This window comes from Schistocerca cancellata, chromosome 7, assembly GCF_023864275.1.
Source record: "Schistocerca cancellata isolate TAMUIC-IGC-003103 chromosome 7, iqSchCanc2.1, whole genome shotgun sequence".
Taxonomy (NCBI): domain Eukaryota; kingdom Metazoa; phylum Arthropoda; class Insecta; order Orthoptera; family Acrididae; genus Schistocerca; species Schistocerca cancellata.
Genome location: NC_064632.1, coordinates 533,122,322 through 533,194,410, shown reverse-complemented (window position 1 = coordinate 533,194,410; position 72,089 = coordinate 533,122,322).

Sequence of the window (72,089 nt, the reverse complement as noted above, 5' to 3'; positions counted from 1 at the left end):
CGGCGAAGGCTTCTTTAGCAGTCTGTTTTGACCACTGGAAAATCGCTGAGGCAATAGCAGCACGGCTGGTGAATGTGCGGCCACGGAGAGTGTCTTTCATTGTTGGAAAAAGCCAAAAGTCACTAGGAACCAGGTCAGGTGAGAGGGAGCATGAGGAATCACTTCAAAGTTGTTATCACGAAGAAACTGTTGCGTAACATTAGCTCGATGAGCGGGTGCGTTGTCTTGGTGAAACAGCACACGCGCAACCCTTCCCGGACGTTTTTGTTGCAGTGCAGGAAGGAATTTGTTCTTCAAAACATTTTCGTAGGATACACCTGTTACCGTAGTGCCCTTTGGAACGCAATGGGTAAGGATTACGCCCTCGCTGTCCCAGAACATGGACACCATCATTTTTTCAGCACTGGCGGTTACCCGAAATTTTTTTGGTGGCGGTGAATCTGTGTGCTTCCATTGAGCTGACTGGCGGTTTGTTTCTGGATTGAAAAATGGCATCCACGTCTCATCCATTGTCACAACCGACGAAAAGAAAGTCCCATTCATGCTGTCGTTGTGCATCAACATTGCTTGGCAACATGCCACACGGGCAGCCATGTGGTCGTCCGTCAGCATTCGTGGCACCCGCCTGGATGACACTTCTCGCATTTTCAGGTCGTCATGCAGGATTGTGTGCGCAGAACCCACAGAAATGCCAACTCTGGAGGTGACCTGTTCAACAGTCATTCGGCGATCCCCCAAAACAATTCTCTCCACTTTCTCGATCATGTCGTCAGACCGGCTTGTGCGAGCTCGAGGATGTTTCGGTTTATTGTCACACGATGTTCTGCCTTCATTAAACTGTCGCACCCACAAACGCACTTTCGACTCATCCATAACTCCATCACCACATGTCTCCTTCAACTGTCGATGAATTTCAATTGGTTTCACACCACGCAAATTCAGAAAACGAATGACTGCACACTGTTCAAGTAAGGGAAACGTCGCCATTTTAAGTGTTTAAAACAGTTCTCATTCTCGCCGCTGGCGGTAAAATTCCATCTGCCGTACGGTGCTCCCATCTCTGGGACTTATTGACAATTAACGCGGCCTCATTTTAAAACAATGCGCATGTATCTATCTCTCTCCAGTCTGGAGAAAAAAAATCGGAGGGCTTAGAACTTGAATGCACCTCATATAGTAATTTTCTTACGGTAATAAAACTCATTTATACGACTTGTTTGATTGTCTGTCTAGTACGCAGGCTTCCTGGACACTACACTGCGTCTCGCATATCATAGTGGTTAACGTACATGCCTAGTAAGCATGAGACATTCGGTCCGAATCTCGGTCCGGTACACTTTTTCACTCGTCGCCATTGATTCCGCGTAATATTCTGATGCGGCTGACATAAGTAATCCTTTTCATTTTCTTTTCTTTCTCCCCCATCCCCCCCGCCTTCAATTTACACATAATATATCGCAGATCCAGATTCCGAGTGTTGTCTGTTCTTACAGACATGTCTCAAAGAACAGACACCAGGCATTTTTATAATTTTCTCTTCCCATTTTCTCTTTTTCCTTTCCATGTAAGGCTTTCCGACAATAACGTAGTGTTCATCTGTTGCTAACTGCACTCATTACTATTTACTTGAGTTGAAAGTAATTTATGGTTGGTTCCAATGGCTCTGAGCACTATGGGACTTAACTACTGTCATCAGTCCCCTAGAACTTAGAACTATTTAAAACTAACTAACCGAAGGACATCACACACATCCATGCCTGAGGCAGGCTTCGAACCTGCGACCGTACCAGTCGCGCGGTTCCAGACTGTAGGCCTAGAACCACTCGGCCACTCCGGCCAGCCAAAGTAATTTAGCTTAGTTTCATATGGATAAGTACGTGATTTTACAAACTGTATAACCATTTCATATACTATTCGCATACTTTCTCTCTCTCTTTCGGGTGAAACTTATTTACGGTAATGTTTTTGTTTATTATGTTCTGTTTTCGTCTCATTATTACCACTGCAGCTGATGGTATGAGGAGCGATCTGATTTAAAGCTGAGAAATTGTTTAGAGTGTATTACGTACTGGTTATGTGATTTTCCTACTGAGTTGAGGAGTGCTACACGTTTGGGAGTAATTGTTACCCATTTCCATAGTGCTTGCAGCCGCTCGGGATTAGCCAAGCGGTCTTAGGCGCTGCAGTCATGGACTGTGCGGCTGCTCCCGGCGGAGGTTCGAGTACTCCCTCGGGCATGGGTGTGTGTGTTTGTCCTTAGGATAATTTAGGTTAAGTAGTGTGTAAGCTTAGGGACTGATGACCTTAGCAGTTAAGTCCCATAAGATTTTACACACATTTGAACATTTTTGAACATAGTGCTGGCAAGTCTCTGGAAACTGCCTTATTTTCAAGCGCTGGTTTTGGAAGCGCAAATACATTATTAATCAAATATTTGCGAAAATTTAGGTGTAACGAGATAGCAACCTCCACGAATTAAGCGAATTCCCGGAAGGTTTTCAAATGTCGTTACGTTTACACAAAACAGTTATCATTTATTTTCAAAGACATCTTCGCCGAAATTAGATGTCCATGACAAAGGCGTCATAACATTTTTTTAATGGTTTGTTTCAATATCTGCCAAGATGCAATTTCTAAATACTTTTTTAAAAATAATAATAAAATAAGAGGATATATTCTGCTTAATTTACCTAGGCTTGTAATTTCTCTTCGCTAATTGTGTATATGTAGCCACAACAGAAATATCGCCGCTTTAACAACGACACCTGGAATTTTTCAGATATTATTATACATGCCCGTAATGAAATGATAGATGCTTCCATTAGCCTCTTCAGGTGACATACCAGTTTGTACTGTGAACGGCATTTACACAGCACTGTTACCCATGAATGCGGTGCTCACAATTGGCATTCCACGATGACTGATTCGTTCTCCAATACCAATCAGTCATAAAAGGTAATGGAACCTATTCGGCTTTATGGAACCCATTCTGACAGCGGCTGAAAATATTCCCCGGAGAGTGCAGTTTCAGTTAAGTGAAAAACCATCTATTAAGTGAGATGATTTAGTTTATTGCTGCCAATTATCATCACCATCGATAATATGTACACTTTTTCCGGCTTTTGTTCTTTGTCGGTCTCGTTGGTGACATTCTGTATTCATTAGACTTTTCATTTAAGTAGATTCTTTTTCTGTTTTTTCTGTCATGAAATAATTAGGGTTTTATTACAAAAATAGTTGCTGCTGCTATTTATAAACTTTTTCCATATATTTGTATTTGCAAACGTAATAAATAAAATTCATTTCTGTTAAAAGCCAAGGTTTGGGTAGTAAAAGCTCGATTTATTACATGACTATTCTGACAATGATATCACAGCTGAATAATATCTTTGAAGTATTCTTTATAGTAGATAGACTGTTCGAAAGGCTTTATTCATGCACCAATCGCCACTATTGTCGGAACTTTAATGTAGTCTGAAATTCTTCATATCTCACTTTGAACAAGCTTCATTACATTGTGCAAGCACTAACTGTACACTAAATTCACCGTAAATCATATCGTGTAAGCCAAATACTCGCGTAATCTTTGCATTTGTAGAGTATTATAACATCCTTTATATTAAATTGTACTTTTATTTTTATTTTTGAATATTGAAGGAAATAATACGTAAGTTAACTTGAAATGAATAAAGCATCACATATGTTTACTCATGTGATAAGATATGGTGACGTACGACGTCAATAATCTAGAGAGGAAGACGTTTTGAAACTAACATTCACTTTACATAAAAAATTTTCACCCCTCAATAAATTTTGGTGAAATATGTACAAATACAAAATGTATATTCTCTTTCAAGAATCAAACAGAAGGTTACCGTATTTTAAGGACTATAAGACGCTACGGACTATAAGATAAAACTTACTTTTTAAGTAATTTTTAATAAATTTTTTACATTTCTTTTATTAGATCGCAAAGCCACACTAAAAAGAATTATTACTTTGTAAAACCGAACTGGCATTTCAAATCACTGAAAATCATCTTCTGAACTTCCTTCTTCTTCTTCCTTCTCTTCGACGTCATCGTTGTCCTATTCATATATATACGAGGTCTTCACTGCCATCAAGAGTGTTACTTATGCCACACTTTGAGAAAGATTTAACAGTAATGTCTTCTTTCAATCCGGACCACGACTGTTTTATCCGCTGACTTGTTTGACTATAGGTCGTTTTAAAGCACCCTTCGGCCGAATTCATGTTCGATGTCATGCATCATCCATTTGTCCCATTCCCCTTTCATATATACTTCAAATGGTTTACTTGTCGATACATCAAGAGGATGCAATTGTGTAGTAAGTCCTCCCGGAATAATAGCACGATCCGTATTTTCCTGTCTCAGTTGCTCTTTCACAGAATTTTTCCAGTGACTGCTAAACGGATCTAGCACAAGACGATCGTTTACAAAACCTCGAAATTTTGTGCGGACTTCAGTGCGAGTTGGTTATAATCGTTTCCACAATCAAATTTTGTCTAGAAACCTGGCAGAAAATCCAAAGAGATTCTGGTAGTATGTGAAGCATGCTAGCAGCAAGACACAATCAATGCCTTCTCTGCGCGATAGCAATGGAGATACTATCGAAGGCACTGCTGCCAAAGCAGAGTTACTAAACACGACTTCCGAAGTTCTTTCACCAAAATAGACAAAGTAAATATTCCAGAATTCGAATGAAGAACAGCTGCCAATATGAGCAATAAAGAAATAGATATCCTCGGAGTAGTGAAGCAACTTAAATCACTAAATAAAAGCAAGCCTTCTGGTACAGACTGTATACCAATTACGTTCCTTTCGCAGTATGCTGATGCATTAGCTCCATACCAAACAATCATATACAACCGTTCGCTCGACGAAAGATCCGTACCCAAAGACTGGAAAGTTGCACAGGTCACAGAAATATTCAAGACAGGTAGTAGGAGTAATCCACTAAATTACAAGCCTATATAATTAACGTCGAAATTCAGCAGGATTTTGGAACATATATCGTGTTCGAACATTATGAATTACGTCGAAGAAAACGGTCTACTGACGCACAGTGAACACGGATTTGGAAAGCATCTTTCTTCTGAAACACAAGTAGCTCTTTACTCGCACGAAGTGTTGAGTGCTATTGACAAGGGTTTTCAAATGGATTCCGTATTTCTGGATTTCCGGAAGGCTTTTGACACTGTGCCACACAGCGACTTGAAGTGAAATTGCGTGCTTATGGAATATCGTCTCAGTTATGTGACTGGATTCGTGATTTCCTGTCAGACGGGTCACAGTTTGTAGTAATTGACTGAAAGTCATAGAGTAAAACAGAAGTGATTTATGGCGCTCCCCAAGGTAGTGTTATAGGCCCTTTGCTGTTCCTTATCTATATAAACGATTTGGGAGACAATCTGACCAGCCGTCTTAGGTTATTTGCAGATCACGCTATCGTTTATCGACTAGTAAAGTCATTAGAAGAACAAAACAAATTGTAAAACGGTTTAGAAAGGATATGTTTATAGTCTGAAAATTGGCAATTGACCCTAAATAACGAAAAGTGTGAGGTCATTTACATGAGTGCTAAAAGGAATCCGTTAAAATTCCGTTACACGATAAATCAGTCAAATCTAAAGGTCACATATTAAACTAAATACCTAGGAATTACAATCACGAACCACTTAAATTGGAAGGAATACATAGAAAATATTGTGGGGACGTTTTATTGGCAGGAAATTAGAAAATTTAACAGACCTACTAAGGAGACTGCCTACACTAGGCTTGTCCGTCCTCTTTTTGAATACTGCTGCGCGTTGTGGGATCCTTACCAGATAAGATTGACGGAATACACCGAAAAAGTTCAAAGAAGGGCAGCACGTTTTGTGTTCTCGCGAAATAGAGGAGAGAGTGTCACTGAAATGATACAGGATTTGGGGCTGACGTCATTAAAACACAGGCGTTTTCCACTCACCAACATTCTCCTCCGAATGCGAAAATATTTTGGGGACGTCGACGTACACAGGGCGAAACGATCACATGATTAAATAAGGGAAATCAGAGTTCGCACGGAAAGATTTATAGGTGTTCGTTCTTTCCGCGCGCTATACGAGACTGGAATAATAAATGTTATTTGCAGAATATCCATGTACATGTATATGAAGAGAACTCTTCTTCAATTAAGCACCTTTCCTTCTCTCTCACATTATGCTAATCCACAATTTCATACCAGCCTCGTCCATCCAACCGTTGTCAAGTACGTGAAGAACAACACCCGGTGGTATTTCGGAAGGTTTGTGCATTGTTTTCCGTTTTAAAATGATAACTGGATTAAGTTTAGTGCCGTCAGCACAAAATGAAAGGACAACAATGCAGCACATATTTTTCATGTCAATTTGTTTTTACAGTTACGGTTTTAGTACTTTTCACGGGAAACAGTTCTATTACTCGGTACATAAAATGTCACAGGTGTTTCGCCCATATTCACTATTTGGCTTAGTTCAACACTGGTTTTCTTTCGATGTTGAATAATAAAGAAGTGGAAAGATAATATTTTGTCTTCATTTTCTTGTGGCATTTTCCGAGATATTTCGGTTTTGGTTCGCAAGCTAAGTCCATCACGCTCCATAAATCTGTAGCTCCAACCAGCTCCTTGACGTCCGTTAAGTTCCACTGTAGCGCTAGCTGACGAGCGTGTATTTGAATCATTTTTGTATTAATTCCATTGCCATTTTGACGGTGTTCATGAATCCGCTTTAATACGTAATCTTCTAGTTTTGGCCATTTTGCATTCAGTCCTCTACCTGCACATTTAGTCTTTCTAATATTTTTTGGTTCTTTATTAGCCCGCCAATCGCGAAAGTTTTTTTTTCTGTTGGGGAAGGGCTGAAATGCCGCTCAGCTGCAATGTTCCCATGTTCTTCTGCATATGCTGTTACTTTCATTTTATAGCCCGCATCGTATGAATACCTTTTACTTTTTCCATTACGAAACTAGCTAGTAACAAAAGTATTGTACTGTTACCGATAACACAAATGACTTTCAATTCAAGTTCACTGGCACCGTAGAGTGCAAAGACGCATGGAGGCAAGACAGTGTTCTGGGTTTGTGATGGCGATACGGGAGGGAGGCAGTGTTAACAAGCTTGTGAATCCCCGCAACTCATGGTTGTCGTTCGGTGCACTGCATCTGCCAGCTGAATCCAGTGTTGCCGGATTGAGATACCTTTCCCGCGGCACCGAATATAGGGCCACTTTTAAGAGCAGCGGGAATTTTAAAACAAACACTGCACATTTTTATATTAATTTGGAGTATAAAGACGCACCTGAATAACGGAGGCAATTTTTCGAAGAAAAAATGCGTCTTATAGTTCGTAAAGTACGGTAATTAAAGTATAAAATTTACATTGAAGAGAGTTCTGTAATGCTTTTTAGAAATGTACTGCACTATTGCTGTACCATGCAAACCAGACCACGGTTGATGAGCATTGCGTCTGTTTGCCACATAACGGCTGAAGCGTCAAGCGGTGTAAGAGCGAGTACAGGAAGAAGGCCGCTCTGTATTCAAGATTCTGAAAATAGTAGAAATTAACCGTTTCAGTACAGCGTTCCCCTCTGCTATTGTATTCAGCCTGCTTCAGTAATTTTTGTTGGTTGGTTATCGGTTTCACGTAAATGAGAATTTCTAGTTACAGGTTAAAATTATTAACAAGACATACTGCAGTAGCGAAACCACTACAGTTATAAATATTCTGAATACTTTAAAGCACTTCGTCTTTAGGCCACAAGTGCACCATCGGGATCCTGAGACCGCCGTGTCATCCTCAGTTGAGGATGTTGATAGGAGGGGCGTGTGGTCAACACAACGCTCTCCCGGTCATTATGATGGTTTTCTTTGACTGGAACCGCTACTATTTGGTCGAGTAGCTCCACAATTGGCATCACGAGGCTGAGTGCACCACGAAAAATGGCAACAGCGCATGGCGGCCCGTATGGCACCCATCCAAGTGCCGGCCACGCCCAACAGCGCTTAATTTCAGTCATCTGACGGGAACCGGAGTATCCACTGCGGCAAGGCCGTTGCCCTGAATACTTTAAGCTCAACCTAAACAAGTTTCACGATAATCCAGGCTTTAAGTACTTAGTTGTGGAATAACAAAAACGCCATACGCTTGATATTCGCTCAAAGGTAAATTCACTAGAAAATAAATATTCCAAAAAATTAAAATTAAAAATTAAATTTTAAAGCTAAGATCGTACTAACTTCGAGTATTACAATGGTTATAGATTAATAAACTGTGCGCGTAGGGTAGGCGGGGACCAAGTTGTGCACAGCGCAAAGAAGCGAATCTTTCGTTTTTACTACTTGTGAGTGTAGTGTGGCAGCCCTGCATCTTCAGTTGAGAACTTTCATGGTGAAAGTGTCAGATGTATTGTGTTAGTGGTTTGCGCTTTGAAGCTTGCAAGATATGAGGTGAGTTAATGTATTGGAACTTTTTGATCTCCAGGTATTTACAATGTCATAGATGACTACCTTTTTGGTATAGTAAAATTCCAAAGAATTACCAATACCTTGTATGTAAGTACATAACCTAACTCACGCTTTAAGCATAGTTGTTAGTTTAACAAGGTGCCGTATATGGCAGCTAATACCAGAAGTTCAGAAATCAACGCCTTGGGGTAAAGATCCTACAAATTACCTGGAGCAAATGTCCGCACGCGTACTTGGTCTCAAAACGTTTGTCTTCTCTTTCGCCCGTTTTGATACTGAACGCTTAGTTTATTTAAGATATTTCATTAAATACGTATTAATAAAACTAGATCAACTTAATTTTAAAGAAACTAGGAGAGAAAAGCGTCCCCCACGTCGTTATATTTTAAGGCTAAGAAGGTAATACAAAATGCATCTTTCATTAGAAAAGCAGCAAAAAGGCTTTGATATATGTCGTGCTCCTAAAAGAGCGGAAAAAATTTCTTATTTATTTTATGACCATTACGTGTAGTCATAGGACCAAGGACGTACATGGCATAGTATACCGATATAGCATCATATACAAAATACTAGAAAATGGCCTAAGGGCCGAAACTGTACAATCATACATGAAATAAAGAGAATAGCAGTTGAAGGCATCATGAACTCATTCAAAAGAATTGACGTTGCGTAAAAGACTTAAAGCCGGCTACGGAGTGGTATCATTAGGACGTTTCAAGAGAGTATTTTCTGAGCCAGAGGGAACTGTTTTAATTTGGATTCTACGTTCTACGGCACTACGTTTAAACACTTACGACGTTTAGTATATCAGTTTCACGAAAGTAATGGCGTAAACAACTCATTTCATAAAGAAAACGAAGAGGCAGGGGAAGACAGGGCTCGCTGATTCATCGCTCGTTATAATCAGTATCGGGAGTATAATGGGGTTCAATAAAGTAATTGACTATTTAAATACTATTTTCCGCCCCATCGGTTCTATAATGAAGACGAAAGAGAAATGCAGACTGAAGAAGGAAAACGACAGAAAAGTGTAGTAAGAAAAGGTCAAATAATAATAAAATATTTTTCCTTGTTTTAAAATGTTTTTATTTAAATTAGTGATGTGTTAGTGGCATGTGTTAATGTTTAATAAGATCACGATTATGGAGACAATGTTGATGACTATTGCGATGTTTTTATATAGTAAATTATTATAAAACTTAATAATGATAGTACCTGACAAACACTATAATACTCGATGTGATGTTTAAAGCTTTCCCAGCGTACTGATTGTTCCTGTATCTACAAGCTACTAGTTGCCACCATCCAGCACAAACAATGGGCACTCTCAAAACCTTGTTCCATCGTGCCCGTACCATCTGTGACGCCGACAGTCTTCAAGCGGAACTGGAACACTTGCAAAAAGTATTTCTGAAGAATGGCTTTTCACCTAGGCAAGTGAACAGAGTGATGCAGGCCTAAAAACGACGGAACAAGGAAGAGGGGGAGGCCTTCAGGTCGACTGCTTATCTACCATTTATTGGGAATATTTCTTCACAGATAGGCAGAATATTGAGAAAGAATCAAGTGAGAGTCATCTTTCCATGAATTACAACGGCACAAAAATTTTGGCCCATACACCAAACGTTTGGAGCTCAGTTATCAATGAATCTGTGGAAATAAGATTGTCTGGCAACGACACTCTCATCAATCGAGATAGCGGTTATCAGCTGAACTCTGCTTTTGCAGAGAAACTTCGTAGTCGACGTAGTTATCTGCGTAAAGATGAAAATCGACCTGATATCGATACGCCAAGCTTTCACCGTGGAGGGCGCGAGGCGCAGCACACGGAGTTGTTATGAACGCGCACGCTGAGCAGCGCATGCGCATTGTCACCTCAGTATGGCTTTAAATAGCAGAGCTCAGCGCGTACTCGCCACGACGCCACCGGCAACTCCAGAGGCACATCCGTAACTTGCTCGCGGCTAAGAAACGCCGGGACTGGCGACAGACATGCACCCATTTAAACGCTACCCTTCCTATCAACTCGTCCAAGTACTGGTCAGCCTTCCGCCGCCTTACCGGATCTAAACCCCCCTCCCCCCTAACATCCTCTCCTTCATGACAACCAGCCCTCCCTGACGCCATTAGTAAGGCCAATCACTTTGCCTCCTACCTCTCCGATGTCTTTACCATCCCTGACGATCCCCAGTTCGATTACTCCCTCTTCCCAGATATCCGCGATCGAACTGACACCTCTGTCCCTCCCCTCGCACCTCGTTTCCAGTAATCTGACAACATTGCACACACAGAACTCAATGCCCGTATCACTAAACAGGATCTCATCGCTACACTCTGCACGAAAAGCAACACCGCTCCTGGTCACGATCGTGTCACCTATCGCCACCTTCGTGAAGCTCCTGCCTCTTTCCTCTCCACCCTGCCACCCTGGCCAGGCTCCACAACGTAGTCCTGTCCCACCTGTGGAAAACCTCCGGTATCCTGATGTTCCTTAAACCCGGTAAACCGCCATCCACTGTCTCCTTCTACCGTCCCATCAGCCTTACCTCGGTCTTCAGCAAGGTCCTTGAATCCATCCTCACCCGACGCATCCACCAGCATCTCCGCCAGCACCGCCTCCTTCCTGTTACCCAGTGTGGGTTTCGACCGTCCTTCTCTTACAATGACCTCCTTCACCTCATTCAGCTCCTCTCCGAACAGCTTAATTCTCGTCGTTCCGCTATCTTCCTCTCCCTTGACCTTGAATGAGCCTATGACGGCGTGTGGCACTCTGGTCTCCTCTTCAAGCTCCAAACCTTCACCCTTCCTATTAACTACGTCCGTCTGATCGGCTCCTTTCTTTCCCACCATCCTTCCTACATCACCACCCACAACACGGATTCCTACACCTTTTTCCCCTCCGCCGGTGTGCCCCAGGGTTCCGTCCTCTCCCCTCATCTCTACTTCTTGTATATGGCGGACATGCCGCCGCCTTCACCCCCCATACACCTTCTCCAGTACGCCGATGACACTGCCTTCCTTGCCCTTGCCCCCACCCTGCAGCGCTCCCAACACCTTCTCCAATCCCATCTTGACTGGTTCACCGCTTGGTGCAACCAGTGGTTGCTTAAGGTTAATCCTGCCAAAACCCAGGCGATCATAGCAGGCAAAAGCATCCCTTCCTTCCGCCTCCTCGATTTCTACATCACCATCTATGGCCGTCCTATCGCCCTCACCCCCACCCTAAAGTACCTTGGTGTCACCCTGGACCGTCACCTCTCCTCGACCCCCCACCTCCGGACGATCCAAGCCAAGGCACCCTCCCCCCTCTGTCTCCTCAAACTCCTTTCTGGCCGTACATGGGGTCTGGACCCCTCCACCATCCTCCACACCTATAAATCCCTCATCTGCCCTATTCTCTGCTACGCCTACCCTGCCTGGATATCCGCTCCTCCTACCTTTTACAAATCCCTTCAGATCCTAGAACGCCATGTTCTTCGCCTCGCCTATTGCATCCGTCTCCCCTCCCCACGCGGATCCTGTACGCCCTAATTCCCTTCCCCCACCTAATCCTTTTCCTCGAACGGATACAGATCCTCTACACCTCCCGCAAACTCGATCCTCCTCACACGCAGGTCTCTCCCATCCTCTCCCACCCCCGTCTGCTGCCGTAGATGTACTTCCATGTCCGACCTGCTCTCCATCTCTCCACTCTCCACACCCTCTCCCAAGGTGGCTTCCGCCAACTCCCCCTCCCTGTTGATGCCCTCCTCCCGTCCATCTACCCCTCCTACTAGCTTTAATCCCCTCTTCCTGTGTTTGTTCCTTTGGGCCCCCTCTCTCCCTTCTCTCCCCTTTCCCTCCATCCTCCCTTTCTCCACACTCCTCCCTCGGGCTTCCCCTACCCCCATCCCCCCATTCTTCCTCCCCTGCCATTGCAATCTTTGCTCTCCCCTCTCCCTCCCCCTCACCCTTCTTCCCCTCTTGGTAGGTCCCCAGACTCGCACACGTTACATGGACATTCGCGCGCTGGAGATCATCGCCATCCGTTTCTCGTGCGTGCCGTCGTGTTTTGTGTTTAGTGTTCACCATCACGCTCCATCGTTCACATGTGCCATCGAAATCATCAGTGTTTGTGCGTCGTGTCAACAGTTTGTAGTGTGGACTATCGTCAAATGTGAACAGCTCCATGTTTTGTATTCTCTGTCTACTATTTTTTACCCGCCATTGTGTCAATTGTGAGTATTTTTCTGTTTCCCAATTGTCTACTCTAAGGCTGAAGAGCAGCGTAGAATGCTGCTGCCAGCCTACCTTTGTAGCGGTATTAAAATTACAATAAAGGAGAAAAAAGCGTACTCGCCAGTACTACTACAGTGGTACTCGACTAAAGATGGCCAGGAGACTCTGCGCCGAAGTATCATGGCAGGACGTTACTGACATCCGGCAATTCTCCCGAGTTTTTATGGGACGCTATAATGCTCCATTATCTTATGATAATAATCTATTTTTGTGTGGAATTTTGCCCTGTAACAATAGGATGTTTACCACAGACCTGAGATAAAGGTCCAATTTCTTCAGTTGTAACGTTTCGTTAAATACAACTTTAATACATCATACAAGTAAACTTGAACTTATGATATCGTGTAAAGTACGGTGCTATGTGTATTGTCTACAGTCTGTGTCATTGTAACGGCAAAAGCAGAAGTGAAAATTAGAAAAGTGTTAAGTGTGCCCCTTTGCCCCCCGCCTACCCTATCTTCCTTGAGCAACTAACAATTTCCCCAAAAATTAATCAAAAGATTTTAATGAATAGCAACCTATTTTAAAGGCAAATTTCTAATAAACTTGGTTGAAATCAGAGTGTAGCTACCCGGGGCGAATGGTCCCTCCGCAGTGTAGAGGTGCCGCACTGGTGGGGTGTTGAGGGGCTGGCGCTGGCCAGTGGATGCTAGGAGAACGCGGCTGCAAGGTAAATCATTTTTATTCAGTCTTGCACCCACGGACACACCCACTGCAGGTGTGCGATCGCCGGCCGCGCTGTCAGCTAGGGAAGACCGTGACGGCACGATGGACGTGATTTACGCAGCAGTCATTACTGTGCGGTCGTGAGCGAGAATCGCCAGCGACGCGAACGTCAGCCCGGATTCTCGCAGAGGTGCACACTACTACCGTACTGCTACCCCTGGTTCAAAAATGGTTCAAATGGCTCTGAGCACTATGGAACTTAACATCTGAGGTCATCAGTCTCCTAGAACTTATAACTACTTGAACCTAACTAACCTAAGGACATCACATACGAGGGCACTTCAATAAGTAATGCAACACATTTTTGTTCTGAAACAGGGGTTGTTTTATTCAGCATTGAAATACACCAGGTTATTCCCCAATCTTTTAGCTACACAACACTATTTTTCAACGTAATCTCCATTCAATGCTACGGCCTTACGCCACCTTGAAATGAGGGCCTGTATGCCTGCACGGTGCCATTCCGCTGGTCGATGTCGGAGCCAACGTCGTACTGCATCAATAACTTCTTCATCATCCGCGTAGTGCCTCCCACGGATTGCGTCCTTCATTGGGCCAAACATATGGAAATCCGACGGTGCGAGATCGGGGCTGTAGGGTGCATGAGGAAGAACAGTCCACTGAAGTTTTGTGAGCTCCTCTCGAGTGCGAAGACTTGTGTGAGGTCTTGCGTTGTCACGAAGAAGGAGAAGTTCGTTCAGATTTTTGTGCCTACGAACACGCTGAAGTCGTTTCTTCAATTTCTGAAGAGTAGCACAATACACTTCAGAGTTGATCGTTTGACCATGGGGAAGACATCGAACAGAATAACCCCTTCAGCGTCCCAGAAGACTGTAACCATGACTTTACCAGCTGAGGGTATGGCTTTAAACTTTTTCTTGGTAGGGGAGTGGGTGTGGCGCCACTCCATTAATTGCCGTTTTGTTTCAGGTTCGAAGTGATGAACCCATGTTTCATCGCCTGTAACAATCTTTGACAAGAAATTGTCACCCTCAGCCACATGACGAGCAAGCAATTCCGCACAGATGTTTCTCCTTTGCTCTTTATGGTGTTCGGTTAGACAACGAGGGACCCAGCGGGAACAAACCTTTGAATATCCCAACTGGTGAACAATTGTGACAGCACTACCAACAGAGATGTCAAGTTGAGCACTGAGTTGTTTGATGGTGATCCGTCGATCATCTCGAACGAGTGTGATCGCACGCTCCGCCATTGCAGGAGTCACAGCTGTGCACGGCCGGCCCGCACGCGGGAGATCAGACAGTCTTGCTTGACCTTGCGGCGATGATGACACACGCTTTGCCCAACGACTCACCGTGCGTTTGTCCACTGCCAGATCACCGTAGACATTCTGCAAGCGCCTATGAATATCTGAGATGCCCTGGTTTTCCACCAAAAGAAACTCGATCACTGCCCGTTGTTTGCAACGCACATCCATTACAGACGCCATTTTAACAGCTCCGTACAGCGCTGCCACCTGTCGGAAGTCAATGAAACCATACGAGACGAAGCGGGAATGTTTGAAAATATTCCACAAGAAATTTCCGGTTTTTTCAACCAAAATTGGCCGAGAAAAAAAGTGTGTTGGATTACTTATTGAACTGCCCTCGTACATCCATGCCCGAGGCAGGATTCGAACCTGCGACCGTAGCGGTCGGGCAGTTGCAGACTGAAGCTCCTAGAACCGCTCGGCCACACGGGCCGGTGCTACCCCTGGTGCGGATGGATGGCGGTGGTACTGCCCTGGCTGCGAAACCCCCCTGTCCTGTAAGGCAGGTGTCAAGGGTTCCGCTGCAGAGCCTGCAGTCGCAGTGCTCCGAGTTCACGGCTGGAGACTCAACCCCCGTAGCTGCAGCACGTGGCTACCCGGGCCGGCGTTGGCTGCGCGCTGTCCCGTAACGTGCCGGGGAGTTGTATGGCCGTGGTATCGCGGAGTGTGCAGCCAGAACGCGCATAACTGTGCTAGAAGCAGAGGATGTTTGTAGTGGTTAATGGCACGTTTGCGGTGCCGATGTGTTGGCCCAGGCTCGTACGGGTCAACACCTTCGTGACAAAGTGGTGTGGAAACTCGCATCAGACTGATTCGAAGTTCCAGTAGTTTTCTGCACCGTTACGAGTTTCGTCCTGATCGCCTTCTGGTAAGTAAACAGGCTCATTTATCGAAATCACATACCAGCACCTCTGTGCCTGCATGCTCATCTCACATACTGCTGCAATAAAGCTGCTTATCGCAGAGAAACGCTTGAAATTAGCATCAGCGTTGTAAAAGGTATACCACAGAGATGAAAAATCTAACGTAGTACACTACTGGCCATTAAAATTGCTACACCACGAAGATGACGTGCTACAGACGCAAAATTTATCCGACAGGATGAAGATGCTGTGATATGCAAATGATTAGCTTATCAGAGCATTTACACAAGGTTTGCGCCGGAGGTGACACCTACAACTTGCTGACATGAGGAACGTTTCCAACCGATTTCTCATACATAAACAGCAGTTGACCGTCGTTGCCTGGTGAAACGTTGTTGTGATGCCCCGTGTAAGGAGGAGAAATGCGTACCATCACGTTTCCGACTTTCCTAAAGGCCGGATTGTAGCCTATCGCGATTGCGGTTTATCGTATCGCGACATTGCTGCTCGCGTTGGTCGAGATCCAATGACTGTTAGCAGAATATGGAATCGGTGGTTTCAGGAGGGTACTACGGATCGCCGTGCTGGATCCCAACGGCCTCGTATCACTAGCAGTCGAGATGACAGGCAACTTATCCGTATGGCTGTAACGGATCGTGCAGCCACATCTCGATCCCTGAGTCAACAGATGGGGACGTTTCCAAGACAACAACCATCTGCACGAACAGTTCGACGACGTTTGCAGCAGCATGGACTATCAGCCCGGAGACAATGGCTGCAGTTACTCTTGACGCTGCAACACAGCCACAAGCGCCTATGATGGTGTACTCAACGACGAACCTAGGTGCACGAATGGCAAAACGTCATTTTTTCGGATGAATCCAGGTTCTGTTTATAGCATCATGATGGTCGCATCCGTGTTTGCTGTCATCGCGGAACGCACACTGGAAGCGTATATTCGTCATCGCCATACTGGCGTATCACCCAGCGTGATGGTATGGGGTACCATTGGTTACATGTATCGGTCACCTCTTGTTCGCATTGACGGCACTTTGAACAGTGGACGTTACATTTCAGATGTGTTACGACCCGTGGCTCTACCCTTGATTCGATCCCTGCGAAACCCTACATTTCAGCAGGATAATGCACGACCGCATATTGCAGGTCCTGTACGGGCCTTTCTGGATACAGAAGCTGTTCGACTGCTGCCCTGGCCAGCACATTCTCCAGATCTCTGACCAATTGAAAACGTCTGGTCAATGGTGGCCTAGCAACTGGCTCGTCACAATACGCCAGTCACTACTCTTGATGAACTGTGGCATCGTGTTGACGATGCATGGGCAGCTGTACCTGTACACGCCATCCATGCTCTGTTTGACTCAATGCCCAGGCGTATCAAGGCCGTTATTACGGCCAGAGGTTGTTGTTCTGGGTACTGATTTCTCAGGATCTATGCACCCAAATTGAGTGAAAATGTAATCACATGTCAGTTGTAGTATAATATATTTGTCCAATGAATACCCGCTTATCATCTGCATTTCTTCTTGGTGTAGCAATTTTAATGGCTAGTAGTGTAGAAATATAGGAAACAAAGTGCGAGTAATAATATAGCAAACGCAGTGATAACATAAACAAAATAAGAAGCTACAGCAAACATACGAATAGTAAGTGTTAAAATACATTTGATGGCAAGGTAATGCAATTATATGAGCAATAAAAAAAACCAATCAACTTGAGTTTCTAACCTCAGAAATAGCAACAAATAATTCACTTATTCCAAAAGAAAGTATAATAACATATATCATCAAAAGAAGTACTACACGAAATTTATGATCATAATTTGTTGAATAACGAAATACACTCCTGGAAATTGAAATAAGAACACCGTGAATTCATTGTCCCAGGAAGGGGAAACTTTATTGACACATTCCTGGGGTCAGATACATGACATGATCACACTGACAGAACCACAGGCACATAGACACAGGCAACAGAGCATGCACAATGTCGGCACTAGTACAGTGTATATCCACCTTTCGCAGCAATGCAGACTGCTATTCTCCCATGGAGACGATCGTAGAGATGCTGGATGTAGTCCTGTGGAACGGCTTGCCATGCCATTTCCACCTGGTGCCTCAGTTGGACCAGCGTTCGTGCTGGACGTGCAGACCGCGTGAGACGACGCTTCATCCAGTCCCAAACATGCTCAATGGGGGACAAATCCGGAGATCTTGCTGGCCAGGGTAGCTGACTTACACCTTCTAGAGCACGTTGGGTGGCGTGCATTGTCCTGTTGGAACAGCAAGTTCCCTTGCCGGTCTAGGAATGGTAGAACGATGGGTTCGATGACGGTTTGGATGTACCGTGCACTATTCAGTGTCCCCTCGACGATCACCAGTGGTGTACGGCCAGTGTAGCCGATCGCTCCCCACACCATGATGTCGGGTGTTGGCCCTGTGTGCCTCGGTCGTATGCAGTCCTGATTGTGGCGCTCACCTGCACGGCGCCAAACACGCATACGACCATCATTGGCACCAAGGCAGAAGCGACTCTCATCGCTGAAGACGACACGTCTCCATTCGTCCCTCCATTCACGCCTGTCGCGACACCACTGGAGGCGGGCTGCACGATGTTGGGGCGTGAGCGGAAGACGGCCTAACGGTGTGCGGGACCGTAGCCCAGCTTCATGGAGACGGTTGCGAATGGTCCTCGCCGATACCCCAGGAGCAACAGTGTCCCTAATTTGCTGGGAAGTGGCGGTGCGGTCCCCTACGACACTGCGTAGGATCCTACGGTCTTGGCGTGCATCCGTGCGTCGCTGCGGTCCGGTCCCAGGTCGACGGGCACGTGCACCTTCCGCCGACCACTGGCGACAACATCGATGTACTGTGGAGACCTCACGCCCCACGTGTTGAGCAATTCGGCGGTACGTCCACCCGGCCTCCCGCATGCCCACTATACGCCCTCGCTCGAAGTCCGTCAACTGCACATACGGTTCACGTCCACGCTGTCGCGGCATGCTACCAGTGTTAAAGACTGCGATGGAGCTCCGTATGCCACGGCAAACTGGCTGACACTGACGGCGGCGGTGCACAAATGCTGCGCAGCTAGCGCCATTCGACGGCCAACACCGCGGTTCCTGGTGTGTCCGCTGTGCCGTGCGTGTGATCATTGCTTGTACAGCCCTCTCGCAGTGTCCGGAGCAAGTATGGTGGGTCTGACACACCGGTGTCAATGTGTTCTTTTTTCCATTTCCAGGAGTGTAATTGAAATGATGAGAAGCACTTGTAGTAAAAAAGGTGTACAAGGAATTTAATATTTTCCACATTTCGCGCCCTGTCAGCAACTGTAAAAATATTGATTTTAATTTTAAAAACCAACAGCCTCAGTTGCAAAGTTTACCTATCTTTACCTAGGTTTCAGTCGGTATAACCCACCCTTCTTCAGAATAAACGATGTCCACTATGGACGAACGGTAGTTACATTTAATCTGAAGAAGGTTGGGTTATTCCGACTGAAACCCAGGTAAAACTAGGTAAACTTTGCAACTGAGGCTGTCAGTTTTTTAAATTAAAGTTAGTGTATAAGAAAACTGGTAGTTCATTCATCTCAAACCTTCAGGAGTAGTTACATAATAGGCCATCGATTATCACTGAGAACAAGCTTTGAATAATCTGGCCTCTGCAAATGAAACATGATGGTTGCATAATAAGCATAATGATCACTACTTCACAGGTGACCATAACGCAAATTACAAACAACGGGATCACTGGTGCCAGTGAACTGAAATGTGGAATAGTCGTGTTGGCTAAATCTCATATATACACGCAACGGAACGGTGGAATAGCGCAAAAAGCGCGCTAGAGATCAGATTGCGATCATGTCCTATAAGCATCCCATTTAGTCGAGAAAGGCCAGCGTCAATCGATGCTTACGGTTACAGTTATGTTCGGCTCCAAATAACAGTGACACATAAAACTTGAACATTGCAAGCATCTCCCCCCCCCCTCCCCCCCCCTCCCCCCCGGATACTGTATGTGTTAAAGCTCCAGGGAGGCAGCTGTAAAAATAAAAATAGAGCTGTTGCGAGGAATGGCGGTTGACTCTGAGCAGAGGGCACTGATCACCAATCTGGACTGCTAAAATGGTATTGCGGGTGCAGTTTGGTCACAGTTATGTGACTGACGCTGTACACTGCACTGAAACGAGGCGATTTTGTACATACGCAATGGCTGTGAACTCTATCTGCACAATACATGACAATGCGCGGGTATGTTAGACACTCAGAAAACGCAACGTTTTTTCCTATTTCAACACTGCGAGTTTCGAAATACTTTTAGCAATGCATACCTCGCAAACAGGCTGATGGAACACTGAGGTGTCCGACATATCGGTGAAATATTATGCTTGAGTTTTATAAAATATCTCAGAATATAATGTTGATAGCACTACACTTACATGTAGTCGTTGGTTTGCCAAATATTTAACTCCTAGAGAGCAGGGATCCGTGCCAAACAGTTCCATCTGAGTGGGTGCTGATTCCTTGTAATGTCATATATAAAAGAAATCAATAGATCCGCGTTTCTGGCGTACTGTCAACACAATGGAGGTCCTTACAAAACTGTAGAAAGTCTAGTGAATCCATAATGTATATTGACGTGTTAATAATGCTATAGAGACAGCAGACAGTTTTTATTATTAAGCTCTCTATTTAGTTCAACGTCTCGCTTTGCCAAGAATTACAACAATCAGAAAAGTAGTCATGTCATTATTTACATACGAATTATGTGCTTGTTGGCTTATACTTCATTTATTCCTTCTCCTTAATGCAGCTAATATAATTTTTCTCCGAGGAATTTGCTGTTATATTTCGATTACATGACAAACAGTGGTCCCCCATCATATTTTTATTCTAGCGTCTCTAGTAGCGTGATTCCAACACTTTGACGTCTGCATGAAGACGAACACTTTGCTTCACATTAACTACACCCATAACGTCAGTGAAACTTTCAAAGTGGTTTTACAAGATCTTGAAGCTTATCAGTCATCCTAAATTTTTGAATTTTTCCAGCATGTTGGCTACAACACATACACAAAAAATGTGGGTCACTCTGATGCCCTGAATAACAATCGAGCTTCTCTCTGACTCTGTCATTTTAGACTGAAACTTGGTTTCTAAGATCATTTTTCGAATATCACGTCAACCTATTCGAATGCCACGTCAAACAAATAGGCCTTCTTTCAAATTCTCTTTAGTGAGATGAGAAAACTTTTCACAGAGACACGTGAATGAGTCTCCATACCATACAATTGGCCTAGCAATTCAAAAGCCTTCCTTTTTAATCTTTAACAATTTTATGAGTTCCATTCCATCTGCTTTCGGGCGTGCATCCGGGATAGCAACGTTTCTTCTTCCGCTATTTCCGCTGATGACCGTACGGCTCTCTTCAAGGTGCGGGGAGAGAGTGGTGTACAGGATGCAGTTTCGAAGGATTATGGAATATCCTTTCTGCCGGGAAAACTTCAGAAACACGCTCTGTGAATTCTTCAACACATACAGAGCGTACGTTACGTGGCGTCGATGACGTATCCTGATCACCAAGTTTATTTACAAACTTTGAGACGCATAGTTCCTTTACGAAATCTAGATTAGTTTTCGGAGGAGGTCCGCCTTGAGCAAAACACAGTCTTATAATTTCTTTTATTTCCCATAAATTGTGTTTTTCTCAACGCGGATACCCTCCAAAATAGAATCTATTTGTAAGCAAACACGAACAGAAGAAATTCAACCAGAGGATGGTTCTTTATGAAATCTGATACGTTCCTCCACTGATATTTTTAATCACATACTCACCACAAATGTAACTTACATACACAGGGCGAGGCAGCTACATCAGGCCACCCAAAATGTATCCACAGTAAATAAACTCATTGAAGTGCGGTTTTCGCCAAGTTATAGCGGAAAACATGGCGAATATCCATTACGTCCGCAAGTCACTTTTATCGTTTACAGTCGCCGAATTACGACACCGACTTTGTTTTTTTCCCTAATGAAACTATATACTTTTTCATGTGGCATTTGATAGAAGTTTCTAAGAGAACTTCAGCGACACAACGTATATGGGGCTTGAACAAATAGTACCAAGATAATAGCACCGCAAACTACGGTCCCACCCTCACGTGAAGAGGTTCCACAAATGCCTGCTCTATTACACCAAATATAAGCAAGAACGTAACACAGGTACGGTTCGTGTGTTTATTATCAGGGCTGTTATAGAAAGGTCTGAAAATGTTGACCATGAGCACTGCTACACGCTATAAAGTGATTCTGCCGGCCGAGGTGGCCGAGCGGTTCTAGGCGCTACAGTCTGGAACTGCGCGACCGCTACGGTCGCAGGTTCGAATCCTGCCTCGGGCACGGATGTGTGTGATGTCCTTAGGTTAGTTAGGTTTAAGTAGTTCTAAGTTCTAGGGGACTGATGACCTCAGAAGTTAAGTCCCATAGTGCTCAAAGCAATTTTATAAAGTGATTCTACAGGAGCAGTAGTGCACGTTGAATTTCATCTCGAGTTTCCGGCAACACAAGCCCATGTTATGAGACATTTCTCGCCTTCAGGAGTTGTCGGTGTTTCCTAAGAGGCCTCTTGTCCGCCCCTGGTAGCTGAGTGGTCAGCGCGACGGGCTGTCGTACCAACGGGCCCGGGTTCGATTCCCGGCTGGATTGGAGACTTTCTCTGCTCTGGGACTTCGTGTTGTCCTAATCATCATCATCTCATCCCCATCGACACGCAAGTCACCGAAGTGGCGTCAACACAAAAGACTTGCACCAGGTGACCGGTCTACTCGACGGGAGGCCCTAGCCACACGACATTTACATTTTTAATAGACCTCTTGCTATGTTTCGCCTCAGGAGAAAGCATTGAAGTGCTAAGTTTGGTGAATATGGAGACAATTTTGCGTTTCCTGTATCGAAATGTTCTCTTAAGAGGCTCTGTCATTACATGTGCGGCACGGGGAGGACGCAATGGTTGGTTGGTTTATTGGGGGAAGGAGACCAGACAGCGAGGTCATCGGTCTCGTCAGATTAGCGAAGGATAGGGAAGGAAGTCGGCCGTGCCCTTTGAAAGGAACCATCCTGGCATTTGCCTGGAGCGATTTAGGGAAATCACGGAAAACCTAAATCAGGATGGTAGGACGCGGGATTGAACCATCGTCCTCCCGAATGCGAGTCCAGCGTCTAACTACTGCGCCACCTCGCTCGGTATAAGAGGACGCAATGATTACCTTACATACACTGGGATATCTTCTATTAACTGCGGCAGTGGCATGTCTTAAGAACTCGAGATACCTGAGTGTATGTAGACTCTCATCAGTAAAACACGGACTATGAGGTGCATTCAAGTTCCGATTTTTTTTCTAATTAACTACTCACCCGAAATCGATGAAAATGGCGTTACTTCTCGACGTAATCGCCCTACAGACGTACACATTTTTCACTACGCTGACGCCATGATTCCATGGCAGCGGCGAAGGCTTCTTTAGGAGTCTGTTTTGACCACTGGAAAATCGCTGAGGCAATAGCAGCACGGCTGGTGAATGTGCGGCAACAGAGAGTGTCTTTCATTATTGGAAAAAGCCATAAGCCACTAGGAGCCAGGTCAGGTGAGTAGGGAGCATGAGGAATCACTTCAAAGTTGTTATCAAGAAGAAACTGTTGCGTAACGTTAGATCGATGTGCGGGTGCGTTGCCTTGGTGAAACAGCACACACGCAGCCCTTCCCGGACGTTTTTGTTGCAGTGCAGGAAGGAATTTGTTCTTCAAAACATTTTCGGAGGATGCACCTGTTACCGTAGTGCCTTTTGGAACGCAATGGGTAAGGATTACGCCCTCGCTGTCCCAGAACATGGACACCATCATTTTTTCAGCAATGGCGGTTACCCGAAATTTTTTTGGTGGCGGTGAATTTGTGTGCTTCCATTGAGCTGACTGGCGCTTTGTTTCTGGATTGAAAAATGGCATTCACGTCTCATCCATTGTCACAACCGACGAAAAGAAAGTCCCATTCGTGCTGTCGTTGTGCGTCAACATTGCTCGGCAACATGCCACACAGGCAGCCGTGTGGTCGTCCGTCAGCATTCGTGGCACCCACCTGGATGACACTTTTCGCATTTTCAGGTCGTCATGCAGGATTATGTGCACAGAACCCACAGAAAAGCCAACTCTGGAGGCGATCTGTTCAACAGTCATTCAGCGATCCCCCAAAACAATTCTCTCCACTTTCTCGATCATGTCGTCAGACCGGCTTGTGCGAGCCCGAGGTTGTTTTGGTTTGTTGTCACACGATGTTTTGCCTTCATTAAACTGTCGCACCCACGAACGCACTTTCGACACATCTGTAACTCCATCACCACATGTCTCCTTCAACTGTAGATGAATTTCAATTGGTTTCACAGCACACAAATTCAGAAAACGAATGATTGCACGCTGTTCAAGTAAAGAAAACGTCGCCATTTTAAGTATTTAAAACAGTTCTCATTTTCGCCGCTGGCAGTAAAATTCCATCTGCCGTACCATGCTGCCATCTCTTGGACGTATTGACAATGAACACGGCCTCATTTTAAAACAATGCGCATGTTTCAATCTCTTTCCAGTCCAGAGAAAAAAAATCGGAGGCCTTAGAACTAGAATGCACCTCGTAGTTACGCAGGTCTTGAACAACACGCACCAAAGGTCGGTGTTTTTATCCACTTCTTTGAGTACGCGTGTATTGTCAGCTGACGATTAGCGGATATTTCGGAGATTGACTTGGCCATCGGTTGGAAACGATGCTTCTTCCATAAACAAATGTTTACGTAGATACGCCTCTTCACTTTGTACATTTCGAAAATAACGTTCTGAAAACAGTAACCAATTTTGGAAATAATTCATATGAAGCTGTAGAGGCAGCGAAATGTGAAGATGATGATATTCGATGAAATACAATACTCGCAGAACACTTGTTTGCGTCATCCCTCCCATAATTCTGGAAAAATTAGAAATTGTTGAAAACCATTCAAAAGCCAAGCTCTAATAATTTTTTCTTTATTGAAGACAAGCGATTTCTACAATCTTAGCTGACATGCTCAGTATTAAACATTTTTTCTAGTAAAAATATGTTTATGTTACGCTGACCTCTTGCACAAGACGTCAAGTGGATAAAACTCGGCTCATTATAAACGTTTATCATCGCTAAAATATTAAAAACACGCAGCATCTTGTCCAAGTTTTTAAATATTTTATCGATGACAGACGTTTATAATGGGCTGAGCCTTGTGCACTTGATATCTCGTGCAAGAGGTCAGCGTAAAATGAACATGTGTTACTATAAAAAAATGTTTAAGACCTGAAGATGACAGCTAAGATTTTTGAAACCGCTTGTCTTGAATTTAAAAAAAATATTTTGTGTGATCTTGGTTCTTCAATGGTTTTTATCAATTAAAACAGATCGCCCCTCTGTACTCTCATAATAAGAAAATTCAAACATTTGAAATCTGTGTTACTGATGCCTGAATGTGAGTTTCATTTATTCATCAGTTGCTCCGCTTTTTCGAGCGTATTCTAGAACTTTTTCTTTCTAATTTTTGGGAAGACAGATCGCGAGTGATTGGCACGATCTGGAGACTTATTAGTATAAAACCACATAGCTGCATTAATAGTTAGGCGCCATTCACCATAAACGATAATCTCGTTTCCGACTGTCGTATACGTTTTAAACGTCTCAATTGCTTTACGGGCAAGTTATCTGACTGCTACAGCAGGAAAAGACAGACTGACGGGGCTTCGGGCACACAGATAAACACAAGAACCGTACCTCAGTTACATGCTTTCTTACGCTTGGTATAGTAGGTCAGACATTTGTGGAAACTCTCTTTCTTACGGCGGGACCATGGTTTGCCACGCTGTTATTTTGACAGTATCAAGTCCCACACATTTCGTGTCGAAGAGTTCTCTTAGAAGCTTATTTCGAAAGTCACAGGAAGAAGTACAAAATTCCACTACAAAAAAGTCGATGCCTTAATTCGGCGACTATAAACGATAAAAGTTACTTGCAAACGACGGTAAATTTGCCGTATTGTCCGCTATGACGTGACGAAAACGGCACCTCTACAATTTATTAATTTTGGATATATTTGGGGTGGCCTGTCTTAGAGTCTCGCCCTGTATACGGGAAAAATCAGTAACGCCTCTTATAGGTAACGAGAAGAAAGTAAGTATAAGTTGAAGAAGCCAGACAATGTGTTTTCTGAAGTTTTCCCGGGAGAAAGAATATTCCATGATGTGCGCGTGCATCCGAAAGAGCTATTTCTCTCCTCACCTTGAGGACAACCGTACAGGTATCAGCTGTAATATCGAATGAAGAAACATTGCCGTCCCGGATGAACGCCAGAAATAAGATGGAATAAAACTCAGGAAACGGTTAAAAACTTTAAATAAAGCTGCCTGATTTGCTAGCAATGATATGGACGCTCAAGTGTGTCTGCAAAATAATTCCTGATCTTTGAGGAGCGAAATATCCAGGGTGATTTTGCTAAATCAGGACGAACTGCAGGAAATGATTATGTGGAGTACAGATCATATGGACACATGGAAGGTATATGTTCCAAGCTTGAGTCTGACAATAAGATATCTTTGACACTGTATGCTTCAGTGAATGAAAGCACGTACGAGAGCACGTCAGGTGAGCTGAAATAGTTTGGATGCACTAGTGTTTTAGCTCCACACTCAAGAGAGAATAGAGCCGCAGCACCATCACGTAGCAGCCACATTACCCTCAGTACTATGATAGGCAAGTCTTCCAGCAAGTGAGGCAGGCCTACCCGCAGAAAGTGCAGATACGCCTCGCCTGAGACCACAAGATGGTCGTAGGTTGTGTTCCAAAAATAAACAGCATAGAGACAAAAGTGATGACACTTCTTGCAGGACCTGAGCATCATTTTGCAGGACAGTGTTCAAGCACGTACAGTGCAAGCTGTTACTGATTTCTTTGACTGATGGGCCTGCCAAGTGCTATACCACCTACTGCATTCCCCTGACTTAAGCTCTTGTAAGTTCAACTCGATTTCTAAACTGAAGGAAACACTTCACGGCATTCGCTTCAGAACTGCTACAAATTCGTCTGGCAATAAGATCGTACCACTCGAAATGTCAACATAACTGGCACTGCTAAGACTTTCCATCGCTGGCAACGCGTTATACACAATGCAGGTGACAGTGAAAGCGCAGGATTAGCCGAGCAAATGTGTGTGTGTGAAATCATATGGGACTTAACTGCTAAGGTCATCAGTCCCTAAGCTTACACACTACTTAACCTAAATCATCCTAAGGACAAACACACACGCCCATGCCCGAGGGAAGACTCGAACCTCCGCTGGGACTAGCCGCGCAGTCCATGACTGCAGCGCCTGAGACCGCTCGGCTAATCGCCGCACGGGAGCCGGCACAGTAGCTCAGCGTGTTCGGTCAGCGGGTTAGCTGTCCTCTGTAATAAAAAACTGAGTTAATGGATCAACGACGAACTGGAACGGGTGTCTTGCGACGTCCGCCCCGAACAGATACAAAGAACGAAGACGAACAAAATGAGATTAAAAAAAAAAAGCGGTCTAAGGTGCTGCAGTCATGGACTGCGCGGCTAGTCCCAGCGGAGGTTCGAGCCTTCCCTCGGGCATGGGCGTGTGTGTTTGTCCTTAGGATAATTTAGGTTAAGTAGTGTGTAAGCTTAGGGACTGATGACCTTAGCATTTAGGTCCCATAAGATTTCACACACATTTGAACATTTTTTTGTCAGTGAAACTTCGAAACACGTATCCATTTTGTACGAGCTGTAAATAAATAGTTGCCACTATTAAAGTTCCAACCTTCGTATATATATATATATATATATATATATATATATATATATATATATATATATATATATATATATATATATGAGTCCTTCTACAAACGCATCATCATCCTATATTTTCGGCACCTGTCGTAACCAAACCGCTGCGTGTCAACTCGCGCTTCTACTCTTCAGCGCCTGGTCTTATTCCCAGGGGAAAATAAGCGTTAATAGGTTGCTCTTGCCACATGTACTAGGTAGTACTACCTGACCTGAAAACATACAACTTGTATCAGTTATAGCTGCTTGCACCGCACTTCATCTCTTACCTGAATAATCAGTTAATGTTATCCAATCTGAATTACAAACAGAGCTTTGGGAATGAATGCAGTGGCTCCCAAAGCCAAAAATGCTACAGTTATGACACCACTTTAGTATTTCGCAGGAATATATTGTAAAATTGTATATATTTTCTTCTTTATTTTTTTCTGTGACTGTGTATGTTGACATTTAAAAGAAAATGTTGTTTGAGTTATAACATTATTTTCAGTAGAATTATATTTTATTTCTGTGTATATTTGGAAGCTTCAGGGTGCTTGTTACGTATGTACACTCTTTGACATAAAACTCGACCGGCGGCCGCCGCTTCAGAGGCTACGTTCGCGCCGATCGCGACATGGGACAAAAAAACTGGCCAACTCGCTAATTCTCTAAGTCCGGTTATCTGCACAATCTGGCAACACTGTAGACTGCGGCACTTCCTGGAGGAAAACTTGTCCCAAGATAGAGAAACTCTAGGCTGATTACGCCTGTGTTCTAGCGGTAGCGTGCGTTGTTTCTGTTCATAATGTCAGTGGATCGAGAGCAGCTGGCATAAAATATTTTTATAGCCTCTTCTGTCTGAATGCTGAAGACGTGAATGTAATGGTAGCGCAGATTCAATCTATTTCGCTTTGTGACACACCGATATCAAAATTTTATCTAGTAACGATTTTGCGGCAGATTTCCTGCAGACTGCCCTCCTCTGGACGCCGTATGCGGCAAAGCTCCGGGATCCATTTGCTGGCTACTGGCAGCGGCCGTGGCGACAGCAGCGGCGCTGCACTCCCCCGTTCTTTATCGAAAGCGCCTGCTACCGCTCATCGCTTTTGATGATTTAAAACGCTTTATTATTAAATGTTGCTCCACAGAAAATTTCTACAATTTCCATTCACGCTCAAAAGCAACGGAGACAGACGCCCTGATTAGTAGGTGGGTAATCGGCAAGAGCTGAGTATGGCCCGAAATTAATTTTATAGACTGGGACGAAATTAAACCACCTCACTACATTCGATGAATTTATAAATGCTTCATACCTCGTTTCTTTTCCTTTCAAACTTAATTATTTGTGCAACTTTTGGTCAATGTTTGGATGTTTTCGTCAAGCCAGAGTGAGCGTCTGTGGTGTAAAGTGTATTACAGTTCTTGTTTCATTCCTTATGGTAAGTCTATGCGATAAACTGTGTGAATACCTTGCAATGCATGCTCTGTAGCAGTGCAGGCACACTGCACATTTGGAGTTCCATGTACGGGTTCATGAAGTATTTATTGTTGATCGGAAGTGATAGTTAAGGTCATCAGATTTCAACCAGAAAAATTTGTCGTTTTGAAGGTTTCAGAGAACGGAAAGGAATTGCTAACGCCGGTGTTAGAAAACGTCTACAGTTAAATGCTATTGCAAAAATTTAGAAGATGGGAACTATATTAATGAACATGTGCACTTCATAAACAACCTTCTGACATGTTAGACCTATCTGACGAACAAAGCTAAAATTTACATCGTTGACAGTCGGTTTGAATCTTTTCAGGACCTATTTTACAGTGAAGCACCTTGGAATTTGCAAAGCAGAAATCCATGATATTAACTTAATTTACTAAGTCGAAATCGGACGAAGATTGATGTTTAAAGGCATTCTTCAGATTTCGCATAAGAAATTTTTACTAGCAGTTTGCAACTCCATTAATTAAAATGGAAAATAAAATGTTGTAGTCAGCGGCTTCTACCGTGATTCGAACTTATAGTACAAGCACTGCAACGCACAAGGGAACCTCTGAGCTAACGACACACTGGCGGCCAGAGGCGGACTATAGTCACTGCGATGTTGCCTGAGCCTCAAAACGCAACCTTAAACACACAAACAGAGGAGGTGGAGATTACTGTTTTAACGTCCCGTCGACAACGATGTCATTAGAGACGGAGCACAAGCTCGGATTAGGGAAGGATGGGGAAGGAAACCGGCCGTGCCCTTCCTAAGGAACCATCCCGGCATTTGCCTGAAGCGATTTAGGGAAATCATTGAAAACCTAAATCAGGATGGCCGGGCGCGGGATTGCACCGTCGTCCTCCCGAATGCACACACAAACAGGTGTTACTTATGTGAAGAACGCCGTTCTTGGAGTCCAGAAATTAAATATACTTTCTAATTGTGTCATCTTGCAGTGGATTATATCGTACGAGTCTTCGATGTGGAAAACGAATGTCAAGTGAATTTAGCGAGGTAACGCCGACCTACACCCGGAAGTAAATGCACTATCAGAGTGTTGACAAATACTTGCTACGACGCTGCCATTTCTCGGCTCTCTGACGAGGCAGCTCTTCAGCGAAATGCTTGCCGTGATTCTCCGATACGGTTCTTCAGAGTGGAGACGCGCGCGCACGTTTGGTTTTTATGCGGCGTTCTCCCCTGATGGTTTCTGACGTCGCCTTGTGGGCTATGTATACATATGAGACATTCAATTATCATAAATCCAGAATGATACAAGTTTCAGCTTCCGGCGTGGAAGAAGGCTGTTGACTCCAACATTATGTCATTTCAACGTAGGGAAAGCAAAACGGATCATTCAATGTTTCTCATTCAACATAAAGCATGTGAGATAAATTTCCGTAACGTTCATAATCATCTAAAAATACAAACGAAGTAAAAATACACCGGAAGCTTATTCGAATTGAATATAATGTAAGACACCAAACGCTTTGCACCTCGATGTCGAATTTGTCCACTTGCAATCGTTTGCAGCATGCACATAGAATGTCATGATTACCACGAGAATGAAGAAATATGTTGGTAAGGATGGAAGCAAGAAGAGACGCAGTCAACAAATATTCTATTCCTCATGGCATTCATTTCATTTGACACGTAAGAAGAGGTAAAGCGGGAATTTACTTTCGTTAACACGAAAGATATGAGAGGTTTGGTTTGTGGGGCGCTCAACTGCGTGGTTATCAGCGAACACGAAAGATATGCCGCACATATTGACAACGAGGAAGTCTGCGTCTTCATACGTTTCCTCCTTGAAATCTGTATGCTCTATTATATACTAAGTAGCCCGATCATTGTTTCAGTAATGTTACCCTCTTGTTTGACCCCGTAACGATGAACAGATTCCAAATGCATGTCTCTGCGTGAAAGTAGCTGTTCGAACCCTTCCTGGGTTGTTTTTTGTGTTTTATTGCTTGGAATTCCTGAAGCAGACCACTGTGCCTTCCCCCATCCTGGGTTAGGTATCAAAACTAAACCGCTTTGTATCCAATGGCATAATTTATTCATACAGCATCAGCATAAGACTCTTGCGAGTGAGAGAATGACAATAACAATCGTAACACGAACAAGCAAATAATGAATGATGTTTATTCCAACGCAGAACGAGAATGGCTTTAAATATAATAATCTATATCTATATCCATATCTATTGATCTTTGTGTTGGCACAATGCAAATATATTCTTAGCATTTAGTTACTGAATTTAGTTCTGAATGTTTGCAGAGAAAAGGAAAAGTCGGTACTTCTCGCTAGTGTAATATAATGTGAACCAGCAATTACCCTTTCCTTAGAACACGACTCAAGCAAGTCCTCAAGTAGGCACTGCTGCATTCTGCTCCCTGACATTGCTCTGATGACGGTTAATGCAGGTAGTTCAGATTAGGAAATACAAAACGTATTGCAGGTTAATTCCTAGGATAGTAACATTAAATTTGCGTTGTAGACGGCACATGAACGTGACGACTCTCCATATTACTCATCAATATAAAAAGACAATATTTTGGGTATTTAGCAGGATTACTCAAAATGAATTCTGAAATTGGGTGACTGACCGCACAGGTGCTAAACGTCGTCAAGAGTATACGATGTCCTAATCGCATTAGGAATATGAAGATCGTCTTCGACAGCTCGCTACTTTCACATTGCTATCTCCACCCTACTCCAGACAGCTCTCGGTGGAGTTGCACTACGTTGCCGATGTTATGGAAGGCCTCCAAACCGACAACAGACCACATATTGAAAAATACAAGCGAATTCTCTTGCAGCGTAAGCTTATTGTAACTAATCTAAAAATTATTGGAGAGGAACATTGTCCTATTCAAAAAAAGTAAAATGTTACACACTGTTGACGTCAAACGGACATTATCTTTGTCCTGTCTTGTGTCCTACTCATCTATAATATCAAGTGTACTATGAAAATGATTATATATAATGGATTAAAAGGTAATGCATTGATACCAGATGGTGGGGGCCGGCCGATGTGGCCGTGCGGTTCTAGGCGCCTCAGTCTGGAACCGCGTGACCGCTACGGTTGCAGGTTCGAATCCTGCGTCGGGCATGGATGTGTGTGATGTCCTTAGGTTAGTTAGGTTTAAGTAGTTCTAAGTTCTAGGGGCCTGATGACCTTAGAAGTTAAGTCCCATAGTGCTCAGAGGCATTTGAACTATTTAACACAAAATGACATTAAAAATTTAAGTTATTCACGAGCAGCTAGTTGAGAATATGTATGAACATTAAATGACACGACGAACCGTCTTGTTCTGCATATGGATTCAAACCCAGCTCATGCAGACTAAGCAAAGATTTCGTGACTGACGGAAACTAACAGTCATTCCTGATTAGGCATACAGAGAGTGATATACCTCGATTTTAGACAGTATCAGTTAGCAAATATCAACTTTAACTTGCATAACGCAAACATTTTTAACAGACGCGAATTCCTACCCAGCATCTATTGTCCCTGTTAACGAACTACGAGAGATGTTAAATATTGCTTCTTCACAAGTAACTTACTTGAAATGCCGTGAGGTAAAGCTGTGTGTTGGACACGGATTCGAACCCGGAACCTAATCGGATTGCTACGAAGCACAGTCAAATGTGACATATCGGAATTTCGCGGCAGTAGCTCTAGATGTTTTAACTGAAATAACGAGACGAAACATTAATTTTTTCCTTCGCAGGACTCCAGCCCGGCACCTATCGCTGTTATATTCTAGAGAAAACTAACGTTAAATATGGGTTTGTTGCACCAGCAGTGACATGTGAGCATGTTTGAACTGAAATAATATGACGAAGAGTTCAGCGCTCACTGGGAATAGAGCCCCACACATATCGTTGTTGACTACACACAAAGAGACGTCAGCTACCGAATTTTTCTCCACCAGCTGCTCAGAAAAGCATCTTGAACTTACAGTCATCTCGCAAATAGTTCTGTGTCTCACTGGGAGTTACAAACGTCGGATATCGTTAGTGTTGACAGCGAATGAAAATACATTAAAAATCAAAATTATTATCCACTAGCAGATAGGTGTTCTCATGCTAGAGCTTGATAATGCATAATTAAATCTTTAGTGCCGGGCCAGGATTCGATCCCATTCACGCATAATATGTGAAGGTGTTGAGGAATCTGCAGTTTTGAACAAACAACAAATTGTAGCCGAGCTGTATTGCCACGAAGGGATCAAATTCCGCGTTAAGGGCGGTCTGAATTGCATTCCCAGTTCAGAACCAATTTTATCGACATACAGATGCTCAAATAAAAGATGGAATAAGTGTCCTGTGACCATACATAGCGTTTGTGTCGTCACTTGAAATAAATAACTAGTATAAGAAAGGTTACTGGTGGTAGAGTTTCTACATGTCGCCACTCCAGACTTTATTGTGGTTCAACCTACCGTCTACTTGGTAAAGAAGGAATATCATCTTTAATGTGAATTTTCAGACCACGCAGCCATTATATCTCCTTCACTTGGTGTAGCCAGGAGAGAATGGAATCTGTCTCTCCCTATGTAAAATCATTGACAGAAGTGGGAATCGAACCCAGACCATAGGTATAAAAACCTACCATCCGTCCAACAGACCACGAAATCCTCTTCTCTGCGAGTCATTTTTCTATCGTAACGCAGTTGCGCCACACTGGATGAGAATTCTGACACACAGGCTCCCTGTAGTAATTTGCAGCATGTTCAGTAAATTCATTTACTTGGTTGACCGAATCACCATGAACTAGCTGCCTCGGCTACCCAGTGCATACATTCGACTATTTTGTAATCACAGAAATAAAATCACGTTACTGCCACCTACACACAACTGCCAACATTGTAGGATGCAGAAGTTTAAATAGGAAGTGTTCCTTTCCACATGAGCTATTCTATTGCGCTATCTGTTACTAGAAAACGTCGTTCAGTCCAAAAGAAAAGCTGTAACTGTTTGTCTCTCAGAAGTCAAGACCTGGCCATATGCATAATCTCACAGTGCTGTAGAATCCAAAAGTTCTGGAGGAATAGTTGCCGAGCTCTGGAGCTGTTGTAGCTATGTGTCAGCTTGTAGCATAGATAAGATGTCGCGAGTTCGAATACATTCAGTGCTACATTTTTTAAAACGCAATTCTGCGCTCTGCTGAAGTTATCAATCTAATGGAACTTTGAACATAATTCCCTTCACTTCTCAACCCAAAGTAGTCGCATGTGGAAAAAGGACTAACTACTGTGACATTTTGTTCAATTCAGGTTTAATAGACAGCAGGCAGCAGATGCATCTCGAAGATGTGCAGGGAGAGCGCATCGTGCCATAATATGTCAGAAAGGTATTTTCTACATTAGCCGTCGTTTGGTAGTGATATTTTATTCTTCTTCAAACTTTGATTGACAGCTTTAACTCAGAACAAATTTTCTACATGCATGTAATCAATAAACTGCATGTGCATTGTCAGACTGTCATAGGTAACATCAGAGAATTCGCATATATCGTTGATGATTAATTTCTCTCTCATGTTTACTATTGTTTTAACAACACTAAAGGAAACCTTACGAAAATTGTGCACTGTATTATAAGAAATGAAATAAAACTAACCATGATAACCTTACGACGAAAGTATCTGTACACAAGCATGCCTCTATCGACACGAATTAGTAAAATACTACTCACTTAGATTTTGATTGGGTCTGTGTTAAATTGGTATGCTGTGTCATACTCAAGAGGTATGCAAATGTGGCATTTCATAAATATAGTTACGTATTCCTAGAAACCCAAAATTCGCTTGTCAGCAGCGGAAACAGGCGTTACCTGTTGTGCAGCATTGTAAGTTTTTCAACATTGCACTATGAGCTGAAAGCATTTTCTTGCGATTTCCTTATTGATGTTTGATCTGACTGCTTGTAGCTCTTTCACAGAAGGGATAAAAACGTTTCAGTCAGTGAGACTGGAACCGTAACGGACGCTGTTTCACAGGTCAGCACGTTACCACAGAGCTGGCGAGGAGGTATGGGTCTCAGCTTCCTATTACGACAGCAATAGTAACTAGAACTCGTAAACCGCTATTTAAAGGTCGAGATTAGTTGCGATTTCCACCTGCAACGACTTTCCTGGGCTGAAAACCGTAAATTTTCAATCTTTTGTTACCCTTCAAGCTATAATAACTCAGATTATTCAATGGAAATGACAGGTAAAATCAAGTGAACTTTGAGGCTTAATTCCGTGCACACCAGGAAGTAACTCGTCGATCACAGAGTTGCCAAACATACGTTGCCTTGTTGCCAAATCTCAGTTACAGTACCAGCAGGAAGAAGACGAACCGATGTGATCCTACAGCGGTCTGGGAAGTGACCATAGCTGGTGTCTCCAAGTCGTGGCTGCTACGGCCTGGAATACGTAATGCGTCTGATTCGCTTTCTGTAACTAGGTTTAGGGACTGGAGCGTAGTTACTAATAATACTCAGAACTGATTGCAAACTGAGCATCACAAATCAGTAACTCTCATTGTTGTTTTTATATTTCTTTCGTAAGTGCACTCAAAACTAAGAAAGTCATTCACAGGCGTTTTCGTGCCTCGCCGATAGTCGAGCACAACATACAAATAAAAATAGAAAAGAATGTGTGTGTGTGTGTGTGTGTGTGTGTGTGTGTGTGAGAGAGAGAGAGAGAGAAATAAAAAGCAATGAGACAGAGTGCAAAAAATTGTTGTAAAGAAATTGAATCATGGTATTTAAAGAAACCTTTCATTAAAATGACACGTTCCACATCATTACGAAATGTCGTATTCATGATCTATGGAACAAGAGTTAATCTAATGTAATCTAATCTAATCTAATCACATCATATTGATGATTAGCCATGAAGAGTCATGAATTACCGAAAGTTTTGCCAATACCAGTAACCAAATCTAAACTTGAAAATAAAAGACGACAATTTTTGTAATAAACCGTGACTCCTATCAAGACCCTTTCATCCCTGTTATCTAACCACGAAAGATGTCTGATATACCTCCATTCTGAAGTAACAAAGTGTGCATGCATTTAAAGATGAAGTGCATGATGTGACGTTCTGTGACGGAGATACGAACCCAACACGTAATCCGATTGTTAACTAAGAAAAATCAAATGTTACGCATCGGTTTTTCTTACGAGCCGCTAGGTGTCTGAATCTAAAATAAGGATACACACTTTTGTGCCTAAGCGACAATCGAACTGCACACCTACCGTGCATCCACGAATATAGCTTAAGTATCAGTTGCTTACTCATGAACAGTATGATGTGTGCGTGTTTGACCAGAAATAACGACACCTGTTGCGATTGTTGTCAACACATGAACAGACATTGAAATTGCGCTTTAATTTTCACTAGCAGGTGGGTGTGCACTTGATAAAGCTAGAAATGAAATTATGAATATTTTTGTACTGGATCAGGTTTCAGACCCACATACTTACCTTTGGAGGAAACCTAGAGAAGATTGCAGTCTTGGGAAAAGGAACGAAATGACTGAACTATACTGTTCCGAGAGATTCAGATCCTCGAAAGAGGAGATACGAATTCGAATCACAGTCCAGCACCAAATTTTCAAACGTCTCTAGTTCAATCAAGTACAAGTAAAATAAGAGCCCTGCCCCTTTAAGTGGCTATCGGTTCATCAAATAAAATAAAATTTTCTAATGTAAGTAAGCTTACTGGCGACTGTATTTCTTTTTACCATGACTTCCGCTGTGTCATTTCCCAACGTAAACCGGCTCTGTCCAGTTGGTAATGAAGGAACGTGATGTTTAATGCGGATTCTGGATTATAACGTCTTTCTCTTGAGGTTACCAGAGGTAAAATAAATCTGTTTGTGCCTCTTAAAAGTAAATGCCTGAACCCACGCATTGCTAAGAATATATTTGCATTGTGCCAACTCAAAGATCAATAGATATGGATATAGATATAGATTATTATATTTAAAGCCATTCTCGTTCTGCGTTGGAATAAACATCATTCATTATTTGCTTGTTCGTGTTACGATTGTTATTGTCATTCTCTCACTCGCAAGAGTCTTATGCTGATGCTGTATGAATAAATTATGCCATTGGATACAAAGCGGTTTAGTTTTGAGACCTAACCCACGAGGGGGGAAGGCTCAGTGGTCTGCTTCAGGAATACCAAGCAATAAAACACAAAAAACAACCCAGGAAGGGTTCGAACAGCTACTTTCACGCAGAGACTGTTGTGGCGTAGCAAGACAGCCACGCCACTCGGAGGTAGCCGAAAGGCACGCGTACACACACTCCGGCTGGCGTGAGTTCTGGAACAGGATACGTAGTTGAATGCTAATAAGAAAAGTACGTATCTAAGTTAATACTCACATTTTATGCATCCTTGCGGTACATCGCTCTTGACGATACAAATGAGACTATCTCCAGATACGGTTAATTACAATCACTGTAAGGCTAATGGCGCCTTGCTAGGTCGTAGCCATGGACTTAGCTGAAGGCTATTCTAACTATCTGCTCGGCTAATGAGAGAAAGGCTTCGTCAGTGTAGTCGCTAGCAAAGTCGTCGTACAACTGGGGCGAGTGCTAGTCCGTCTTTCTCGACCTGCCATGTGGTGGCGCTAGGTCTGCAAGTACTGACAGTGGCGACACGCGGGTCCGACATGTACTAATGGACCGCGGCCGATTTAAAGCTACCACCTAGCAAGTGTGGTGTCTGGCGGTGACACCACAGAGACATCCATTTGGAATCTGTTCATCGTTACGGGGTCAAACAAGAGGGTAACATTACTGAAACAATGATCGGGCTACTTAGTATATAATAGAGCATACAGATTTCAAGGAGGAAACGTATGAAGACGCAGACTTCCTCGTTATCAATATGTGCGGCATATCTTTCGTGTTCGCTGATAACCACGCAGTTGAGCGCCCCACAAACCAAACCTCTCATATCTTTCGTGTTAACGAAAGTAAATTCCCGCTTTACCTCTTCTTACGTGTCAAATGAAATGAATGCCATGAGGAATAGAATATTTGTTGACTGCGTCTCTTCTTGCTTCCATCCTTACCAACATATTTCTTCATTCTCGTGGTAATCATGACATTCTATGTGCATGCTGCAAACGATTGCAAGTGGACAAATTCGACATCGAGGTGCAAAGCGTTTGGTGTCTTACATTATATTCAATTCGAATAAGCTTCCGGTGTATTTTTACTTCGTTTGTATTTTTAGATGATTATGAACGTTACGGAAATTTATCTCACATGCTTTATGTTGAATGAGAAACATTGAATGATCCGTTTTGCTTTCCCTACGTTGAAATGACATAATGTTGGAGTCAACAGCCTTCTTCCACGCCGGAAGCTGAAACTTGTATCATTCTGGATTTATGATAATTGAATGTCTCATATGTATACATAGCCCACAAGGCGACGTCAGAAACCATCAGGGGAGAACGCCGCATAAAAACCAAACGTGCGCGCGCGTCTCCACTCTGAAGAACCGTATCGGAGAATCACGGCAAGCATTTCGCTGAAGAGCTGCCTCGTCAGAGAGCCGAGAAATGGCAGCGTCGTAGCAAGTATTTGTCAACACTCTGATAGTGCATTTACTTCCGGGTGTAGGTCGGCGTTACCTCGCTAAATTCACTTGACATTCGTTTTCCACATCGAAGACTCGTACGATATAATCCACTGCAAGATGACACAATTAGAAAGTATATTTAATTTCTGGACTCCAAGAACGGCGTTCTTCACATAAGTAACACCTGTTTGTGTGTGCATTCGGGAGGACGACGGTGCAATCCCGCGCCCGGCCATCCTGATTTAGGTTTTCAATGATTTCCCTAAATCGCTTCAGGCAAATGCCGGGATGGTTCCTTAGGAAGGGCACGGCCGGTTTCCTTCCCCATCCTTCCCTAATCCGAGCTTGTGCTCCGTCTCTAATGACATCGTTGTCGACGGGACGTTAAAACAGTAATCTCCACCTCCTCTGTTTGTGTGTTTAAGGTTGCGTTTTGAGGCTCAGGCAACATCGCAGTGACTATAGTCCGCCTCTGGCCGCCAGTGTGTCGTTAGCTCAGAGGTTCCCTTGTGCGTTGCAGTGCTTGTACTATAAGTTCGAATCACGGTAGAAGCCGCTGACTACAACATTTTATTTTCCATTTTAATTAATGGAGTTGCAAACTGCTAGTAAAAATTTCTTATGCGAAATCTGAAGAATGCCTTTAAACATCAATCTTCGTCCGATTTCGACTTAGTAAATTAAGTTAATATCATGGATTTCTGCTTTGCAAATTCCAAGGTGCTTCACTGTAAAATAGGTCCTGAAAAGATTCAAACCGACTGTCAACGATGTAAATTTTAGCTTTGTTCGTCAGATAGGTCTAACATGTCAGAAGGTTGTTTATGAAGTGCACATGTTCATTAATATAGTTCCCATCTTCTAAATTTTTGCAATAGCATTTAACTGTAGACGTTTTCTAACACCGGCGTTAGCAATTCCTTTCCGTTCTCTGAAACCTTCAAAACGACAAATTTTTCTGGTTGAAATCTGATGACCTTAACTATCACTTCCGATCAACAATAAATACTTCATGAACCCGTACATGGAACTCCAAATGTGCAGTGTGCCTGCACTGCTACAGAGCATGCATTGCAAGGTATTCACACAGTTTATCGCATAGACTTACCATAAGGAATGAAACAAGAACTGTAATACACTTTACACCACAGACGCTCACTCTGGCTTGACGAAAACATCCAAACATTGACCAAAAGTTGCACAAATAATTAAGTTTGAAAGGAAAAGAAACGAGGTATGAAGCATTTATAAATTCATCGAATGTAGTGAGGTGGTTTAATTTCGTCCCAGTCTATAAAATTAATTTCGGGCCATACTCAGCTCTTGCCGATTACCCACCTACTAATCAGGGCGTCTGTCTCCGTTGCTTTTGAGCGTGAATGGAAATTGTAGAAATTTTCTGTGGAGCAACATTTAATAATAAAGCGTTTTAAATCATCAAAAGCGATGAGCGGTAGCAGGCGCTTTCGATAAAGAACGGGGGAGTGCAGCGCCGCTGCTGTCGCCACGGCCGCTGCCAGTAGCCAGCAAATGGATCCCGGAGCTTTGCCGCATACGGCGTCCAGAGGAGGGCAGTCTGCAGGAAATCTGCCGCAAAATCGTTACTAGATAAAATTTTGATATCGGTGTGTCACAAAGCGAAATAGATTGAATCTGCGCTACCATTACATTCACGTCTTCAGCATTCAGACAGAAGAGGCTATAAAAATATTTTATGCCAGCTGCTCTCGATCCACTGACATTATGAACAGAAACAACGCACGCTACCGCTAGACCACAGGCGTAATCAGCCTAGAGTTTCTCTATCTTGGGACAAGTTTTCCTCCAGGAAGTGCCGCAGTCTACAGTGTTGCCAGATTGTGCAGATAACCGGACTTAGAGAATTAGCGAGTTGGCCAGTTTTTTTGTCCCATGTCGCGATCGGTGCGGACTTAGCCTCTGAAGCGGCCGGCCGCCGGTCGAGTTTTATGTCAAAGAGTGTACATGAGAGTGTGGAACTGACAGTTGGTAAGCGAGTTGTTCACTGTAGGAGTCGATGTTGTCTGGGTGGTCAGGAGCAAGCATGAAGTAAATTAGTGGAAAAATTAATTAGTTTATGGAAAGAAGAATAGTTTTAATAATGGTGCGAAGAGAAGACTGGAACATTTGTGGGACAGCGTAATGAAACGGACAGCTCTGGAATTTACTAGGAGAGGTGGGTGGAACTAGCAACCTTCTCGAAAGCGTTCACGTCACCGTTGTTGCAATAATTTATTAACATTTCGAGAAGAATATTTTATTCTAAATACTGACACAGAAGAGGAAAACACAAGATAGATTTATCTGAATGTCCACACACAAGACGGTGTGTAAAAGAAGAAACCAAAAATACGAGGTGTGGCTAGAAAAAAAACGGACTAATACTGGTGAAACAGTAAAACGAATGCAATAAGGCTGAAAGTCGCGTGGCCTGTCACGTGACTCTCGCTCCGCCTACTGCTCGAGTTTCATCTGCCTCCTGCACTCAGTCTGCCCGTGGCGTCTGTTTTAAGTAGTTGACGTTTTGTCTGTGCGTCGGAAAATGTTGAGTGTACAGAAAGAACAGCGTGTTAACATCAAATTTTTTTTTCAAACTAGGAAATTCTGCAAGTGAAAGTTTGTAATGTTACAAGTGTACGGCGATGATTGTTTATCGTGAACACAAGTGTTTGAGTGGTTTAAACGATTTAAAGATGGCCGCGAAGACACCAGTGATGACACTCGCACTGGCAGACCATTGTCAGCAAAAACTGATGCAAACATTGAAAAAATCGGTAAACTTGTTATACAAGATCGCCGTTTAACAATCAGAGCAGTGTCTGAGTTAACAGGAGTTGACAAGGAAAGTGTTAGGCAGATTCTTCATGAAAGTTTCAACATGAACAAAGTGTGTTCAAAAATGGTTCCAAAGTGTCTCACAATTGAACAGAAGGAACGCCGAAGAATGATTTGTTCTGACATCCTGGAAAACATTGAAAGTGATCCCACCTTCTTACAAAATGTTATTACTTGCGATGAATCGTGGTTTTTTACTTACGATCCCGAAACTAAACGCCAATCGATGCATTGGAAAACTCCTGGTTCTCCACGACAAAAAAAAAGCACGAATGTCAAAATCGAAATTCAAGGTAATGCTGATTGTTTTTTTTTACATCAAAGGGATTGTGCACATTGATTGGGTACCAGAGGGACAAACAGTGAATCAGCATTACTACATTAGCGTCCTGGCTACCCTACGTGAGCGAGTACGGAGAAAACGGAACGATTTGTGGAGAAAAAAGTCATGGATCCTTCACCATGACAATGCCCCAGCTCACAATGCGTTGTCAGTGAAGACGTTTTTGGCAAAACACAACATTCCCATCTTAGATCATCCACCCTACTCACCTGATTTGGCCCGCTGTGACTTTTTTCTTTTCCCTAAAGTCAAGTCAGCTTTGAAAGGAACTAGATTTGAGACTGTTGAAGCAGTAAAAGAAAAAGCGACGGAAGTAATGTATGGACTTACCGAAAATGATCTGCAGCATTGCTATGAACACTGGAAAATTCGTATGGAGCGGTGTAGAGACCGAGGAGGAGAGTACATTGAAGGAGATAACATGAAATTGTAAACAATTGTAAATAAATGTTTTTTCCAGCATCAGTCCGGTTTTTTTCTAGCCGCACCTCGTACCTCGAACAATCTAGAGCCAGAAATTATCACTTTAAGAAAATGCAAATACACAGTGTATTTTTCGAATAATTATCCGATCTGTTTTTGAGTGTTCTGTAAGACAGAGGAGAGACTGCGAATTCTACTGTTCTAGGGACGAAAGCCAGTTATTATTCTGAGGATAATACTGAGAATTTAATAAAAAGTTCTCAAGTGATTAAATTGCGAGAGCTTTCAGCCATTGTCAAGTCCTATGACTGCCAGTGGGCTGCCAGTATGCCCTGATGTGTGCTAGCTGCCGGTTGTGACGTCTATGGTGCTCGCGCCATTGCTATACAGGGTGGTCCATTGATCGTGACCGGGCAAAATATCTCACGAAATAAGCGTCAAACGAAAAAACTACAAAGAACGAAACTTGTCTAGCTTGAAGGAGGTAACCAGATGGCGCAATGGTTGGCCCGCTAGATGGCGCTGCCATAGATCAAACGGATATCAACTGCGTTTTTTTAAAAATAGGAACCCCTTTCTTTATTACATATTCGTTTATTACGTAAAGAAATATGAATGTTTTACTTGGACCACTTTTTTCGCTTTGTGATAGATGGCGCTGTAATAGTCACAAACGTATGGCTCACAATTTTAGACGAACAGTTGGTAACAGGTAGGTTCCTTAAATTAAAATACAGAACGTAAGTACGTTTGAACATTTCATTTCGGTTGTTCAAATGTCATACATGTACCTTTGTGAACTTATCATTTCTGAGAACTCATGCTGTTACCGCGTGATTACCTGTAAATACCACATTAATGCAGTAAATGCTCAAAATGATGTTCGTCAACCTCAATACATTTGCCAGTACGTGTAACGACTTTCCTCTCCACAGCGAGTAGTTCGCCTTCAGTAATGTACGCACATGCATTGACAATGCGCTGACGCATGTTGTCAGGCGTTGTCGGTGGATCACGATAGCAAATATCCTTCAACTTTCCCCACAGAAAGAAATCCGGGGACGTCAGATCCGGTGAACGTGTGAACCATGGTGTGGTGCTTCGACGTCCAATCCACCTGTCAAGAAATATGCTCTTCAATATTGCTTCAACCGCACGCGAGCTATGTGCCGGACATCCATCAAGTTGGAAGTACATGGCCATTCTGTCATGCAGTGAAACATCTTGTAGCAACATCGGGAGAACATTACATAGGAAATCAGCATATATTGCACCATTTAGATTGCCATCGATAAAGTAGGGGCCAATTATCCTTCCTCCCATAATGCCGCACCATACATTAACCTGCCAAGGTCACTGATGTCCCACTTGTCGCAGCCATCGTGGATTTTCCGTTGCCCAATAGTGAATATTATGCCGGTTTACGTTACCGCTGTTGATGAATGACGCTTCATCGCTCAATAGAAATCGTGCAAAAAATCTGTCATCGTCCGGTAATTTCTCTTGTGCCCAGTGGCGGAACTGTACACGACTTTGAAAGTCGTCGCCATGCAATTCCTAGTGCACAGAAATATGGTACGGGTGCAATCGATGTTGATGTAGCATTCTCAACACCGACGTTATTGAGATTCCCGATGCTCGCGCATTTGTCTGCTACTGATGTGCGGATTAGCCGCGAGATCAGCTAAAACACCTACTTGGGCATCATGATAGTTTGTTGAATTCGCTTGCCTTCCTAATAAATAAGTGTAGTGTGACTTACCGGCCCGTGTGGCCGAGCGACTCTAGGCACTTCAGTCTGGAACCGCGCGACCGCTACGGTCGCAGGTTCGAATCCTGCCTCGGGCATGGATGTGTGTGATGTCCTTAGGTTAGTTAGGTTTAAGTAGTTCTAAGTTCTAGGGGACTGATGACAGATGTTAAGTCCCATAGTGCTCAGAGCTATTTTTTGTAGTGTGACTAGGGCCTCCCGTGGGGTAGACCGTTCGCCGGGTGCAAGTCTCTCGATTGGACGCCAATTCGGCGACTTGCGCGTCGATGGGGATGAAACGATAATGATTAGGACAACACAACACCCAGTCCCTGAGCGGAGAAAATCTCCGACCCAGTTGGGAATCGAACCCCGGCCCTTAGGATTCACATTCTGTCGCGCTGACCACTCAGCTACCGGCGGCGGACAGCCTTCCTATTGCGCTGCCGCGATGGCAACAGTATTCGACGGTTTGCTGTAGTATCCCATAATATCAGCACCGCCGCCCCCAGGAGGATATTTCGTCGTGTCAGCTTCGTACCACAACGAGAAAAGATACTCAACACCAGGCAACAGGTGGGTGCAAATGGACGTGCTCTTGCGGCGTGGGGTCTGCAACTATCAAGACTACAAAGTTTTTGATTGCGATTTGACCAACGCAGTTACGGTTTTCCAACAAATTTCATCATAGAAGAGATTTACCGTTAGGCAGACAGGAAAGCACAGCCGCGTTTCGCAAAAAAACAAATCGGTGTGGACCACAATCCTCAGAGCGCATCGTTATCAACTTGACGATGAGAGATAGAGACACCAGTGAACTTCCGGCACATGAAAGAATTTAATTTAGCACCTCCGCCGCGGTACATTCCTGTCTGTGAAAGAATTAGTGACGTCGAACAGGCATCTCACAAGCTCCCAAATGAAACAATGGATGAAGTACGTCATGAAACGAGCGGCATTATCACGAAGGCAAAGTGACTAGCAACCAACAAGACCAGGGTTGAGCTCAATGGCCTGCAAGCATTCTTTCCAGCTGACAAGGGTATTGCAGCTGTAATTATGGTATACGAGGACTATGATGCGAAAATCTGTGCGCTGCTGGACGAACTCCCACAACACCCAACGTCAAGAACAATAAGGAATACGTCAGAACTTCTGAAGCGCTCTTTTCTGGAAGAAAGTGTGGTCAAGAATATATTTCCACTGGCACTTAGACCAACTACTGCTCATATTTTACATAATATTCATAAGGACGAGAAGCCATACCGCGTCATCGTATCCACCATTGGTTCACCAAAGTACGAGCTGGCAAAGTACTTGGATAGTAACCTTGCTCCACACGTAGAACACTCCGAACATCGCTTCAAAAATTCAGCAGATTTTAACAGCCACATTAATCGTCTTAGACTTACTGACGGTGACATTATGGTCACTTTTCATGTGGAGGCGCTGTATGGGTCTAGTATTCCAGTGACGTGGTCAAACTGCTTATAGGTAGGCGCATTCTTACGTCTTATTTTTTGTACAACGGCCAGTATTACGATCAATCGTACGGCGTTGCAGTGGGTAACGCGCTAGCTCCACATGATGCAAACCTCTTCTAGGAGAATTTTGAGGATATTGCCTAAGACACGGCGCCATTAAAGCCGCCTTGTTCTTTCTTTCGATACGTTGACGACACGCTCATCATTTGGCCCCAATGACGTGAGAAACTTGACGAGTTCTTGGAACACTTCGACGGCATTAACAGTAAGCCCAGTACGCGACATCCACGTCCACAGAAAAGAAATGGATGGCTCGCCTACAGCGTCTATAGAAAACACACCCACACTGACCTGTATATGCGCGCCAACAACCGTAATCACCCGGCACAAAAGCGTACTGTGTTACAAACATTGGTGCCTTCTGCGGGGTAACCTGCCCCATAGCTGAGTCACGTAGCAGGAATCACAGTAAGGCCGCCGAAGAGAAGCAGGAGAAGACATGTACTTTTTTGCAGTTCTCTGGCTCCATGTCGGACAAGATAAGCCGCTTGGCGAAAAGGAATAAGTTGAAATCGTTCTTCAAGCCCCAGGCAAAAATCCGTCAATTACTGAGGACAGCAGGTCTCAGAACACCTAGGGTCTACAAGATACCTTCAAGTGTACCAAACAGTATACTTTGTGGAACACCGCCAGAAGAAGCACTAGAGCTTTTATCGCCAACGCTACACCGATAAATCGGCTTTAGCTGAGGATGTTTTAGAAAACGGTCTTTGTTCACATACAGCGGTGTAGCGAGCACCATTGACGTCACAGCCGACTGCTAGAGTATATAAGCGTCGTCCCATTGGCAATCATACCACTTGACAAAGGCCGGGCTGTGGTTGGCCGAAAGTTCCTGTAATTTTGATCGCTTAACGCAGCTGCAAACCTGAGAACGTCTTATTCAATGTTACCGGCGAGAGACTCTGTTTTCTTACAGTACTGTGAATTGTCTTCAAAGATTAGACTAGACAGTTTGAGAGCGTAGATTACCAGTAATTTTAAAAATGGTTCAAATGGCTCTGAGCAGTATGGGACTTAACACTGAGGTCATCAGTCCCCTTGACTTAGAACTACGAGTACTTAAACCTAAGTAACTTAAGGACATCACACACATCCATGCCCGAGGCAGGATTCTCACCTGCGACTGAGCACCAGCGCGGTTCCGGACTGAAGAGCCTAGAACTGCTCGGCCACAGTGGCCGGCCCGGTGATTTTAAAGTGAAATTAACAAATGAACGTATTTACTTTGTAATACATAGTTACACAGTTGTCATTGTTGAAAGTACAAATCTGCGTCTACGACTTACACTGAAGCTCCAAAGCAACTGGTATAGGTATGCTTATTCAAATACAGAGATATGTAAAAGGCTGAATATGGCACTGCCGTCGGAAGCACCTATATCAGACTAAAAGTGTCTGGTGCAGTTGTTAGATCGGTTACTGCTGATACAATGCCACATTCTCAAGATTTCAGCGAGATTGAACGTGGTGTTACAGTCGTTGATGGGACACAGCATCTCCGAGGTAGCAATGAAGTGGGGATTTTCCCGTACGACCATTTCAAGAGTGTAACGTAAATATCAGGAATCCGGTAAAAATCAAATCTCCGACATCGCGTTGCGACCGGAAAAAGATCCTGCAAGAAAAGGTGCAACTACGACTGAAGAGAATCGTCCAGCTTGACGGAAGTGGAGCCCTTTCGTAAACTGCTGCAGGTTTAAATGCTGGGCCCTCAGCAAGTGTCAGTGTGCAATCCGTTCACTAAAACATCATCGATATGGGCTTTCGGAGCCAAAGGCCCACTCGTGTGCCCGTGATGATTGCGAGACACAAAGCTTTAATCCTCGCCTGGGTCCTTCAACACCGACATTGATCTGTTCATGACAGGAAACATGTTTCCTTGTCGGGCAAGTCTCGATACAAATTGTATCGAGTGGATGGACGTGTACGGTTATCAAGACAACTTCATGAATCCATGGGTCCTGCATGTCACCAGGGGACTGTTCAAGCTGGTGGAGGGTCTGTAATAGCGTTGGGCGTCTGCAGCTGGAGTGATGTGGGACCCCTGATACGACTCTGACAGGTGACACGTACGTAAGCATCCTACCTGACCACCTGCATCCACTCATCTCCATTGTACACTCCGACGGACTTGGGCAATTCCAGCAGGACAATGCGACACCCCACACGTGCAGCATTGCTACATAGTGGCTCCAGGAACACTCTTCTGAGTTTAAACACTTCCGCTGTCCACCAAACTCCCAGACATGAAGATTATTGAGCATAGCTGGGATGCCTTGCAAAGTACTGTTCAGAAGAGATCTCCACCCCCTCGTACTCTTACGGATTTATGGACAGCCTTGCAGGATTCATGGTGTCATGGTCCAGCACTACTTTAGACATTAGTCGAGTCCATGCCTCGTCGTGCTGCGTCACTTATGCGTGCTCTCGGGGGCGCTACACGTTATTAGGCAGGTGTACCAATTTCTTTGGATCTTCGGTATATAAACCGTCATAGTCCAGACCCGCAATATGTTTGGAACCAGTTTAAAGTTTCACACTCTATGTTCTATGACAGAGTTATTCACTGGAGCAAGCACGAGTCATTTTAATTCTGATAACTAGTTTTGGAATTGACAAGACGGCGACCGTCATTTTGCTGTGATTCGGCGATCTTCAAGCGGCAGCAGCATTGCGATGGCAGCAATATCTTCTGTTGTGGGTTGGCAAGAGAGCCAACCCGGTACTACTAGAGGAAGCCGAAAGGCACGCGTTTTAGCTCACGCAGGCTAGCGTGAGGTCTGGAACAGGACAAGGAAATTAGACTTAGAAAAAACTGACGTAGCTGGTGGAATACTTAACTTTAATCCATAAATGGTGAACATCGCTCTTGAGGGTACATGTTTTACAGCATCAATAGTAGCTGGTAATGGCGCCTTGCTAGGTTGTAGCAAATGACGTAGCTGAAGGCTATGCTAACTACCGTCTCCGCAAATGAGAGCGTAATTTGTCAGTGAACCATCGCTAGCAAAGTCGGTTGAACAACTGTGGCGAGTGCAAGGAAGTCTCTCTAGACCTGCCGTGTGGCGGCGCTCGGTCTGCAATCACTGATAGTGGCGACACGCGGGTCCGACGTATACTAACGGACCGCGGCCGATTTAAAGGCTACCACCTAGCAAGTGTGGTGTCTGGCGGTGACACCACATCTTCCTCCACTGAATCACATCTGCGATTCAGCGAACGTCATTCAGCTGCCATCTCCATTGTTACATCGTATGCAAACGTAATTTTGACCACCTATTAGATTAAAGTAAACGAAAACAAGTCAGCACTGTTAGCACCTCCTTCAGAAAATAATTAACAGTAATTCTCAGCATATCATTTATTAAATTAACAATAAGACAGGATTTCATAGGAATATAAAAAAGGGGAGGAAGGTTTATCTGTTTAGCAAGAGTAATAGAAGGCAGATCTCAGACTACCTAACTGATCAAAACGAAAATTTCTGTTCCGACACTGACAATGTTGAGTGTTTATGGAAAAAGTTCAAGGCAATCGTAAAATGCGTTTTAGACAGGTACGTGCCGAGTAAAACTGTGAGGGACGGGAAAAAACCCACCGTGGTTCAACAAGAAAGTTAGGAAACTACTGCGGAAGCAAAGAGAGCTTCACTCCAAGTGTAAACGCAGTCAAAACCTCTCATACAAACAGAAGCTAAACGATGTCAAAGTTAGTGTAAGGACGGCTATGCGTGAAGCGTTCAGTGAATTCGAAAGTAAAATTCTATGTACCGACTTGACAGAAAATCCTAGGAAGTTAGGGTCTTACGTTAAATCAGTAAGTGGCTCGAAACAGCATATCCAGACACTCCGGGATGATGATGGCATTGAAACAGAAGATGACACGTGTAAAGCTGAAATACGAAACACCGTTTTCCAAAGCTGTTTCACAGAGGAAGACCGCACTGCAGTTCCTTCCCTAAATCCTCGCACAAACGAAAAAATGGCTGACATCGAAATAAGTGTCCAAGGAATAGAAAAGCAACTGGAATCACTCAACAGAGGGATACCAATTCGATTCTACACAGAGTACGCGAATGAACTTGCCCCCCTTCTAACAGCCATGTACCGCAAGTCTCTAGAGGAACGGAAGGTTCCAAATGATTGGAAAAGAGCACAGGTAGTCACAATCTTCAAGAAGGGTCGTCGAGCAGATGCGCAAAACTATAGACCTATATCTCTGACGTCGATCTGTTGTAGAATTTTAGAACATGATTTTTGCTCGCGTATCATGTCGTTTTTGAAAACCCAGAATCTACTCTGTAGGAATCAACATGGATTCCGGGAACAGCGATCGTGTGAGACCCAACTTGCTTTATTTGTTCATGAGACCCAGAAAATATTAGATACAGGCTCCCAGGTAGATGCTATTTCCCTTGACTTCCGGAAGGCGTTCGATACAGTTCCGCACTGTCGCCTGATAAACAAAGTAAGAGCCTACGAAATATCAGACCAGCTGTGTGGCTGGATTGAAGAGTTTTTAGCAAACAGAACACAGCATATTGTTATCAATGGAGAGACGTCTACAGACGTTAAAGTAACCCCTGGCGTGCCGCAGGGGAGTGTTATGGGACCATCGCTTTTCACAATATATACAAATAACGTAGTAGATAGTGTCGGAAGTTCCATGCGGCTTTTCGCGGATGATGCTGTAGTATACAGAGAAGTTGCAGCATTAGAAAATTGTAGCGAAATGCAGGAAGATCTGCAGCGGATAGGCACTTGGTGCAGGGAGTAGCAACTGACCCTTAACATAGACAAATGTAATGTATTGCGAATACATAGAAAGAAGCATCCTTTATTGTATGATTATATGATAGCGGAACAAACACTGGTAGCAGTTACTTCTGTAAAATTTCTGGGAGTATGCGTGCGGAACGATTTGAAGTGGAATGATCATATAAAATTAATTGTTGGTAAGGCGGGTACCAGGTTGAGATTCATTGGGAGAGTCCTTAGAAAATGTAGTCCATCAACAAAGGAGGTGGCTTACAAAACACTCGTTCGACCTCTACTTGAGTATTGCTCATCATTGTGGGATCCGTACCAGATCGGGTTGACGGAGGAGATAGAGAAGATCCAAAGAAGAGCGGCGCGTTTCGTCACAGGGTTATTTGGTAAACTTGATAGCGTTACGGAGATGTTTAGCAAACTCAAGTGGCAGACTCTGCAAGAGAGGCGCTCTGCATCGCGGTGTAGCTTGCTCGCCATGTTTCGAGAGGGTGCGTTTCTGGATGAGGTATCGAATATATTGCTTCCCCCTACTTATACCTCCCGAGGAGATCACGAATGTAAAATTAGAGAGATTCGAGCGCGCACGGAGGCTTTCAGACAGTCGTTCTTCCCGCGAACCATACGCGACTGGAACAGAAAGCGGAGGTAATGACAGTGGCACGTAAAGTGCTCTCCGCCACACACCGTTGGGTGGCTTGCGGAGTATAAATGTAGATGTAGATGTAGATGGAGCAAAGAAAAGTGACCGGGAAAAATGGATAAGATTGGACGTGAATGTATGCATATAACCACACATCATGACGCGCACACCAGTTTATGTCCGCCACGTAGTCTACACCGGTAGAGAGCGTAGTGCGGGTTTCATCAGTGTCAGTGGGCAAAGGGGACGATGGTAGTCGCAGTGGACAGCGGTTGTTCGTTGTGGAAATTTACGTGTCAACAAAGTCGTGGAAACGCTGTTCAAAAAATGGGTCAAATGGCTCTGAGCACAATGGGACTTAACACATCTGGTCATCAGTCCCCTATAACTTAGAACTACTTAAACCTAACTAACCTAAGGACATGACACACATCCATGCCCGAGGCAGTATTCGAACCTGCGACCGTAGCAGTCGCGCGGGTCCGGACTGCGCGCCTAGAACCGCTAGACCACCGCGGCCGGCGGAAACGCTGTGGTCAGTTGTTTGCTGAGAAGTTCAATGACGACAAAGTGCCAACAAAGAGTGTCATGCAACGCTTAATCCGAAAATGGCGTCACATACGATCTGTTTCGAACAAGTCAGAAAACATTGCGAAAAGTGCCCACACACCAGGAAATGTGGCTGCAGCTGGCCAGGAAATGCTTCAGAGTCCTACCAAATCAATACGACACATGTCGCAAGAAACGACATATCAAGTCGATCTTTCGGATGAATACTCTACCTGGATCTGCACATGCATCCCGTCAAATGTCTGTTGTTCATGTATTAACACCTGCAGATGCTCCTCAGCGCCTCTAGTTTTGTGAGTGTCTGTTAACTGAGATAAAAATGAATGGCTTGGACATGGATCTGTTCTATATGTCTGATGAAACCTGGTTTAGCCAAAGTGGCTATGTCAACTCGTATTCGGGAGGACGACGGTTCAATCCCGTCTCCAGCCATCCTGATTTAGGTTTTCCGTGATTTCCCTAAATCGTTTCAGGCAAATGCCGGGATGGTTCCTTTGAAAGGGCACGGCCGATTTCCTTCCCAATCCTTCCCTAACCCGAGCTTGCGCTCCGTCTCTAATGACCTCGTTGTCGACGGGACGTTAAACACTAACCTAACCTAACCTAACCTATGTCAACTCGCCGAAACATAGGCTGTGGGAAGCGGAGAATCCGGATAACTTCCACGAAATACCATTGCACGATTAGAAGGTTGGAGCGTCTGCAGGCCGCATTATTGGTCCCATCTTCATTTATCAGACGCTGACTTCAACGCGTTTCATTGTCAACATTTTGAAACCATTTGTGGCAGCATTAACGGAGGAGGAAAATACCTACAGTTGTTCCAACAAGATGGAGCGATTGCCCATACAGCTGGCTGAACCTTGGAGCGCATTTACACGATTTTAACACCTGACACAGTTGTTAACAGAGATCAGTCTGGTCGTGGCCCTAGCTGACCACCCAGGTCACCTGCTCCGTCAGTGTGCGATTACTTTGTGTGGGGCGCTCTCAAGTCTACGGCGTATCGCAACAACCCTCATAACCTTCAATAACTGCAGCACAACATTTCGGATGAGAATGTAGGGATACCAGCAGTCCGGCTTCGATCTGCCTTCAGCAGCTTGCTGACCAGGTCCATAAGTGCCAAGATATGAGTGGTGCCGCGCAGGATTAGCCGAGCGGTGTAAGGCGCTGCAGTCATGGAATGTGCGGCTGGTCCCGGCGGAGGTTCGAGTCCTCCCTCTGGCGTGGGTGTGTTTTTGTTCTTAGAATAATTTAGGTTAAGGGGCTCCGGAAAGGCTCAAAATCATTAAAAGTTCAATTTTTACTTTTTTGCGTTTTCTGAATCTGCAGACTATTACCTTTCAATAGATATATAATTTATTCAATTCCGAAGACTACAACTATTTTTAATTTTTTTTTAAATGTGTTCTACATGGGCGTGACCCACTGTGGCGCTGTTAAACTGCTGTCAAATGGTGTTATTATTAACGTACGTGTTCATCAGGTACATTTTAGTGATGTGAGATAAAGTATGTGTTGTGGCTAACCTGTGATGGTTCAATATCTATCGCTGGTGTGTTTGTCGATTGTTTCATGTTTATTTACTCTGTCGTTATCTCGAAAATATTCGTAATTAATTCTGTTTCTTGAGTCTCTGTTTTGTTGAAATATAATAATGAGTAAAAGTAAAGTTATTAGAAATCCTCTGAAAGCTTTTAAGAAATGGAGAAATGTTGGAAAGCCAAAGGTATGTGTTATTACTGTAAATAATAACATTCTAACATGGTACGAGCGATGCTTGCTTTAGACAAGGAACGCCTTCGGGCTGCAGACAGGACTGTAAAGAGTCTAGAAATACAAGCAAGAGTAAACAGGAGGAGGAACAAGAGGAAGCTGGAGGAGGAGTTTGCAGAGGATGAAGATAATCCATCCTATGGCCCTGGAATGCACTAAAAAGTTAATCCAATCTTTGTCGCTCGATTCCCAAAACTTTTATTTTCTCATACTAATTACTTGTTTTCTAAGGATCTTCCAAACATATTTGTTTCAAACTTTCAGTAAATGTTACACAGTACCTTCTGCGTAATTTAACACAGCCCTTTTCCAAAAAACTGTATATTTTTGATTATATAAATAAAAAATTGCAAAAAAATGTTGTGAATTTTCATTACAATTGAAAAAAAATCATCTTTAATAACTGAACTAAAATTTTGTAAAATCCTTGTGTTAAGTTGTAGCCCTTATTCCAATAAATAATCTGTAAAAAGTTCAACTTCCTACCTCAAATACTTTGTGAGGAAAGATGTAATTTATAAGCGTTATTTTAACATTGCAAGTATAGGGCATTCCGGAGCCCCTTAAGTAGTGTGTAAGCTTAGGGACTGATTACCTTGGCAGTTAAGTCCCATAAGATTTCACACACACACACAAAAAAATATGAGTGGTGATCACTTTCAACATCTGCTATAGTCAGGTTAGTACCGAATTTCCCTTCCTCTGCTGCGTTTCTGTGCACCCTGGAACTCTGTTCTCCGGGCCACTTTTATTTGCCCCGCCCTGTAAAATATTGTCTCTGGGTAGGAATTTCCAATCTTTTATTATAATTTTATTGTTTAACATAGTGTAATTCCATATTGGGATAATCATACGAGATTCAAGAGACAGCGTTTCTCGATGAAACGAGATTAAATTTAGTGCCTACTGTGAAACACAACTAATTACATTCAAGTGAGAGCATCGTTGAATTTAGATTTCGTACGGACGTACGTACGTTCTGCGGCATCAAGGGATTACCAATTTAGTGATGGAGGTAAGCGTGGAGGGTAAAAATCGTAGAGGGAGAGCAAGATATGAATACAATAAGCAGATTCAGAAGGATGTAGGTTGCAGTACTTACTCGGAGGTGAAGAAGCCTGCGCAGGATAGAGTAGCATGGGGAGCTGCAGCAAACCTGTCTCTGGACTGAAAACAACAACACGGACGTACTATTTGTCATTCAGTGTTCTAAAGCATTTTGTGTACCAGAAATCGAAACCCCGGTTAGGCTTTGCGATCGATATTTACAGTTCTTAAGATTTTGTTATTACATTCAATCTGAATATCTTATGCAACACAGAAAAGCTAACACACGTCAGTGCAACATTTCGGCTCACTTGCATTCTGCATAGCAACTGAATCAAAGATTCTTTAAATACTTGTCCACATATCCATTTACAGCAGCAAAAAGTTAACTTCTCCGTATGCGACGTTACAGTAGACCCTTAGAGTGTGTATACTTATATCTGTGTTTTAATATCTACATCTACATCTACATATATACTCCGCTAGCCACCAAGCGGTGTGTGGCGGAGGGCACAGTACGCGCCAAAATCATATTTCCTCCGCTCTGTTCCACTCGCGGATCGCGCGAGGGAAAAACGACTGTCTGAACGCCTCAGTACGAGCTCTAATTTCCCGTATCTTTGAATGGTGATCACTGCGTGATTTGAAAGTTTGTGGTAATAATATATGCTCTACATCCTCGGTGAAGATCGGATTTCGGAATTTAGTGAGCAGCCCCTTCCGTTTAGCGCGCCGTCTATCTGCAGGTGTGTCCCACTTCAAACTTTCTATGAGATCTGTAACGCTCTCGCGATGGCTAAATATACCAGTCACAAATCTTGCCGTTCTTCTTTGGCCCTTCTCAGTTTCTTGAATGAGACACAACAGACGAACAATACTCTAAGACTGGACGAACTAAGGTATTGTAAGCTATTTCCTTTCTTGAAGGACTACATCGCTTCAGGATTCTACCAATAAACCGCAATCTGGTGTTTACCTTACTCGTTACTTGTATAATCTGATAATTCCATTTGAGACCATTTCGAATAGTCGCACCTACGTACTTGACGGATGTTGCTTCTTCCAAAGACTGGGCATTTATTTTGTACTCGTAAATTAATGGGGATTTTCGCCTTGTTATACCAGTAGGTTATACTTACTGATATTGAGAGATAACGGCCAGTCATTACACCACGCATTTATTTTCTGCAAATCCTCATTGATTTGTTCACAACTTTCGCGTGATTCTATTTTGATGTAATATTTGTAAATATTGTTTTGTAAGAGTGATTGCGCCCGGCCGTTGTGGCCGAGCGGTTCTAGGCGCTTCAGTCCGGAACGACGCTGATGATACGGTTGCAGGTTCGAATCCTCCCTCAGGCATGGATGTGTGTGATATCCCTAGGTTAGTTAGGTTTAAGTAGCTCTCAGTCTAGGGGACTGATGACCTGCTATGTTAAGTCCCATAGTGCTAAGAACCATTTTAACCAATTTTTTTTGAGTGATTGGGAGGGCGTGACTATGTTACCTTCCTCATTTCGGTCAAGTGTAAGAACGAACTAACCACAAGATGATATTGGGGATTTATTTCGCCAAATTTGAAGCATTATGGTTGAACCGAGTCTGTCAAAGGAGCATGTTACTTCAAGTACTAGCACGTTATATGAAAAGGTGTTAAATACTTGTGACAGATATTATAGTGTGTGTAAGGTCGGTGTATTGGATGCGTTCGTACCTATCAGTTACAGTAGAGAGAATTGTGGTTTATTTTGTAAAACTGTCTTAAACAATTCAGTAGCTGTAACTACAGCAATACACTGAGTTAGTCACGAGAGTGACATTAAGTTTGGAACGATTTACTTTGACGTTTACATCTCGCTCAGCTAGCAAATTATCGTTATGTTATTTTAACCCGATATTACATATAGTGCAGACATTTTCTGTGCAATTAACGTAGGCCAGTGAGGGTGCGATAGTGTGCTTCAATAATCGTCAAACCTGAAACGTCTTCGTGTAGTCCGATGAACACGGCTGTCATCATCTTGGTACGTAGGAGTGCCAAGAGCCCACTCATCGCGATGATGTAGAAGAAAAAGAAAACGCTTGGTCACCGAGACTGTTTAAGCAGACATGATGGTCGTTAGTGCACTCGGCGACGTGATTTGGAAAGACGCAAGACGGCGACACGTATACGACGTGGTCACAATAACAACCTTAGTGTCAAAATTTAATCTTAAGTAGCACGCTCCATTGACAGACTTAGCTCAGCCATAGCGCTTCAAATTTGACGAAATGTATCCCCCATATCGCCTTGTGGAGCGGACAGAGGTTCAGGGAACTCTGATGTCCTATGGGCGCTGAGCTTCCCCTGTAGCCGGAAGAACCAGCAGTGACACACTACATGCCTCCGGTGAGCTACAGCCTGCGTTGAAGATGTGCAGCTGTAATTGCCTTAGTGAGCAGTGGCTAGTTGCCAGGCAGCCCGGTCCACATATCGGAAACTGGTTGAGACAGACTTGGGTTCACGGATAGTGGCAAGTCCTGCCAGGTTTGATACCGATTCCCATTGAGATATTGTGGCAATCGTCTCTGATACCTTTCGGTTATGATCTTTTCAGGATCATTGTTTTTACGCCGTGCTTCGTGGCCGCTAGTGTTGTACCATTCCTCGCAGACACGCTGAACAATCCATTGACACACCAACAAATCGAGCAACTTCATTCGCTGTGCGGTCGTGGACACCTCCAGGCAAAATAGTTCCTTCCTGCTATTGTAACGTCTCCATGTCGACTAATCGTTCTCTACACAATCGACTTCTTTTTACTGCCATGACTTACTTCTGTCGTGGACGGTAACACGACCTCCTGGTAGCAGATATACACCATGTACATCTCTAACATTCTGCATGGTGACTGTTTGTTCTATATCGTGTCTCCCTACCACTTTCGCGCAACGACGCTCTGAGCGTGTTTTTTTTAGGGAATTGACTAGTTTGAACGTGGGACCTGTTGCTGATAAGGAGACGTCAGACCACACATGACATGTAGAGTTCAGGAGAGTTCAGTGAGACTAAGGATGATATAACCAAATACTTAATGATTTCAGCGTCAGCTCCACTGTACTCCCTGTAAAAGAATCTTAATACAAACTAAATTTAGTGGAAGAGGTTCAAGGCTTTCCTATTTCTAGTTAGCTGGTAAAATAACGTCGTAAAAGCAGTTAAGTTTACCATTGGAAATTTTATTGTACTCACAAAACATTGTTTATAAATTGCACTATTCATAAAAGGAAATGTTTTAATACAGGATGGTAAAAACCAACTGCGTTCAACAAAAATGTGAACGAATATTCCCTGAATAGGTTTCCAAGTTCTACAATGGATCGAAGGATGACCTATGCCATATCACATCTATAATCTAGGTTTAAATTAAGTTTCACAAAAGAGAAAACTATCAAAATGGTCTACAGTGACCCTCAATTATCTTTAATTACTTATCTAACTTGTAGTAAATTACAGTGGCTATTGTGGCTTCTCAATAACTGTATAAAAGAAAAATCATCGCATTTCAGATTTTTACTTCAAGTGGCAAAGGTGAACACCATGAGCTTTAATTGACGATCGACACTAGTATTACGTAAAAAGGGGGTGTAAGAGATGAGACTTCTGCAGTTCTGAGTGAAGCTTTATGCGCTATTAAGCGGCATCGCGTGCGTTCATTATCTTGTCAGTGTTCGTCAGGGGGCGGCGGACAGCGCAGCTCTGCTCGCTCACCTCGCCGTCTCGGAAGCAACTCTTCTCCTAACTTCTCCTTGAAGTTGGTTTTAAAAAAATATCTGGCTGTGTTTTCATCTGACCAATCAGGGTCTCAATGTTAACCTTAAGCTCCGCCTACAAAAATTCTGCCTATCCAATGAGAAACGTTATACTTTTCGTGGTGGGGCAATGTTTTTAAAGTTTACAACGTAACAGAGACGCCAAAAAGTCTCACGCTAAAACTTGCAGCTGGTGTGGTCCTTTAGTGTTATCGTAAGATCTATACTGTTCTTCAGGAGGGCTCTAGCTTTTAACATGGGCTGGGGGGGTGGTCCTAACGTAACAGAGACGCGAAAAAGTCTCACCCTAAAACTTGCAGCTGGGGTGGTCCTAGTGGTTAGCTGGCGACGTGGGTGTCCGTCCCTTATCGTAGGGCCTTCTCGCTTAACATGGTTCTATTCTCGGCTTCTGTTCTCGTTTCTCCCCTCGGAACTGCGTCTGTCTCACGGTGGGAAGGTATGACATGCATTTAGGCATTCTTGTGTTAGTCTGTGGTATTCCATTTGCTCACCCGTTACTCGTATTACTTTGGTTAATTTAATGTCACGATTTATTCGGAGCTATGTGACATACTACTGGATTTGCTTATCATGTCAGTGTTTTCATGGAAAGTGTTGGATTTGCCTGACACCTTACTTATCTCTCCAAGCCACTGATTTTCTTTAAGGGGATAACCTGTAATTAGATGGGTAAGCCACCTTCCTTGTTAAACATGATTTTATAAGTTTCTGCAAGTACTGATGCATTAAAATTTACATACTGGCCATACTAAGCGTATGATTTCATAGTTTAGCCAGAAAGAAGTTTTATATCTTTTGAGAGTAGTATAGGCTGGACTGGAGTAATGTTGAGGAAACAAAAAGTATCTAGAGGTTATATGTAGCTCATCTTCTTCCTGGTCTTGCTAATGGCAATATTGAATGCCGCATACATCACATACATACAGTTTCCACGCAGGTAATATATCACTTGTGTAATAATTGCTTCTGCGTTTCAGTAATTACAACTAGACACATTAATAACGCTCTCATAGAACAGCTGCATCGACAGAACTGAAACAGTGCTTGTAACTTGCGCGTAAAGCACGAACGCTTATGCAGTACGGTACTGCCACAGGGTACTGTAGACGTATTGAGAGGAATGTCAAAGTGCCAAAATAACCATCAACGTTATATTTTCTAATTATATTATTATAGTGATATTGCTACACATCGTTATCGTGAAGTTATGAGAATACATGAGTAATAACCTTAGTTTCGTTGTTTCAGTGGTTTGTGAGTAGAAGCTAGTGTTGGCACTGAATAACACTTGCCTGTTGACCACGCTCAGGTTTGCACTGTTGTTTGCGATACAACAATGAATTATGTTAGTCTAGTTGATTGATACAGAAAGGCAGACGCATCAGAAATCAAAATGCAGTGTTTCATCAACCTTGATGCCGCTTATTACTGAAACGACTATAAGTGTGACATTTACTTTGTAACTCAAATGCTACCAATTTGGATTATTACCCTTTCGATTTCGGAAGCTAAAATCTGCTGTTTTCAAATTAGTTGGTGTAGCTACCCCACAAAGAAGTAATCGTCTTGCATAGTGACGTTTGGGCTCCAAGATGTCGATATTCAACGCAATCTTCAGAACCAGTAAAAGGAAATCAGCACTAACGAGTGGAGTTACAAGATGCAGAGCAGCACATCGTGTAGGTTTTGAAGCTAACGTCGCCTACTAAAGAAAGGTGAACAGTGACTACAAGGATATTAACTGATTAATAAACACTGTTAACTTTAAAATGCAGATAAGATTGTGCAACTGTTGTTAGAACATTGGATAATTGCAGAAGTAAACCTTTAACAGGACGATGGTGAAAATTTTTAACCTGTTTTAGAATCGACAGTTTCCTAAGATAGTGGAGTTCATGATAATAGTAGTCTAACACAGGGACCTTACTCGCTGACCCTCTCAAATTTTTTGCATATTGATAGAATTTGAACTTCATTGCCCAGACTAGGTCTGCTGATAATTTTAAAAACATCGGTAATGCCATATATCGATATTTAAAGAAATATCGTTATTATCTCTCGACATATCAAAAAAAGTATCGATATACAGAAGAAAAATAAATCGATGTATTGACCTGTAAAAACATCGGCTGCACATTGAAAATATACTGCCGGTTTTAGAGCTGTATATTTAAGTACTGGTTTATTATTAGATATTCCGCACTTCAACAAGCTAGCAGTCTGCTTATCCCCCTTAGAGCAAGAATTGAAAGGAAAAGGATGCTTGTTTACGCTTGGTGATAACTACTTTGCTAACAATGGTAACTGCTTGTAAGTGGCACGATAAAAGGTGTCTGATGGATCCGTCTTTCGGTTTCGTCACTTATCAGACTTATCTGGAAAACATCATGTCGATATAATTGTTTTTTTTTTTCATTTCTGCAAATCCCAGCGGCCTAGCAGTTGTAGTGTGAAAATTGCGTGATGAAGCTAAACGTTGCAGTTACTGTTGGCAGCACCGAGCGCCAATTACGTCAGCATTTCCCCTCACGCGTCTCCACCCACCGCAAAGACCGATCTTGTCGTTTAGATTTTTGTCCATCATTTACAGCAACTGTTGTTTAAGAATGCCGACGTGAGGAAAAAACACACTGGTAGCGTTAAGGATTGTTTCTTAACGCAACTGGTGTGCTATTTGCTCACATCGAAAATCTTGTTATTCCATTCACACCGCCACCCCCAGTGCAATCGGTCCTTCTCTTTGTGCCACCTGTACTTGCTTCACACAGTCAAAGAGAAACATTGGAGGCGATGAAAGCCCAAAAAATAGTAAGATTCCTTCAAATAGTGAAAGTAAAATTACGTTCCACTATACAGTTTCAAATATAATATTTACCGAAAATTGCGAAAAGAATATAATATAAAATACAAATATCGGTACTCGATATTGGCGTTACGGTATCGATACGTCGTTATGTCGGGAGCAGAAAGTCGCAGAATTGTACCGACATTTGTTGTGAAAAATATTGACATCTCGTTTATCGATATTTTGTAACCACCCTAGTCTAGACATTAGTTGTCTAAAGGAGTACGACGAAATTTACAAAATAAATCGAAGACGCTGCCTTTGAAGGTTACAACATTTACGAAGACTGTTAGGTACAAAACATTTGCAATTTATGAACATTGCTGAGTGCATGGCGCAGAACCTAGTAATTGTGAAGTAGGTATTTCGAATCTCGTTTGTAGCAACATATTTTACTCTTATTTATATTCCCCATTGATTAACAAATAGAAATTTTAATTAATAAATATTGACTCACAATTTTTTAATATAAACAATACTTTTTTTAATTTTTCGTTACTTGAAAGTGAATTAAGGTTTTGTACAGAAACGTGAAATGCCTCACAGCTAAGCGAAGAAAATTACATGCAGTAGTAACAGAATCTCTAGAAACAAAAAAAGTGGCAGACACAGAAACTGTTTCATTTGCATTTTATTTTTCACTTGGTTCATTTTTGCACCAAATTTCAATTACTTGAGAGGATTGGCCTTTCATGCGATTAGTGTCAGGCCTGGTGGTCGTGCGGTAAAGCAAGCGTCTGAAAACTGAAAGGTGGCGGGGATTCATGTCGGACCAATTATTTTTCAGTCCACCTTCTAACCTGACATTCATCTCTCAGTGATGTGAAGATTCGCCAGAAAAGACACGTGGTTCAAGTATCACGTTAAAATGTAGGTTCTCTTTGCCCAGATGGCTAACTGGAGTGGGTTACAGGGACGCGCATGTCGTCAAAAAATGGTTCAAATGGTTTTCAGCACATCTGAGATCATCAGCCGCTAGACTTAGAACTACTTAAACCTAACTAACCTAAGGACATCACACAACATCCAGTCATCACGAGGCAGAGAAAATCCCTGACCCCTCCGGCCATCGAATCCGGGAACCCTGACGTGGGAAGCGAGAACGCTACCGCACGACCACGAGCTGCGGACGATTAGTAATATAAAATAAGAAGATGTTATTTTATTTAAAAATTATATTTCATTCTTTGTTATCCAACAATTCTATTTGCTAATAAATATGGAACTTAAATAAAGCTGTAAATTTCACTACTAGCGAGACTTCAGCCATGAACTATAGATAAGAATAGGATGTCCGGACTAGAGGTACACACAAATTAATGCTTATAACGAACGAACTCGACGTTTCATGTTGTTGGGTAAATGCGCAATCGACAGAGACACTCACCAACATGTGCTCCTCGCTACTTCACGAACAGCGTCGAGTCGTATAGCGCAGGCGCATCAATGTTTACCGTGCAGCAGGCAGGCGTCTCCTGACAGTGAATAAAAGGTGCGGTATGTGCTATCGTCAGCAGAGTTAAAAATCTGTAACACGTGTTCAGCGGCGTGCAAGAAGAGAAAGGAAACTGAATCCTCCCACGCATAAATCCGTCCATCAGAGGGACAGGACTCTTCGAGAAACGGGAAATTTGATTTCAAATGCTGAAAAGCATCCTCAAATGCATGTGAATGAATAGATGGCGGAACGTGTGCAAGCAGCTGTACAGGATGGCAGCCAGTGCAGGAAAATTTTAGGGAATTGGTTTAAAAAAATTTCTTTCAAAGGCCCAGTGGAATCTTTGCAAGTTTTCTCCCAGAGTAATTCACGCCTTGTTTACGTGACACATGTCGCTTGCCTTTCAAAACCGAGGCGGTTCTGTCCAGTTAAAGCTGCTGACAGGAGACTCCCTGAGCCCTCTGCTGAAACCGCCAGCGAATTCACGCCAAAAGCGTGCGCGGGATACCGATCACGTGTGTGGACGCTGGAGTGTTCTCTGCGGTGTTCTGCGGTGCCGAACAGTTCCTTCTCTCTCTTGTAATCCCGACCTTGAGCAGAATAGACGTGTTTTTGCAATGCATAGCCTCTGGCTCTGCTTTTCACGACCGGCCACCATTGCAAGTCAACATGAACCGCTACCCCTTCCGTTGTCCATTTTAATTAATTGTTCGACCTCCTGGACTGGCCTAAACCTGCTTCCGACCCTAGGCGCGGCCTTTGTATTTCGTATATTGAAATATATCCTCTTTATTGTACTTAATTTCCTGTTTTGTCGTTTAACGGCAGCCCTTGATGACAATCATCAAATCCTGACCGCTCGACCTCCTGCACACTGCCGCCACGAGGCATATGTAACAGCCTTCTTCCCCCTTCCCTGCCATTTTCTACGTTAACATTGGTGCCAGAAGTTTCTCTCCCCATCCCCAAACCACGTACTCTTTTACAAATTGGTGTCAAAAGTGGGATATAACATATTAACAGAATCTTCCGTCGCTTCTTGGTAGAACAACATTATAATAATAAATGAAAAGCACTAGTTTGTTGTTCATTACTTCCCACACTCTCTCTTCCTACATATTCCCATTTTCCTGTACTCATTAAGTTGTTTTATTTGTTGCAGTTGTCTTTGTATTCCACATATGCTGTAGTTTCAATAGTTAAGGGTTTGCTTTTATCTTGTACTTGTATTACTGTCCATGTTTAACTCCCCTTGTATTTTTCTCATCAAAGACTGTTCATATTTTATTTTGCTCATTTATTTAATGTAAACTGGTATACAGCCATTACTTTGATTATAATGTTAATGTTAAAATGCAGTACCACCACACTCTCAAACTGTAGGTTCCCTCAAACACCTCAATTTTCCTGCATTTATTAATTTCTGTTTATCGTATTGATATGGCTTAAGTTCCTCGTGTATTCTGTATTTACATTGACAACTGTCTCTTCTTTTTTAATTGGTTGTGTATCACTCGCCATGTTTCATACCTCTTGATGCAGCCTTGCCTAGTACTAATTTTATCTTATTTCAATAGTTTTGTTTATCAGTAGAAACTGTTATGTAGGCATGCTATTCTTGTTTTGTGCTGAAGGTTTTCCTGTCAACTCCATTGTTATTTATGTACTGTTCAGTTTTTACTCTTTCATTGCAAAGATGTTACTCACTGTATGTTTCTACTTCACTCTAGATGTGTTACTTCTCTTCCAATGTTGTCTGCTAACATTTAACTTCTTTGCTGATAATACTCAGTAAATGCCTGAAGATGGCCTTGTAAGCCGAAAACCGGTTAGCAATAAAAATAATATTGTAGAACAAAAGCAAACTGGTGCTTTACATTTATTATTGGGATATAACAATTATATCTCCACTTGCCAGCACAAACTATTTTACAATTGGGGTTAGAATCGCTATTCGTTCCCACCGTTCGGTCCACAGTGTGGCCGTTTATTGTGGTTCATGTTTGATGTTCAGTGGTCGGTCAATATTCGCCGCTACGAGCTGAGGCTGGGTGCAGCACGTCGGCTAAGTTACCGCGCCAGACACTGCATCCGCACATACCACCACTCTGGGAAAAGTCTACTTCCTGGCTCTCGCATGCAGCCACCGTACCAACATGAGCCCACTGAATACAGCGAGCCGCGCCTCCCCGTGCGCACGCATAATGTGCGCGCTCCAGCCCCATTTGACCGTCGCAGTTAGCCCAGCTTCTCAGTAGCCAAAAATGGTTCGAATGGCTCTGAGCACTATGGGACTTAACTTCTGAGGTCATCAGTCCCCTAGAACTTAGAACTACTTAAACCTAACTAAACTAAGGACAGCACCAACACCACCTCAAAGGAAGGCCTCGACGCTTGTTCGTGACGTCACGTCAGCTAGACACCGCGAACGCCAGGTCTGTTGCAGGCAGAAACGCCTGGGCGTGCTTATCACTTTAAAGCTCTTATTTTTGGACAAAATGTTTGGTATTGTTTTGGATTCTGCAGTTTTATTTAGATGAAAGATTTTCTTACTATCGTAAAGCTACAAACGAAGATCATAGTTCTGTATTACTGAATCCTGTCGAAACAAACGTAGATCAATATGAGAAGATGCTTTTCCCCAATGCAAGCTTCGTAAATTTTACATCCAAGTAACTATTTTTACTTGATCCATTTTGCTATCGGAACTTACCCCAACCCCCTTACAATTAACTCTTTTCTTTTATTTATTTATTTATTTTCGTTTGACATCGTCACTGGAAATGTGAACTGATTTACATGGGTAAATGTCCAACTGTTGCCAGTCATTAGATTACAGTCGTATTCAACGAAAGGAATTCTAAACAGGAAACAAAATAGCTTCATACATCGAATATATTGGTGAGCTTAAACTTTTTTAAACATCCGCATTAGATAAGATAAATATTCACCTCTTGCAACTGAAAGGAGAAACTTTGTAAGATAAGAAAAAATTTATTTGATAAAACAAGTATCTCTCTTTTGCCTCTTCTTCTGTCCCCCACCCCCTCCCTCAAAGTGTACAATCGCAAGTAATTCATTAACATTCAGTGCTTCTCACCCCATACTCAACCAAGAAACCTAATGAAGAGCACCAATATGTTCACAGTTTTTTTTTTTTTGTAAAAGCAACCCAGTACAAACGTAACTTCCTCAGATTTACAAATAAATCTGTTGCTGCTGGACCATGAAGTTGTTTTTGTATGTCAATCCTCAAAACAGGTGGAAATTTAGGTTCAGGAGTACACTATTTAATAACAAGTATAATGACTTGCACAATTAATTGATTGCAGAAATCTCTCACAACAATGTGTGTTGGTCAACTACGGCCAATAGTTTCACATTTTCCTGTGTCAGAGAGGCAGACACCACCATTATGAGTATGCCTGCAACAGACTTGGCGTTCGCCGTGCCTAGCTGACTTGACGTCACGAACAAGCGCCGAGGCCTTCCTTTGAGTCGGTGTTCACAGCACACACATCCGTGACCGAGGCAGGATTCGAACCTGCGACAGTAGCGATCGCGCGGTTCCAGACTGTAGCGCCTAGAACCGCTCGGCCACTCCGGCCGGCTCCCAGTATCCGCCCGCCAACTCTGAGCTGGGCGCTGAAAGATGAAGAAAACGGGCGAAGCGTCCGTGCCGCTCCCGTGACTACACAAAGCGCTCGAGCGGGCTATTTAAGGTCGGCGCGGTTTCCCTGCCGCTGCCGCCACCCACCTGCCACCCCACGTTCGCAGCCGGTCAGCTCCTCGCTGCCATCTGCGCTTGGGTCCTGGGATCAACGCCCGAGGCGCGTACCTTCAGCGCCATGGAGCCAACCGTCCCGCCGCCCACGCTGTTGGTACGCGGGTACCGTGTTCGTACGGCCCTCAGCCGCCGCACCGCCGCCGCCACCGTCTCTTCTTTACAGTGAGTGTTCATAATTATGTGCTGAGGCCTTGCACCCATTTGTCCAGAGAAGAACTTCCGTTGAACATGTGTACTGCCACAAATTTCTTATCCTTCTTTAAAACTCTGGTGTCGTCGATGTATGTCATGCGTAGTTGTTGTGACGAGAAGTTTTTTTTAAGGTACGAGGCGTGTTTTTTAAGTAACTACCGTTATGCCACACCGCGGCCGCAGCGCTGGGTATCTACGCACTGACGCCATTACAGTCTGATTCTTCCTTGTTTACGTTGTGTACTGAGTGTTTAAGATACCTCCGAGAATCTCGAGTCCCGCCGATTGTGAAGTACGGGCTGTTATAAGGTTTCTTAGTGCTAAAGACCTAAAACCGATCGATATTCATCGTGAGATCTGTGCAGTTTACTGAGAAAAAACTACGAGTGATGGAATGGTAAGAAAGTGGGTGAGAGCATTTAAAGATGGCCGCACAAATGTGCACGATGAACAACGGAGTAGGCACCCTTTGGTCGTTAATGAAACTTTGGTGCAGGAAGTGGACAGTAAGGTGAGAGAAAATAGACACTTTACTATTTCCTCCTTGCGGAATGACTTTCGTAATGTTTCTCGTAGTGGTTTATATGGCATTGTGACCGAGCACCTGAATTACCGAAAATTGTGCGCACGTTGGGTACCGAAAATGTTGACAGGTGTGCACAAAACCAAATGTTTAGACAATGCATTGACTTTCCTTGAGCGGTACCCCAACGACGGTGATGATTTCTTAAGCCAAATTGTTACAGCCGATGAAACATGGGTGGCCTACGTCACACCAGAATCATAGCAACAGTCCATAGAATGGCGGCACTCAGATTCACCCAGAAAAGTGAAGTTTATGCAAACAATTTCTGCCCGGAAAATCATGTGCACAGTTTTTTGGGACAGAAAAGGAGTACTGCTTGTGGAATTTCTGCCTCGTAATGAGAAAATCAATGTAGCAGCTTACTCTGACATCGCACAATCTGCGCCATTCAGTTCAGAACAAAAGACGTGGCAAGTTGAGCAAGGGCATCGTTTTGCTGCAAGACAATGCCCGTCCGCATGTGGCGAGTCAGACAAAAGATCTCATCACATCTTTTCGATGGGAAAGTCTAGATCATCCGCCGTACAGCCCCGATCTTGCGCCCAGTGACTACCATCTGTTCCTGCACTTGAAAAAACACCTGGGAGGTCAGCGTCTTCAAGACGATGACAAAGTCAAAACAGTGGTGATGCAGTGGTTAACAAGTCAGGCGGCAGACGTCTATGAGGAGGGTAGTCAAAAACTGGTACAACGTTATGACAAGTGCCCGCATCTCGTGGTCATGCGGTAGCGTTCTCGCTTTCCACGCCCGGGTTCCCGGGTTCGATTCCCGGCGGGGTCAGGGATTTTCTCTGCCTCGTGATGGCTGGGTGTTGTGTGCTGTCCTTAGGTTAGTTAGGTTTAAGTAGTTCTAAGTTCTAGGGGACTGATGACCATATATGTTAAGTCCCATAGTGCTCAGAGCCATTTGAACCTTCGTTATGACAAGTGCCTCAATATTGACGGAAATTATGTAGAAAAGTAGATTAAGGTACACGCTTTCATGTAAAAATAAAATAATTGAGATATCTTAGCACGTCTTCTTTTAATTTCAAAACGGTACCTACTTAAAAAAACACGCCTCGTATATTTTGAGAGCTTTCAGTTAATCTCCAGGGATGTACAGCTTGCACAATGTGTTTGGCAACCACAGAGTCGCCCAGCTGTTCATGGCATTTTCTTCCGTTTCGTTTTCGTGTCATGATCAACTCTTTCTTTCTTTCATCTTTCCTATAAGCATTATTTTTCCTCCCTATAATGGAAGTAGGATCCTTCTTGCTCCACAGATGTGAGCACTTTAGGGGCGCTGTAACACACTGTGCCGTCATACCACGTCTTCAAGGTTTCCGAAATCGTTGGCGCACTAAATTCATATACATTGATGGGAATTTGTTTTTATTGCAAGATCAGGCACAGACGCGAAATCAGCGTTGAGGCCTTGTAAGAAAAGCTACAAACCACTGGATTCTGACGGTCCCGGTGATGCCCTTTGTTTACACACGATTAGCACTCGTGTTGCCAAAACCGATAGGACGTTGTGTGACATGCCGGACTGCGGAAAGAAAGGAATGAATTTTTTTCTACCGTATCTTTCTTTTCTTTCTTGTCTCTCTGTATTCACTTGCCGACCGTTTATTCTTTATCCTTCCATGTCTTCTGTTTTCTGTAAGTGGTAGTGCCTTGATTGGTTAACTCAATGCATGAAATTGCACTACTGGCCATTAAAATTGCTACACCACGAAGATGATGTGCTACGGACGCGAAATTTAACCGACAGTAAGAAGATGCTGTGATATGCAAATGATTAGCTTTTCAGAGTATTCACAGCTACAACCTGCTGACATTAGGAAAGTTTTCAACCGATTTCTCATACACAAATAGAAGTTGAGCGGCGTTCCCTGGTGAAACGTTGTTGTGATGCCTCGTGTAAGGAGGAGAAATGCGTACCATCACATTTCCGACATTGATAAAGGTCGGATTGTAGCCTATCGCGATTGCGGTTTATCGTATCGCGACATTACTGCTCGCGTTGGTCGAGATTCAATGACTGTTAGCAGAATATGGAATTGGTCGGTTCAGGATGGTAATACGGAACGCCGTGCTGTATCCCAACGGCCTCGTACCACTAGCAGTCGAGATGACAGGCATGTTATCCGCATGACTGTAACGGATCGTGCAGCCACGTCTTGATCCCTGAGTCAACAGATGTGGACGTTTGCAGGACAACAACCATCTGAACGAACATTTCGACGACGTTTGCAGCAGTACGGACTATCAGCTCGGAGACCATGGCTGCGGTTACCCTTGACGCTGCATCACAGACAGGAGCGCCTGCGATGGTGTACTCATCGACGAAACTGGGTGCACGAATGGCAAAACGTCATTTTGTCGGATGAATCCAGGTTCTGTTTATAGCATCATGACGGTCGCATCCGTGTTTGGCGACATCGTGGTGAACTCACAATGGAAGCGGGTATTCCTCATCGGCATAGTGGCGTATCATCCGGCGTGATGGTATGGGGTGCCATTGGTTACACATCTCGGTCACCTCTTGTTCGCATTGACGGCACTTTGAACAGTGGACGTTACATTTCAGATGTGTTACGACCCGTGGCTCTACCCTTCATTCGATCTCTGAGAAACCCTACATTTCAGCAGGATAATGCACGACCGCATGTTGCGGGTACAGTACGGGCCTTTGTGGATACAGAAAATGTTCGACTGCTGCCCTGGCCAGCACATTCTCCAGATCTCTCACCAACTGAAAATGTGTGGTCAATGGTGACCGAGGAACTGGCTCTTCACAATACGCCAGTCACTACTCTTGATGAACTGTGGCATCGTGTTGAAGCTGCATGGGCAGCTGCACCTGTACACGCCATCCAAGCTCTGTTTGACACGATGCCCAGGCGTATCAAGGACGTTATTATGGCCAGAGGTGGTTGTTCTGGGTACTGATTTCAGAGCATGTATGGACCCAAATTGCGTGAGAATGTAATCACGTGTCAGTTCTAGCATAATATATTTGTCCAATGAATACCCGTTTATCATCTGCATTTCTTCTTGGTGCAGCAATTTTAATAACCAGTAGTGTACGAGAAACAGAATTGATCCGTTCTACCCCTGTAAGTTGATAAGAGGGATAGATGACTTGCGGCTGTTACCCCCAGAGGGCAGCAAAGTTTTGTTGATATGAAGTGATGTTTGAAGTTGTTTTATTATTCTTATTGGTGAGCAGGGAAAAGGTCCTGTGTGTGTTGTTTTATGTGATGTTAAATAGTCTGTTTTATGCTGCTACCCCAGAAATCCTACCACCAAAGAAGTCAGCGCAGAACCGTTAACCATGATTTACTTTACCATATAGCGAGTTTCCAGTTGAGACAATCATTTTTAGATGTCTAAATTGCGGCCTATGTTCCCAGTGAATGATTACTATAAGCAGAGACCGTATGGCGCAATCACGTGGACTGGCACAGCCGTTGCCTTGCGATAATCCAGTCACGCCCCAAACGCTATCACTTCTCTCCCTCTTCTTCTTCGTCTTGCCTGTCATAAATTGTCTGATTTTCGTACTTTCATTACATTCATAAGCCATTCGTAGTGTAAGTTTTGAGTCACAATGTATGGAGTGTATTAAGTATTTAAAGGTACCCGCTCCCAACTACTGTATAAGTATTTGTTATTTGGCGATATTAAGCTGTTTGTTTTATTCAACTTTGTTGCAGAATTTTTATATTGTATTGTATTTCATTTTAGATCTCCTTTATTGATAATGATTTTATTTTGCCTTTCAAAAGAATGCATCAAGGTTACCCTACAAAAGTTTTTTTACAATCCTGCTCTTTACAAGCGTACGTCGTTGAACGTTTCGTTTCGTTGTCAAACCTCCAATGTGGAGCCCATCCTTGAGGTGTCTATTCTATTTGTGTTCAATAGATTGTGATACTAACTTTTGTCACTAATATTCCACTGTTCCACTGCTTTGCAGATGAGCTAAGTCTACCGTCGTTTTACGAGCATTTATTTCCCTGTTTTCCTTCAAACTGCCTAATATTAAAAATGATTGCGATTTTTTCACTCTCATGCCCGCTAATCAGACTATAATTCCGAGTGGAGTTTAGTAACAAGTGACCACCAGCTGATGGAATGGGAAACGGAAATGCATTGCCATAAGAAAGCCGGCCGTTATGAGGTGTCCTCCTGTGAACTGCCATTTAGCTTGGTGGCGCTTTTCACTTCCGAGCCTCCTCCGACGTATTCTACCACCATACCACCTTCCGTAAACCCTTACCATGCCCGCTACGATATGCATGGAAGTCCTTGCTAAGTGAAAGGCCCCTGTTTGTTTATCCGAACAAATACACCCGTGACGTAATAAGATTGAAGCACCCGATTAAATAAGCGCTAGATTGTTGATGTTCAGCACCCACGACGTGACGTCATCGCCCAAGCGCAGTTACGCGCTAATTTGTTGAAAATTTAGTTAACAAGAGACTTCCACCCAAATGAATAATTTATTGTACAATGTCGCAGTAGTTTGCGCCCTTTTTTTCATAGCTCACCCTGTTACTTCAGCGTTTTCTAAATTTTCTGTTTGCTGAAAATCAACACTGAAATGCACTCTGTCGTCCAATGTCTGCTTCACAATTAATGCAAGTATTGTACTAATGATCTTAAGTGAGCCTCCTTAATTTTTTTCTGTGCCGCCATGCATATGGATTTGTCCTATAACAGTTAGGATCTCTTCATGTACAAATTTGGTGTCGCTCTGTGCGGATCATTACCGGTGTTTGACCGTCTGTTAGCCAGCATTGTCTTTCTCTGTTTTTACGCGTACTTTGCATTATACCGCCGGTACACGCCGCCAACTATGCCGATTACTGGAAGTGCCGCTGCCATTTCCCCTTCACCCCTCTCGCCATTCTTCGTCCTTCACGCTCACCTCTGCGCTCTTTCCCCTCCCGCAAGACGTGCGTTATGCCACAGATAATACCCCCTCCATCACCCTACTAGAGAGAACGACCAAAAAAGTCTGTTGACGTCACACTTCCCCGTCAGACAAGTCACGTGCTCTTCTTCTTTCAGTCAAAGTTCGTTT